The 72,089-nt window shown below is 40.2% G+C and overlaps 1 protein-coding gene across 1 annotated transcript; it reads right to left on the reverse strand.

The window, feature by feature from the left end:
• Nucleotides 1–8,901: 8,901 nt before the first annotated feature.
• nrsn1l (neurensin 1-like) lies at nucleotides 8,902–16,901 on the reverse strand. Its single transcript, XM_012870864.3, has 4 exons — nucleotides 16,673–16,901; nucleotides 11,726–11,801; nucleotides 11,091–11,243; nucleotides 8,902–10,271 (listed from the first exon to the last, which is right to left on the reverse strand). Exons 1-4 carry the CDS (start codon nucleotides 16,780–16,782, stop codon nucleotides 9,858–9,860), a joined length of 753 nt encoding a protein of 250 aa, XP_012726318.2. The 5' UTR covers nucleotides 16,783–16,901; the 3' UTR covers nucleotides 8,902–9,857.
• Nucleotides 16,902–72,089: the final 55,188 nt, after the last annotated feature.

The following is a 72,089-nucleotide window of genomic DNA, read 5'->3' on the forward strand; positions in this document are numbered from 1 at the left end:
CCCAGTCTGCAGCCTCGAAACAACCCTGCAGGGCTTGTTCAGCTTCCTGTGACCATCTCCTCGCAGCTCTCTTCCTCACAGGTTGCCTCTGAACGGGGGGTTTATGCTCGGCGCAGAGAGCGATCCGATTTGCCCAGAGGAGGTCTGGCTTTTAGAGATGCATGAATCCTTTTAAGTGTTGACTCAAAATAAATGCGTTGTGTTCAACTGCCTGAGCACATTCTGTCTGTCTCGACCGGCGAACATTAAGTGACTCTCCTGTTAGTGTGTGACTTGGTAGACAAGACAGGGTGACTCACACTCTTAGATGTGAGTCATGCAAGCAAAGTAGCAGAACGTCCTCACACGGAGATAAATACAGCTCATCAACACACGCACACACACACACACACACACACACACACACACACACACACACACACACACACACACACACACACACACACACACACACACACACACACACACACACACACGCAGATAGAGCTGCTTCACAGACAGATTATATGAGCCGACTTTGTAAACAGCAGTTGCAGCGTTCTTTCTGCAAAATGTTTTTCTTCTTGTTGATTCTGTATTTCTTGTTTTAGTAAAACAAAAGCTCTCATAGTTTTAATCACATGAGTTTTCTTCAGTCACTTTTGCTTAATCATTACATCATAACACTGACTGGCCTGCTGCACATTGACATAGAACTCATTGCAATACTAGTGGTTTTTCTACTTGTGGTAGGAAGAGTAGGTTAAGTAACATGTCATTAGAACTTTGTAAATGTTCATTGGTGTTGCATAACCAGCCTCATAGAGCTATGAGTAATGTAGCTGGAGATAAAAGCTTGAAAAAAAGAAGCAAAGGGGTCTCTTTTTTTAATTAATTTTTCTTCAAACATTTATGTTTTACCTCAAAACTTAGCATGCAGGTAACATTTCAATTTGGTTTACATAAAAACTCAACCATAATTTCAATTCAACTTGGACGTAAACATAAACCTGTCGTCATCTCTTTGTCCACTTTGCGGAGGTTTAGGTCTGGACTTTGAGTAGGCCAGTCTAACATAAATGTGTTTAGATTTAAACAATAGTATTGTAACTCTGGCTATATATTTAGGTAACTGCCCTGTGTTTAACATAATTTTTCTCCCCATCAACTCTGAATACATTCTGTGTCCCTGCTGATAAAAAAAATAAAATAAAAATCCCACAACCTAATGGTGCCACTACCTTGTCTTTTAGGGATGTGTTCAAGGTGATGTGCAGTGTTAGTTTCCAGTTACACTCATGCTTTCACATCTTTCACATGTAGACCAAAAGGTTTAGTTTTGGTCTCATATGACCAGAACATTTTCTTCCACATGTTTGCTGCATCCTCTTTATGTTTCGTGGCACACTGTAAATGGGAATTATTTTGGCCTTCTTTCAACAATGGCTGTTTTTGTTGCTCTTCTGTAATATTTATAAGATTTTATAAGTGAGTAGCACACAGGGAAATAAATCACAGTGCCTTGCAAAAGCATCCGCCCCGTTTTTGTTGTTGTTGTTTCTTTCTTGCCTGTTTTGTTCAACTCCAACCTCTAAAAATATCTTGATATTATTTAATGTGATTGGTCTTTACAAGATATGAAATGAGGAAAATATATTTAAAAAAGACATAACAAAATGAACTGAAAGTTGGCATGTGCATATGTGTCCACCCCTTTTCTCATAAAGCCCCAAACAAGTCAGGGTCAAAGTTGTTGAGAAGTACAAGTCAGGGAGGGGTTATAAAAAATATCTTGATCTTTGATGTTCCCCTGAAGAATCATCTAATCCATCATCTTAAAAGGGGAAGCACATGGTATCGCAACAAACCTGCCAAGAGAGGACTGCAGACCTCTGTTAGCCATTATTGATGCCATTATTGATGCCATTATTTAATGCCAGGAAGGCATTAATAAGAGTAGCAGGACAAGTCATGCTCCCATTCAATTGTCATGCAAATTTTGGGTAAACCTTTTAAATGTTGCATAAAACAAAATGAGAATCAGACGAGTATCCATCCACTGGTTTGTAGCAAACTGACCAGGCAACAGAAAGCATAATGTGGTCATACATTGACATTATGCTGTAATAAACAGGAAGTAGCCGTTGCAAACTAGCACAGATCTCATATCAGCAATGGAATGAGTGAATATGTTGCTATTTATTTTTCCCGGAGGAGATTAAGAAATGCTCAAGAATCTTCGTTGGTCTACCTGTTTCTGTTGCTGTTGCTTCCAGCTCTGTTTTCGAACGTTATGGGAGCATCCGGTATGACGCCTGCAGTAGAAACAGCTGATCAGTCCTGTGAGCTAGGAGTTTGCTACAACAGAACTTATTCGACACATGTGTTTCCATCTCCTCTTTAGCGCATTTAGTCTTTTTCAAAAGAATCAAAAACCACCTGAAGCCAGCGTAAAAACAGTTTTTCAAATATGTAAGTACACTAGTAGAATTTTGACATTTCCATCAACCTGTTCTAATGCAATACTTCAAAAGATACATCAAAAGAATGTTGATGGCAAAACAACTACTGAGACCAAAGGTAACCCTGAAAAGCTGCAAAGCTCCACAGCAAACACTGGAGGATCTGTCTATAGGATCACAATAAGCCGTACTCTCCATAGAGCTGGGCTTTATGCAAGAGTGGCCAGAAAAAAGAGATTACTTAGTGTTAAAAATAAGAAAGCATGTTTTGAATGTGACAAAAGACATGTGAGCGATTCCCTAAACGTATGGAGGAAGGTGCTCTGGTCAGATGAGACTTAAATTGAACTTTTCAGCCACCGAGGTAAAAAATGCTGTCTGGTGCAAACCCAGGACATCCCACCACCCAAAGAACACCATCCCCACAGTGACAGGTGCTGGTGGCAGCATCATGCTGTGGGATGTTTTCAGCACCATGGACTTAGGAACTGGTGCAAGTTGAGGGAAAGATGGAAGCTGCCGAATACAAGGAAATTCTTGAGCAAAGCCTTTGTTGGTCTGCCTGTGATCTGAGACTTGGATGGAGGTTCACCTTCCAGCAGGACAATGACTCGCTGCAAACTCCAAAAGCAACACTGCAGCGGTTTAAAGGGAAACATTTAGATGTGTTGGAATGGCCTAGTCAAAGTCCAGACCTCAATCAAAATGAGAATCTGTTGTTAGACTTGAAGATCATTGTTCACAAGCGGAAACCAGCATGAAGGAGCTGGAGCTGGAGCAGTTTATCCTTGGGGAATGGGCAAAAATCCCAGATGTGGCGAGCTCATAGAGGCTGATCCAAAGCAGCTCGCCGCTGTAGATGCTGCAAAAGGTGGCGCTACAAAGTACTGACTTTGGGGTGGTGGGGGGGTGGGGGTGAGGGAGCTGAAGAGTTATGCACAATTAAGTTTTCTGTTATTATGTCTTTTTTGTTTTTCGCTTCCCAATAAATAAATAATGCATCTTAAAAGTTGTAGACATGTTATGCAGATGAAATGGTGCAAACTCTCAAACAATCTATTTTAATACCAGGATAAAAGGCAACTAAATGTGAAAATCCCAAGGGGAAGGGGTGAATACTTTTGCAAAGTACTGTATCATGTCTCCAAGGGTTTGAATAGTTAGATCCCAAGATCCCATTTGTTCCTACAGTGAGCGTTTTAGTTTTTTTTTTTTTTTTTTTTTTCGTTACACAGCTCCGCTCCAGTCTAGCGTTCCAGCAATTTACAGTCCTGATTTGACCTCAGGCCTGTATGAAAATCTCGCTGTGCCTGTGTGCCTCAGTCTTTGTAGCTCCAGGCAGGAGGTTCACCATTAACCCCCCACCCTGCCACAGCTGGCGAAAGATCAACCTGCGCACCGCTGCTGGAGACTGGGGATGAAGAAAGTCTGTGTTGTGGTGAAATGTTACAAAAACAGTGCCGCTGTAAAAGACGGTAGAAAGCAGCTGAATGCTGACTAGCTTCTGTAACCATCTGCGTACATTTTGCAAGGATACCAGATGTCTGGCACATACTATTTGAAAACTGTTATTTCTCCACTAGCCTGACCAGATAGACTCAGCTTTGCTTTCGCTTTGCTTTGTAGCGAACTAACTTCAGTCGTATCGAAGAGAGGCAAAAGTTAGTCTGGCTGGCCAGGCTACCTCTCCACACCGGCAAGATTATTGAGTTGAGACACAATATTGCTGTTTTTTGCATTCAAATTCAGATTTCCAAGCTTCTTGCACTTCATGTTATATTCACAGGACTTAACCTTAACCACATTTTACTGCAGATAAAGTTGCAAGTCTGTAGTGTGCACTGACCCCCTTTGTATATCTGCAAACAGATTTTATTTTATTTTTCTCTGCAGCTCCAGCAGGGTTAATCACATTGGCCTGAGAGGGCCTGAAATCGGCAATTTGTCTGATTGTCAGTCGGATTTTGGTCTAGAGTGGGCCGTTCTTACACATGAACAAGCTTCAGTCTAAAACACTGCATTGTAGTTGTGGCTGTATGTTTTAGGATCTTTCATTTGCTGGTAGGTGAGCACCCAGCCCAGTCTCGAGGATTTCCATTCTCTAACAGCTTTTCTCACAGGATTGCCCGGCATTCAAATCCATCTTCCCGTTAACTCCTAGCAGCTTCTTTGTCCTTGCTGCTGAAAAGCATGATGCTGTCACCATCATGTTTCAGCATGGGGAGGGAGAGTTAGGAGTGATTTTTTCTATGTTCACCAGGAAGTTAAATTCTGTTCTCATCTGACTGGAGCACTTCGTCCAGATGTCTGCCCTACATACTGTAGCTTTTGGCAAACTTTAAAATGGATTCTTAAAGCTGTTTGTTTTTCTCAATGACTTTTCTGACTCTCTACTGTAAAGGCAAGCATTGTGGCGTGCATGGCTAATAATTGGCCTGCTAACATATTCCCCCAGCTGTGCTGTTAATCTCTCATCTCATGGTAACTCATCCAGAGTTACCATGAGCTGCTTCTCTGATTGATGCTCCACCTGCCTGACTTGTGCGTTCAGCTGAACTGTTAGCTTTGCAGTCATACTGTTTCCATTTCAGATGGCAGACTGGCATATAAGATGTTCAAAGTTTGTGATGTTATATATTATACTATAACCTAACCCTGCTTTAATCATCTTCACAACCTCATCTCTGACCTGTCTCATGTGCTCCTTTGTTATTGTCGTATCCTTCCTCTTTACAATTATATGCTCCACTTTAGGTTGATCTCAAACAGAAACTTTCCCTAAAATACACAGTGCTGTGGTGACAAAAGATGAAAAAAAAAACTCTAAAGGGTTGTGGGTGGGTTTGCAGGGTTGTGTTGGGATATATTTTGCAAGTCTCTGCATGCCTGCAATATTGTTTTTTTTTTTTTTTTTTTTTACTGAGTGGGATTAAAACACAGAGAAAATCTGTATGCAGATCACAATTTTATTTTTGGTCCTTTGCTTTTCACTGCTGTTGCTAACCCCGCGTCATCTCTGGGGAGGAGGAAAAGAAAAACAGCAAACAATGAAACACAGTCACATCCATCTGAGTAACTGCAGCACATGCCGACATTATGGCTGTTTTACAATTTACACTTTTAACCCGATGAATAGGAGGACCCGACTGGACAGGTGGCTTCTCTGCTACAATTAGTTTGTTTTTTTCCCCCTTCATCAATACCACTGTTTATACCACAAAACAACAAATCTGTTAGGCGTGATGATAAAGAGAGGGGGAAGTGAAGGACCAATCAGGAGAGAATCTTTGTTCTGAGTTCAAAATAGAGCACTTGAAGCCCAACTGTTGCCTAGATACACAGATTACAGGCAATTACAGCAACAGATTACAGTGGGGAGCAAATAGGTGATACTGTCAAAGCAGTACAAATTACTGCGGGTGTGGGTGACTGGGTGAGTGGCAGCATGCATCACTCTACATGTGTTTCATACAGTAGGATGAGCATTAGTGCAGATATGTGAAAATGTTGAAACTGTTTAACGAATATGTTTTATTTACAGACTCCTCCTCATGTCACTGTATGTGTGTGAGTGTATGACAGGAAACGGGCTGACAAGGATTTCCCATAGGATCACCTCCTCATAGCAACAATTATAAAAGTGAGAAGTATTTAAAAAAAATCTTTTGGATATTTCAAAAAAATTTGAATGCAAAAAAATGTATCGTTTGTCAAAGAAATAAAGAGAAATTATCATTTGAAAAAAGCATAGCCTTTTCTAAGTCGTTAGCTTCATGTCAAACATTACAAAAATAAAAAAAATAAAATCCTCTTTACCAGATCACAAAAAAACCCAGACAAACAAAATCACATGCCATTTTACACAGTGACAATAGCAATTTAATTTAGTGATTTGCCGTCCATTTTTCTCCTGTGGTAAAGTAAAAAAAAAAAAAAAAAAACAAAGAAAGAAAGAAAGAAAGAAAGAAAGAAAGAAAGAAAAACAACTGCCTGAACAAGTCAAACAAGCTTCTAAATAAATGTATTTTAAAAACCAGCAGAACATGATCAGAATGGAGATATTTAATGTGTTGTAAAGTCCAAATACAGCAGACCAGAATTGACATGCACAAACTGTAAAGCACGGAGGTGGAGGGCTAATGATGTGGGCTCATTTTGCAGCCACTACACCCTGGTGCTTCACAGACAAGCTGACAGTGGCGGTCTGCGGTTGGCCTGAGTTGTATGACTCAACCAATTATTACTACGCAGACGAGTCCAGAACAGACTGAGCCTGGAGAAAAGGGAGTGAGGAGACTGGAGTGGCAGTTGAGTGAAAGTGTCACTAGATGGCGCCACTGTACTGCTGTATTTTTGGCTTGTAACCTGCTGTGCAAACGCCCAGCGATAATGTCTGGTGAGTGAGAGCAAGGAAAGGTGGCAAAACTGTGGCGCCATTCGCCTTCAATGCGAATGCACCTTTAGACAGCAGAATGATGGCGGTCACATTTAATAGCAGTATGAACGGACACCTCAAGAAAATATAATTTCAGCAAAAAAATCTGAATTGATCATCAAGACCTGCAGTGTGAATGTAGCCTCAGATCTGCTCTACTAATGGGGAGTTTTCTAAAAAATACTATTGTTTAGTTTCTTTTAGAAAATAAGGAAAAATTATGAATTATTTTGTGCTTTTTTCATCTTAGATAGTTCTTAATTGTAAATGAATCGTTAAATGATAGTTCTTAATTGTAAAACATTAGAAAGACTAGAGGTGATATAAGAGATGCACCAAACACAGTATTGTAGTCCAATTAATTTTGATTAATTTAACTACAAAACCAATGAAAGACAACTTCTTTTATGACCAATAAGTGTGATTTGCATGGTTACCGTGGTTACCTGCAAAAGCAGTATGTGTGTGAATTTCCTACGTGTTAAATATATCCTACCGGGAGTTAAACGTTCACTTACTATGTACCTGCTGACACTTTCAAATCATGCGTATTTCTTGCCAGAGAGAGAGAGAGAGAGAGAGAGCTCCAAAAGATAAAAATCAAGCACCTTTTCTGCAATCCTTTTAGTCATCCTGTTTTCTGCCTGGTACATTTTTCTCTCAAAATGAGGTGGACTTAGGTTACCTGTTTCAGTGGGAGCATTTTGAGTAACAAATATCATATTTTAGACTTACAAAACCAAAATAAACGTCACAAGAGCCTTCAGAGTCTCAACCGTCTAAAACAGACAGGCACTCACTTATGAATGATGACATCTTGTCTGGGACTGGAGAGCGTGGCTGCCTGTTGCTGTTAAAATAAAATGTATTGGACAAAAAAAAAAGACCTTTCCAAAGGTATTATGTCAAACGGATCTGAAGCCGCTTATTGACTACACAGAAAAGGATGGAGAGTGAGGGCCCTTGCTTTGATCTGTGCAGGAAATGAGCTTTCTGATAAGATTTAGCTGAAGAGGCTAGATTTTCTTTCCCTTCATCCAGCGAAACAATGCTGGTCAGAACTGGAGCAGAAACAAAAACATCTACCTGAATTTTTTGGGATGAGTGTTTTTTTTTCCGCCACTTCTATTACAGGCAGACCAGGTTTTCAACAGACAGCTTTTTAGTTTCTGGCTAGAGTGCTTCGCTGTTAGGTCCAGATAACACTTCTTCTTACCCTCACTTTTTTCACTAGATTGATAATTACCTGGACCTTTTTTCACAATAACTACCTTTGTCAAGGGTGACCTTTGTCTTAACGGGGTGATTTCAGAGTCCACTGCTCTTGTATGTAACATCATCACTCTTCTGCTACTTTCAAATGTGCTCTTAGCCACCTTGTGCTTGATTCCTTTTAGCTACCATGAGCTACAAGCCCAAACAATGCTGAATAAGAAAATGTGTAAATATGACAACACATGAGTATTAACGTACATAAATATATGTGGAGTGAATATTGTTTGTGGCTAAAAGAGTTACAATTATGAATAATGGCATACATTATCACCTTAAGTGGGGCTCATTCACTGTCTTGAGCAGGGGTTCCCAAAGTGGGGGTCACAAGATGATTTGATGCTGATGTGCCAAACATATTTTGTATTTCTTTATTTGTGAAACTGGTCTGAAAGTATAACTCTACAAGATGCTCAACATTCATCATTTTAAGGCAGGAGGAAGGCTGCACTCTTATAAAAATACTACTTTATTTATAATTTAGTCCCTCGGTATGAGTGATTGCTGCAAAGCCATGGACAATGCAGACGACTCTCCCTGTGGCTCTACGCTTCTCCTGGAGTGAATGCTGCTTGTCAAGACTTGATGCAATCAACTGGGTTTCCTTAGATATGAATTTGTTTTGACCAATCTGTATAATCTGACCCAATCTACATAATCTGATTGAATTTGACTTTGGAAAGTGCCTTGGGATGACATGTTTCATGAATTAGAGCTATATAAATAAATTTTAATTAAATTGAATAATTTTACAAGTGTATTTTCAAAATATATATTCATATTCTGACTTTATTCTTACAATTTCCTCCCGAAAAAGGGAAATTAAATACCTCCTGCCAAGTAGGGGGTCACCAGTCTGTGGCACTGTTATTTTGGGAGTCCCAGGCTGAAAAGTTTGGCAACCCCTGGTCTAGAGGATGAAAAAAAATGATTTTTTTAAGGTGAAACCATTTGGTCGCCGGTCGAGCATACCAAGCTGAGAGTTGATTGCTGCATCCTTTAAAGACAGCTGGCAAACATTAGTGTATCGATGCTTTTGTTCTGTTTGATCACTCACTACACTTTTTTTCTCAATAAGCTGTTTTTGATATATTACTGAGTTTAAATTTGACTGATGGTCAAAGTGCAATAAACAAAGAAATGTTTATTTGAAAAAATCCCAGAGTCAACAGTCATGTCTTTCTGCTGCACTACAGGAAAGAAAAACAAGAAATTCAGGTTCACTGGACCGTTTCTTTGGGTCTCGTTTGTGAAAAATGATAAGGATGTGTTAATTACTTTTTATTATAAGAGTTCTTCAGATGGCTCTAATATTCTTTAGGGCTCTTAAATCAACCCCCTATAGCTTAAAGTTTAGTTCAAAACCTTTCTGAACCTCTGGGATTTTTAAAATAAAGTCTTAATACATTGCTCTAAGTCTTTGAAGAATGTCCGTAATAAGAAACGCTTTTTTGATACAAATTATATTAAATTAGAATCGAAATGTAAATTTACTTGTGTTATGAAGATTTTCATGGGACATATTTATCAGACTTAAAATGCAAAAGCCCTACACAGTATGTATGACGTCATTGTGGGTGTTTTTCTGACCTATTCAGTCACATATATTCAGGTCACAGAACAAAATCCGATCAGAGACAATAAGGAGACATATTGTTCCAGAATCAGCATGAGTGCCTGTACTACCTGTAGCTCAACAGTGATTCTTTTTAGGAAGGGGGTTGCACATTTTTTACTTTTGCCAGAATAAAGGGTATCTTCCCTTCCTCTGTATCCGGCGGCTTCGTTATCACATCCGCTCCATCCTTGAATCCTCTCCACTTCGAGCCCGCCTCCCCGCTCTGATCCGCTTCCCTTGATCTGTGCAACAGCCGTTCTTTTAAGTTGGCCTTGGGCAGGACCCACACAACGACTCCCATCACTGCCAGAGCAGAGCCGAGGCATGACAGCCCGATCCCGGACGCGGTGCTGAGGTGAAGACCCCTGTTGTAGCTGATGGCCTGGGGGTCCACAAAGTACAGGTCTCCCTCGCCGAAGGACTCGATTTTGTGGGGAGTGGAGTAAGCGACAGAGAGAGACACAATGCCTGCAGTCAGCATCAGAACACCCAGAGCCAAGGACACCTGTAGTCAGCAAGACACAATAAGAGCTGAGGTGGTCATTTCTGAAGAGGGGGGCTTTATTTTCTATAGGTTGTGCTATCTGCATGGTGCTCCCAGCCTCTTATTATGAAAGGTTACCCATATTAGAGGGAGCAAAACAAAGCAAGCGATGCAGGAGGTCTGCATGGACTCCCCTCGACTTTACAAATACCACAGGCTCAGTCACACTGGCTGCAGTCCATCATGCACGGCGAAGAATGCACAATCTGTTACACTGGGGAAGTTCATAGCTGGCAGGCGATAACAGAGAACATGTCACAGATGTGCTTATTCGTACCCAACAGCAGCCCAGATTCTACATACTATGTCACACACACTATCTACTGAATTATATTTTGTGTAATTGGGGAACTTATGTTTTCAGTTTGTTTTCTTTATTCAGAAGGAGTAAACCTGAATTTATTATTTAAATGGCCAGAATGTTGATATTAAACACTAAAAAATTATAAAAATTTCAAGCACATTAATTACCAGAATTTACATAATAAGGAGGGATACTATTTGCTTTAAAATATATTTGTTACCAAACAGAAGCTATTTACAGGGTTCATCTGGAAAAGTGTCGAAAAGTCTGAAATGTTACTGAAGTATCTGCACTCACTTGCTAAATTTCCGACACTGTAAAAAATATTTGCCAATTTCTTCCAACGATCTCTTGTATTTAGGGTTAAATCCAGTGAGAATTCTGTAAATGTTGTGTGACAGAAGTTCTGGGATCATAAAAACAAAGTGTAGGAACCCCGTGTTTAAGCAGAAATGCCCAGAGCTCAGTAAATGTACCTTCCAGACAGCTGAGTTCCACCGCAGGGCTGATGTCTGGCTGTGGTTGGACCCCCGATTCTCTGGGTCCCTCTCCCACATGGAGGACGAGCATTCTTCGTAGAAGTGGTGCAGATAGGAACGAACCCCAAACTGAAGACAGCTGGAGCCCGCCTGGAAGAATGTTGTGACCAAATCAACTACATAACATGAGAAAACAGAAAGCCTCTCTGACTCTCTGACATGTTGGCAGAAATTGTGGCTGTGGTAAATGTAAACTTTCTCTTTAAAGTACAGTGTGTACAGTATATATATTTTTGGTTGTGAAATAGACATGTTAAAGCGGTTGTGAGATGGACCCACTGTTACACACGTGTAGAGTTTAAATAAAAAACATAAACTAAATTCTTGTGTGTAAATTCACATGCACGACAAAGTTAGAGTCACAAATGAAACAAACACCCATGTGTTATTAAGTGTTAAAACACCCTCCATCCATCCATCCATCCATCCATCCATCCATCCATCCATCCATCCATCCATCCATCCATCCATCCATCCATCCATCCATCCATCCATCCAGAAAATGGGAGAGACGGAGAGCAAAAGAAGAAGAGCAAGAACAAGAACAAGAACATAGTCAATCTAAAGCTCACCTCACTGCCAGAGGAGTCTCCTCCTGAGCCGGGAGTACAACCTTCAGGGCACAGTGCCATTGTACACTTCTTTGACCTACAGCAAGGATACAGGGACATTTAGTCTACATGTATTCTCATCCCTTTAGGTTTTTCACCTTTTTTCAAGATATTTCCACAAATAAATTAGTTTTGGAGGATTTTATGAGACAGACCAAACCAAAGTTATGTAAGTCTATAAAGTGTATGGTAATGGATCCATGCACATCAGAACTTTTACAATTGGGAATTTACCTTTTACTGCAATTTCCACTGGATTTATTATTCTTTTGGCTTATATATCTTTTTAATCATTCTTCTTTGCAAAATAGCTCAATCTCAGTCAGATTGGATGCAGAGTTTTCAAGTCTTCCCAAATACAATCAACTACAATTCTCGCCTGGTGAGGTTTCACGGTCACAGAGGCTGTTTATAAAGGTGAAGAGAAGAATTCACAATATGGTGATGGTGGGAATAGCAATTTAACGTGACAAGGTTTGGGTCCAAGCAGAACCTTTTCCCTATACCATTTTTGCTCTGGTTATTCGCTGAAGGTCATTGTCCTGCTGGAAGATGACCCAGTCTTTATTTTTTTGCAGCCCCTAATGTGCTTTCTTCTAGGATTCATTCATGCTTAGCTCCATCCACCTTCCCTGCGGAAGACAAGCATCCTTGAAGCATGATGCTGCTACCACCTTGTTTCTTGATGGGATGGTGTGTTCAGGGTGATGCACATTGTTCCAAATTGATGCACAAAGCTTTGCATTTTGGCCAACATTTGGCTTCAGTGTAGAAAGGACTTAATATAAATCCAAACCATAACATCAACATTTCTATTTGTAAAATAAAATGTTAAAAACCATGTAATTTTTCACCTCGTAAAGATGCTTTATTTCCACTGGTTTATCACATAAAGTCTCCCCAAAAGCACACTGAAGTTTGTAGTTGTACCATAACGGTGACAGAATAAAAATTCAGATTCTTGTTAGTTAGCTCATCATGTATGTGCTGGTTTTGTATTTCTCTCAATCAAAGTCTCTCTCCCAGCAGAGACAAATCATGAATCGTGATCTGTGTCATCAGCTGCTGCACGTGAACTGCTGGCTTGAGTTCACTCTTTCATCGCCCACGGATGAGTCACACATATCCAAGTGCCTGTGTAGTGCATTCATGTCCCGTTGCTGCTTATTCATTGACCAAGTTGCCTTCAGAGCAGCAGCAGAGCATCTGCGCTCTGCAGAGCCATTTTTATGAAAGCCTGTTCTTGGGTTGACTTGTCTGCCCTGTGAGATCTAAGTGGCCACAATAAAAGACAGGAGATTTTTTCTAACAGTAAAGGAATGCACTTTCACCATCATAATAACTAATGCTTTAAATCTGGTTTCAAAATGTCTGGTTTTATTGTAACATGACAAAGAATTGCTCTTAAGCGTGTTATGTTTTTATCTTTATTTTTTAACTTAGATTGCAAAATGTTTTGAAAAAAAAGTTAACAATGTAATTCTTTATTTTTTTCCAATTATGCTTTTTTTTTTTAAATCCACTAAAAATTGAGAAAGGAACCAGTGGTAGTGAGAAACTAAATACATTCACTGAGAGCATTAAGCATTTCTGTGCAGTGAAGCATTTTTATGAGAAAGTCAGCAATGTTTGACAGTTAAATGGCATTTTGTGTGTTTAAAACGCTGTAAAACCAAACATATTGGTAAAAGAAAGAAAGAAGTTTTCTAAATATTAAAACCTTCTCCTTAGAGGTATTTAGGAAAGAAAGAAACGTAGCCATTTTCTCCTACTCTATCATATTAAAGTGAAGAGATAAGAATGAGTCACCTACAGCCACAAATAAAAAGGGTGTCTTGTTAAAGTATTCATACCCCTGTAAACATTTTACCACGTTACACCACCAACTTCAGCATACTTCATTGGGAATGTTTAAGACATACCGACAAAAAGAAGTGAATCATTTTGAAGTTTTTTTCTTTTAACATAAATCCAAGAAATGTGTCACAATTTGATATGCCTAAATAAATCACAGGGCAGCCAATCAGTAAACAGAGTCCAGCTATGTGTGCCATTTATTCTTTGTATACATCCAGCTGTTGTGTGAAGGCCTCACTGGTTGGTCAGAGAACATTAGTGAATAAAGAGCAACATGAAGACCAAGGGACAGTTAGGTTATAAGACAATATACCACACTTTGATCATCTCCCAGAGTGCTGTTCAATCAGTCATGAGACAGCGTACATTGAAGATGCAAAGTGCAAGAAACAACTTCAAACTTACTACCTAAAGATAAGGAAGCTAAATCAGTGTCCTGGATATGAGTGAGCTGGGTTCAAATCCCAGCTGTGTCAAGAAGGGCATCCAGCAAAAAACCTCTGCCAGATATGCAAGTTGTAATGACTCTTAAGATTTCCATTAGCCAAAATGACTCACGTGGAAAAACGATGGGAGAGAAAACAAAACATTTAAAAAAAAAAACATTCAGATTTTCCATTTGCAGTCTGCTATGTGACATGCAGGGGGCACAGTAAACATGGAATTAGCATCTCTGCTCAGATGAGATCTATGATCAACCTTTATGCCAAGATTCAAAATCACTGTGTAGCAGAAAACCAAAACAGCAGGACACCCTAAAAACATCTACCCTGCTGTGAAATACAGTAGTGGCAGCATCATCCTGTGGGAATATTTTCTTTAGCAGTGACACAGAAGCTGTTTAGAATTATTGGCAAGCAGGATTGAGCTTTTAATACATGGCAATTCTGGAACAAAACATAAACCACTGATAAAAGAAACGGAAGCTTATGATTGGGAAGTAGCAAAAAGTCCATAAGTTATGAAAACATGTCAAGGAATGATCCAATTCTTAATAATAAACAAAGGAGGAGCAAAAAACTGGTCTGTTTTGTGACTAAAAAAACCTTCTCAAGCTATCCAGCTGAAAATATGTCTATTTTAAAACTGGCACAATGCCAAAAGTAAGAAAAGAAAGGAACTACTGTAGGTCACATCATTTAGGAATGCCACACAGAGCTGTCCATGGTGCTGAAAACTTTTAACATAGTTCCTGCCTCGGAGACTAGTTAAAATCCCGAACAAATCCATCAGAAGGCACAGTAAAGGTAAGCTGAACCCAAAATTGTTCAGATACAACAGACTTTGTTGGCTCATGTCACTGTAGATGAAACAGCTTCAAATTCTGGAAATCTGGAAAAACGTAGCTTTGTCCCCCCAATAATAATTAGAGGAACCGATTTATGAAAACAATGTAACAATAAAAACCTGAAAAGGAAATCTTGGCAAATCCATCTTGGCAAACAATGCATTTATACCTTGCCTCACCCCCATCGTACTATGGTTTGGCCAATTGTACCAACAGCTAACACCAGCATGCACACACAGCAGTGCCCTCTGAGGAGCAGAGGAACTGTGTCTATATAGCACAAATAACTAACCTCCAGTAAGCAGGTACTTGAAAGAAAAGACATGCTACACATTTTACTTACTTCTGCTTCTCAACAGAATTAAACACATTAACATGTAGAACCGCATTTTGTTCACCTCATTACTTTGGTTTAATCTTGTGACAGACCACCTTGCAATGTTCTATGAATCAAGACCAGATAAACTAGCTACATTATCTTTGACAGATTATTTTTTTTTGTGTTTGGTAACACACATTTCTGTAATATTTGACCTAGCCAACTTTTCAGAAACTCTTCATATTTTGAGTAGAGTCACAATAATTCAATGAGGAGTTTGGTGTAAATTCACTTCTATCACAAATGTTTGATCTTAGTGAATATTCTTCTTATTTCCAGTATTGCCTTTATCCTTTACCACTTTCAAGCTGCAGCCTTATGAAATCGGGAAACTAAACAGAATGTTTGTCTAGAAAAAACCCAGAGTTCTTCTGGCATGGTTTCATCAGGGTGTTATTAGGCAAAGCAACAGAGAACAGAGCTGGGTGCAGAGAGGGAGGGACAATCAGACCGGGTCACAGGGACTGTAAGTAGAAGTTTGATGAGCTTGAATTTATTTATGTTAAGACAAATAATCCTCATTCATTTAGACATGTAAATAAATAATGGTATAAGTGTTGCTTTCATGCTGAACTATGTTTGGGTAGTTATAAGTTGTAAAAAAAAAATGATTCTAGGAGTCACACTCATAACAGGCACTGAGAGACACCACAATACATCTATGCTTCTGAGGAATTGTTTGATTTAGTGGGGTTGTTCATCGAAGTATCTCTTCTCCTTGCAAACGTGTTTTTATTTAGAGCTTTATATTCTTAAAACAGTGTCGGAGACGAGATCAGACAAGTGCCATTTATTACATGGCCACAGAAGTCTATGATTACAAGTCAAACTCAGATTTAAACTATTCTCCTCGAGGCTCTTAACAGTCCTCTTAAAAAGGAAAACTGCACCCATAATTTATGCACTTGGTAGTTACTGGTCACTATTTCACAAACAGCTGAATCTGTAATAAATACAACCGTTGATATGATTTTGGAAATACATTTGGCCATGCCATTTTAACCAACCAGTAATTTGTCAGCATACAGTATCCAGCACTGATAATGTTCCAACTCCATATTTGACTGTAACACACCCCCCCCCAAAGAAAAAAAAGAAAGAAATTATAGCTTGTGAGCGATCACTTAGCTTATTGTCCTCACTAACAATGACATCTTGAATGCGTTCTCGTTTTCTCTGAACAGTCAGGAACATTGCATCCTGTGGTCACTATAACTCATCGCTCACTCTGGCTCAGCTACCACTGGGTCTCAGTGAGTCACTCAGCATCTTTCCCTCCGTCATCATCGTGTTTCAGCTAAAGCGTCTCACCGCGCTCAGTTCCTTCCTTCTACCCGCTCTAACAGACTGCAGAGACGGTTATGGGGGAGGGGGTCGGTCTTACCTCTCCAAGCCGGAGCGGATGGGTTTTCTCACTGGGCATCCATCTATCGTCGGACCGCTTGATCTCCAGCTGCCGCCGATTGAGGTCCGCTGAGTCAAGACACTGAGCATGCGCAGAGAGGGAAGGGGAAAGAAATTGAGGAGACGCACGTTATCCTACACTGAGTTTTAAACTGCTTTTTTCACCTCTAGATACATTTCTCACATCCTTTAATCTTTTCCTTCTTTTTTCATGTTAAAACCACAAACTCAAGTGGGGATGTTTGTGAGGGACTGTTGATTTATTTGTAAAAAAAAAAAAAAAAAAAAAAAAAAAAAAAAAAAATCTGAAAAGTGTGGCAGGCATCTATGTTCAGTTAGCCCGCATCGATACTTTGCACAACCAACATTCTTTGCAATTGGAGCAGCAAGTATTTTACATTTTATTTGGTTCATTTATATTCACAACACACATTGCCTTAAGTTACTTTACAATAAGAAAAATGATATACAATTAAAACACTCCACCTGTAGATTCCACTCTATCCTAGTCAGCAAATGCAGTCGAGTTCCAATCATTATTCAAATTGGTTAAATAGTTTTCTATCTAAAGATAACCAGCAGATTACTTTGAATCATTGAATGGATGTAGCCACCGTGGACAGTCGCTTGCATCATGTCGTTGATTTTGCAGCAGTCCAAGCAATTAAAGTCTCGGGGATGATGGAGAGCACATAGAGTTAATTGCAATAAAACTGTAACTATGTCTAGGAGAGAAACAGGGCTAAAACCTGAATGACAGGACCAACTGAATAATCTATAGAAGGAGAACAAAACAGAAAGTTGTTTTGGAAGCAGCTGCTCTGCTTACACCCTCCTCGAGGATGGAGACACAGCTAAACAGAGCACCAGATTTTTGCTGCCTCTACCAAACAGTATTGACCTTCCCTGTCTCTGCAAGGAAGGTCGAGGCAATTTCCATAAGAACATGTTATGGGAATTGCCTCGACCATGGTGCTCTGTGGGGGTGATGTGAGCATGGTGTGGTACAATTTTTCCCACTTAGCTGTTTGCATATATGCTAAAAAGTTCAATTGTGCTCTTATCTGACCTCAGTGCCAAGTTCAAAATGTTTGTGGTGTCCTGCTTGTACTGCAATCAGTAGCTCTTATGGTTTTCTTCCAACCATGGGTATCTTCTTGCCACCTTTTTATAAAGACCAGATTTGTGGAGATCTCAAGTTATCCTAACACAAACATTTTCATACTTGCTATGTTTGGACTTTGTCATAAAGAAAATGTTTTTTTCTGCATAATTTTGTGCTATTTGTGTTGTGATAAAAGTTAATGAAGTTACAGTTCTAGATGTTTTCATGTTTTTATGCTATTTATTTCTGTCTCTAATGTTTCTTATTTCCTTTCTGTTTGCATTCTCTCATTTCTACATTTCTTTATGCAATTTCTCTATATTTTCTAATTATTGTGTTGGAATTTCCCACCACACACATTTCAGAGTGTCCAAAAAGTTACATTTTGGGCTCATCTGACCACAGAACCTTCTTCCACAGGCTTGCTGAGTCCTACACATGTCCTATGGGAAATCGAAAACCGGGTTCTGACTTCTTTCAACATTGGCTTGCTGTTCACTAGTGATTGGCTCAAAAGAATAGCGAATGAGGAAAGGTAGGATACCAAGATATAGCAAAGAGAACTGTAAATGCAAATGATGTTATGAAGTATGTCAGGCAATTAATCTGTAGTGATTTAATTCAGGCAGTACAGAAGCAATTCTGAGGTGAGTGAGGTGTTGCATGGGATCCCCCCCAACCCCCCCCCCCCCCCCCCAAAAAAAACACAACAAAAACTAACAAAAGACAAAGTTCAAGCAAAACTGCATGGTTCAAAGGGATTCAGAGATTCCCTCTCCAAACCACTTTGAAACTGTACTGAGATAGCTTTTATACTGGGAACAAAATATGAAATACTTAGGGTGTGTGTGCTTGTCTCAAGGTTCTTCCATGATGACTACATTTGTAAAGTGGAAGACTCATAGTTCAACTGTCAGCAGCTTGTCCCGCCTGAGCAGCTATCTGACCCTGCTCAACGTAACTCTGGCCATCTTAATTGCCCCTCCTGACAAAAGCACCCCCACAGCATAATGCTGCCACTATCATGTTTCAAGCCTACAGATGGGAGGTGTATCATTTGGCTTTCTGGTGCGGCCATGGCAACCTAGGGGCTTAACACGCTCAAACCTGTCAAACTTGTCTTTCTGCATTTTTTGCATCCTTTGCACTTTTGCAATATTGTCTTAATCTGTCCATTTTCCTTATAGTGTGTCTACTGAATATGCGTTCTCTATACTGTAGCCTGTGTTTGGTTTTGTTGCTGCATCATTATGTTATTGTATAAGTAAGCACATCAGCAGCATTGTACAATCCAGAGTCAAATTCCTCATATATGTACACATACCTGGCAGAAAAAGCAGATTCTGAACCTCTCCACAACATTCTGATCCACCTGTCTGCGGTGTTCCGATATGTATGCACAATGTCGCCTTGCAGCAAGAAGGTCCCTGGTTCAAAACCCAGCCTTCTGTTTCCTGCATGATGACAGTTTATGGTATTTTGAGACTTCTGTCAGGATCTGGTGGTGTGCTTCCAGGGTTGAGCTGGCTGGATGGCAAGAACCAGGCTGGTTTGCCCTTGTTTTGAATATCCTCCACCAGGAGATTATATTCCATGCAGCGGATCGGCTGATTTGAAACTCCTCTGAGACCTCTTTAAATCCCTTACCAGATATCCAGTATAAGCTGTTACAGTCTTCTTCCTAAAGACACACCGAGCTAAAGGTCTGAGGTTCAAACATGGAAAGCTTTCTTTAAAATGATGAGTAATGATGTTCTTATCATGTGCACCTGGTGTGAAATGCCTGTGTGTCAACATGTGGGAATAAATGTGGGGTTGTACTAATTTATTCCTCACCAGAAATTGCATTTGTCAATGACGTTTTCAAGAAAATATGCAGAAAGGTTAGAACACACAGGCTGTTGTGGAGTGTCCTTATTTTGTTTTGTTTTGTTTTTCTGCATGGCTGTATATGCTAATATGTGCTCTGTACATTTATCCAGAACATACATTATTTATACAATCTGTTACAGCAGATCCCTAATGAAAGGGAACAAAAAGCCGCCACTTTCACATATTTTCACAATTGGCACATGGAAGTAACATTTGCTGTAAGGCAGAATAAGCCCGCGAGTATTTTGGTATGTTTGTGCAAAAGAGGGCACTGCTTCATCACCCCCACATATTTGTTATTTGGACTCAGTATGAGAAGTCATAAAGGGCAGAATGAGACAGTTTCTAGGGGGCCCCGGTGAGAGGAAGACATGAAAAACTGGCTGTGTGTGTGTGCCATTCATCATCATCTCCACACACACACACACACACACACACACACACACACACACACACACACACACACACACACACACACACACACACACACACACACACACACACACAAAGGTCTCTGTGCAACAAAGCTGAGCTCTGCCACAGAGAGGAAACATTTCCATGGTTACTAGTCCAGCAAGGTCAGGCACATGAAGTGAAAGCAGAGTGTTGATTGGTTCACAGATAATTACACTTTCCTTAAGATGATGTGCAAACGGAATTTTTTCCCCCCCCATCTCCTCTATTTAGAAGCTGTTGTAAAGCACTATCAGTAATTTTAGCTGCAGGCCTTGCTGCCTTTATTACTTCCTTAATTCACCAGCTTGGGAGGCTTATTCTTTGGTGTGATAAATTATGCATTGTGCTTGTCTGTTGTGTTAAAAATAAGCAGCCCATCAACCCACAGCAGCCTGTAAAAAAAACACACAAAAAAACACACAAAAAAAACCCACCGTCAATATCCTGGAACATCCGAGCAATCATGGTAATTCGTTGTGAAGGGCCTTTCATTTACTGGCTCGTCAAACAGAGAGGGTAAAGCGTATTCCAAAAGCACAATCTTTACGTTTGATGACTGCGACGGCACATTCAATATTGCATTCTGTCCACCTGTCTAATCCTTTTTTTGGAGGTGGTCGGGATGGTGGCTGCTGTCCCAGCATGCAATGGGGGACGCTTTTGACAAGTTGACAGTTCAGCGGAGAGCTAATAAAAAGCACTGACATTCATCCATATGGACATTTTCTCGTTCACCCCACTCACTCTGTTTTGAATCATTTCAAAACCCCCACATTTGAATGCACTCGGTTCCTATGTAAACTTAAAGGAACAATGCCTTCCATATAGCCTCGTTCCGTTTCGCGCAGAGAATTAGATGAGAAGATTGAACCCGTCCAACAGGAACCTGCTTGGAGGCTGTCACCGCGTAAAGTGAGTCGCCGGCTTAGCGAGGGAAATATGTGGGAGTGAAAACCATTTATAGCACCTAATGCCTGTCACTGGAACTAAAGCATGAACCACCCTGATGCAGTGTGAGAACATCCTGAGAGGGGACCAAGTTGCTTCTTGGAGCACACGAGAACTGGATAAAAAAATAAAACCTCTTTATTCCACTTTTTTTTTACTGTCAGTTCAACGGTGTTCACTTGAACAGAGAAGGTCTTTTCTCTTTCCCCTCGTAGTGAACTTGCAAACGCGCAGCTTACAAATAAAGTTGTTTTCCACTACAATTATTTGGCCCACCCATTGACCCACATGTAAACAGCCGTTTACATCTGCCCTCCAGTTTCGCAGCCTAAGAGTAAAAGGATTCAGGCAAACGCTGTTAATTTCCATTGTACAATAAAAATGTTTTTACTTGTTTGAAAAAAATTCCAATTTCACAAAGATGGTTTTATGCTAAGAATTTAGACTTAGTGAGCTATTGTGCCAGCAATGTATAACTTGTTCACAGTCTGACAAATGCATTTATTATAACTAAAGACAGTCTGTCAAAACATTATTGACCTGGATAGATCTCTTAGTCAGCAGAAAAACTAAATTGCTATAACTACAAAAAGTTCTAAAGCAGTAGATGTGTTAAAAGTGTTTAAAACTAAGTGACATTTCCCAAATGGAAATAAGCCTAATAAATCTAATCCATACCATCCAGTCCGTTAAACCATGAGGTGGAAATTTCCTCATATATCCACCAGTGAGAAGCAGACGTCTGCACACAGGCCAGGTTTTGAGAGAGACAGTAACCGTCCCATTCAAAAGGTGGCGCCAAACACTCAACAGATAAAGAAAACAGATAATGAGCAGAAGAAGACAAAACAAAACAAACATTTGATTTTAAGAAATATAGTGAGTGAGGAATTTTTCTGTTTACTCTATTCAGATATTTTATCTCTCGAAACTGCTATGACACACAATTGCATTGATTTTCCTACAAGAAATAACTTTATTTTAACCTTTTCTACTTCTTTTCTTGGAGACTTTTTACAAACCACTACATTATCTACCATGAGGCGGTAACGGATACTGTACATGACTTCTGAGTGGAAGTCTCTGCTAAGCTAAATGAAGTGTGAACATGAGTATGTTTCTGTTAGCTCCCCCAAAGTGGCTCCCCTTCACAGAGACAGGGAGGTTCAGGCCTTAAGACAATCATGAAAAGCATGAAGGTTAGAGCATAATAATTTCAAGATTGAAACGTACTTTAAAACAGACTATAGTGTTCTACACTCATTCCCTGCCAGTATTCATGTCGTATAATGGTAGTCCAATAAAAAAAAAAAAAACTCTTTCAATCTTAAAGTCTGGACAGTAATACGTTTTAGTTTCCTCCCGGAGGGAAGATAGGAAAAGAGATCCTGAGCAAGTGGAGTTGTGCCATCTAAAATGCTGAGTGGTTTCCTTCTACAGCAAGTGAAAAAAATGTTCTTCAGGTAATGTCTTGGCAGACTAATAAACCTAAAAGAATATTTCTCAATTCTCATCACTATCCTCTGATCAACAAATGTTGCACTATCAAGCCAAACCAACATAGGTCCAGTTATATTTTCTGTTGTTGCTTCTGGTGAGGACCTTTGTGGGTATTTATCACAATTTGTCAGAGTATGGATCAGACTTTTTTTGTTTTCCATTTTGAAACAACTCAATCTCCAGTCTGTGGGTAACTTACACAAAAGTCTGTGGTCCTTGAGCTGGTATCGTACTGCCTTGCCTTATAAGTCGGTGTGTCTGAAACATGAAGAAATTAGCACATTTTGTGAAACATTAGGCCATCTAACATCTGTACCTGTGTGCCCTTTATGGCTTTTCCTAGTTTTGCATAATTGCATTTGTCTTGGGAGGCAGGATGTAAAAGATGTAGTCTGCTAAAGTGTCAGCACAGTAGATGTTATTTCTGCCATGACAGTACTGCCCTGTTTGTTTTCCGTATTCACCATTATCCCCGGACTGTCTGGGGATTAAAGTCCTGCTAACTCAGTTTTTAGTTATTTTGAGCAGTCCTGGGACGAACAGCTGACCAAATGCGTTTATTCATACATTGTTATTTACAGTTTTTTTATCGCCCTTGACCTGCTTAATAATCTGGGATCCACTCAGTTCTCATCATAACTATATAAACAGAGTAGAAAACACCCGAAGTGCCTGATTGACACTTCTTCTCACAAATCTTTGGTTAACGACCCCTCTGCAGGCCTTACTGTAAAAGGTGCCATGTCCGAAAATGTGTAGATTGAGCTGAATGCTGCATGGAAGCAATCAAGAAAAACTGTATTCAGAAACACTAAATGGTTGCAAACAAACATTTGATTTTTTATCTCTTTTTGCAAAATTAGCTCTTTTGCAGTAATCCCACCAGGCTGAAGTGAGAAAAAAGTAGTAAGCTTTGGGAACACGCTGCTGTCACCTGGTTTACTCCACATTTCTGTCAACAACAAAAAATCCACAAAGTGAAGTCGCTTATGATTAAAAGGGAAAAACATCATGCTTTTCAGTTTTGCCGATTCATATTGAAATTATTCAGTTGCGGTTTATATAAAGTGGAATAGCAATGCTTTGGTCACAACAACACAAGAAAAGGTATTCAAGAGCTAGAAACAGTGGGTTGTGAGTGATATGTCTCCTTTAATTGTCCTGCTCAGCACTTTGAATCGTCTTGCCACTAAAAAGTGCTAAATAGATAAACTTGCCCTGCCTTTAAGGATACAAGTTTTATATGTGAGTGATCTGGGTTTGAACAGAGACATCCGAATAAAGCACTGGCCAATCTACTCGAGAGGTGATCCTCCAACCCGCAGCCTTGTTTGGAGATCTTCGCATGCCTGTGGCAAGGAGATAGTCCACTGCTGCTGGTTTCAGTGGTGCAATGCAAGTGGTAGCAACATTCAGAGGATTGACACACATCAAAAAGGCAGAATTTATCTGGAATCCTGCATGATGGCTGGTGTGAAGATGAAGATGAAAAAATGTTCCCTTGCAGCCTCACTAGGAGCCCGGCTCTCCTGCCGCGCCTCCTGTCGGCTACAGGTGACCACTCTGAAAGGACACAGTAGAATGCACTGCCACCAGGTATGGCAGTGAAGGTGTCTTTAAATCGGCATTTAAATCATCGATTGGTAACTTTTCAACCAATAAAACAAATATCTAAAAAGGCCTGGTGATCATACAGAAGTAGCAATGACATACTCAGAAAACAGCACAGAAAAGCAAAATCTTTGTCACGGTGAGTGAGTCAGGGACTGGCCAATATTGTAACAGCTGTCTGGAAGTAACATAGTGGGTGAAAACTGGATTTAAGATATAAGAAAAATGCAAAAACTCACAAGCAGGAGCAAGGAGAAACTATCACAAAGGGAAGGGACTGATTAGGCAACACCATGATATTGATAATGAACAGAGAAGAAAACTAAATAAGCCAAGAACTACCAGGAAAATGATCAAAGTGAAAACAGATGAAAATCAAAACATAAACACAGATGAACCATGATATTTTTTAACATAATCAGACAATGAGTCAGACAATGGCACCATCTCGCATTATTAAAACCAAATGACAGAAAAAAAAAAACACTTTTTAATCTGAGCTGCACATGTGTGTCTTTTTGCTTGAAAGTCTTTTCATTTTTTTCTGTTTTCCAATCGTGAAGACCCATTCTGTAACCTTACCTTTCTAAAGCTTGCTAAAACTCGTCCTATTTTCATTTTCTTCTCTGTATCATAAAACACAAATGGCGCTTAAAGCTGCACAATAGACATATTCCTGTTAAACCTAAAATAGGTCTCCCCATTCTTTTTTCAAATGAGTAGCTTTGACTTATCTTTTAATTGCACTAAAGAATGTGCGACTCAAATTCTTTTCTCACATGTGTTTTATCTCACCTCTTTGCTACAGTCAGGACACATCGCTCTATCTAAAATACAAGCAGACTTTTTTTTTTTAATAGAATCATTAAAAGCTGTTCAAACTGACTCCACAGCTTATCTCCTTTTTAAAAAAGCAAGGATTGCTGGCAAGCAGTTAAGCACACAGCAAAGCTGGGTTGAAGCCTCAAATATTTTCTTATCTCTGCTCTGGTTGTGCCTTGTGTCCTGCGGGCATGCATTTTAACTGCACGGTGAAGCCTCTATAAAGTGCAAATTTCCTGTCATTCTTGATGTTATGAAGGGGAGTTGCTGCAGTGATGACGGTGCACAGTTCAGAAGGTCACTACATGGCTTTGCAGCCGTGTGGCTGGGTAATGGCTATGTTACATCATGCCAAGTGTCAGATAATGGCACATTAACATGAATAACGCGTTCCGTGTTGACAAGTGGAGAGAAACACACAGATCCTAAATATTCTATAAGAAGAGGAAGGGTAGTTTGGGAACTAATGGGCCGTGAGGTGTCACGTTCAATGATGAAGAGGCAGGAGAAGATGTGAACGTGTCTGCCGGGCGTTTCCATGACCGCTCCGTTCATTTTTGCCAAATACGGGCAATAAAATTAGTGTGAAAAAGCTTTTAAATTGCTTATTCCCTCTTCGGTCTTCATACTCCTGACTTGTAATTCTTTACTATCAGGAATTCCACAAAATGCAGTTCAAAGCCTTCAGCTGATCCAAAATGCTGCAGCAAGAGTTCTGATGAAAATCAACAAGAGGGATCATATTTCTCCAATTTTAGCTTCCCTTCATTGGCTTCCTGTTAAATCAAGAATAGAATTTAAAATTCTTCTTCTAACGTATAAAGCCCTTCATAATCAAACTCCATCATATATCAGAGCTCTGATTACCCCGTATGTTCCTAACAGAGCACTTCGCTCTCAGACCGCAGGTCTGCTGGTGGTTCCTAGAGTCTCTAAAAGTAGAATGGGAGGCAGATCCTTTAGCTATCAGGCTCCTCTCCTGTGGAACCAACTCCCAGTTTTGGTCCGTGAGGCAGACACCCTGTCTACTTTTAAGACTAATCTTAAAACTTTTCTTTTTGACAAAAATTATAACTAGTGACTCATGTTACTCTCAGCTACCTTTATAGTTTTACTGCTATAGGCTTAGGTTACTGGAGTATATCAGGATCTAATTTTCTCACTATATTGAGTTCTACTGTTCTTCAATTATGCATTATGTGTTGTCATTTCTGCTTTAACTTTCTGTTCTCTCTCTTTTCTCTTCATAGTAGGTACACCTGGTCTGGCGTTCTGTTAACTGTGACATCATCCAGAGAAGACGGCTCACCCGCTACTACCATCTAATGTAGAACAGATTACTAGATCAATGTGTGCTTCTGTGCTTTTTTGTTTCTCTTGTTGTGTCTCTGTTCTGTCTTCTGTAACCCCAGTCGGTCGAGGCAGATGACCGTTCATACTGAGCCCGGTTCTGCCGGAGGTTTTTTTTTCCCGTTAATGGGTGGTTTTTCTTCCCACTGTCGCTTCATGCTTGCTCAGTATGAGGGATTGCAGCAAAGCCATGTACAATGCAGATGACTCTTCCTGTGGCTCTACGGTTCCCCAGGAGTGAATGCTGCTTGTCGGGACTTTGATGCAATCAACTGGTTTCCTTATATAGGACATTTTTGACCAATCTGTATAATCTGACCCAATCTGTATAATATGATTGAACTTGACTTTGTAAAGTGCCTTGAGATGACATGTTTCATGATTTGGCGCTATATAAATAAAATTGAATTGAATTGAATTGAATTGAATTGAATTGAAATTGAATTGAATTGAATTGAATTGAATTGTGCATGTCAGGAAAGGAAACTCAGTTAAAAACAAAAACAAAACATGAGCCTTGCAGACACTTCAGTAAAAATAATTGACAGTAAAAAGGTCTTTGCGCTTTGCACGGTGTCTAAAAATGACACTTTTAATGTGCCGGCTACTTTTACTCAAGCACGGTTAGATTTAAATCGCAGAGTGCCTGTTTTGAAAAGTTGAGTCCATTTCCAATCGACACTAGACAGTGTGGCTATTCCTCGAAGTGGGTTTTATTTAAGGGTATCAGAATAGATGGTTGATGAATACAAGTTAACATAACACTTTATACACTGTTACTGGTAAAAATGTTTGAAAATAATATGATTTGGCTTATATTTAACAATTGTGCGCTATCATTTGCTCATCTAACATGCTGTATTTATAGCCTGAGAAACATTTATTCAACATAACATGACTGGAGCAAAGGTTTACATGTTCATTGTTGTCATGGCTCAATCTCTGCCTCCAGTTTACTATTACTATGTAATTCCTGTCATTTTGTTGATCTAATATTACATCAATAGAAACTTGTTTTGGGCCCACAAGCACTAGCTCACTGTAACGTCATTCTCCAAGAATTTCTCCATGGCCATGATGCTACAGTACCAAGCTGCTGCTACTACTACTCCAAGGAATTGACTGCCTGATCATTGTGTCCTTAGAGCGAGCAGCAGCTGAGTCTACCTGCTAGTGAATCTACGTCAGAATCATCTAACATTTTTGATAGCCTTCCACTTTCACTTCATTGTGAAGAGCTCAAACACCACCAGACACACTATTTGCAATTTACAGATTTTATGGCAGTAGTCTTAAGAAGATGGGTACACCTTCCACTACAGATTTTATTATTAAACTGCAGTAGGCAATAATTCAGGACTGGTCGTTGGTGCATTCAGGAGCGACTGGAAATAAAGCAGGAAAGTAAGTGACATGGCAAAGGCAGATATCTGGAGGTTATGCTAGGTTTGACCCGGGATAAATACAAACAGAAACTGAAGATGGACTGCCACTGGGTTTGCCACTTTGAAGATAGGGAATGGACCAATGAATCGAGGAGTGAGCTTCTTGCTGTCCAACGCAAGAAGAACGTCCCTAGTGGTTAGTCATATCCTCTGCCCGGCCAAGGATAGTTGAGCAGAGGAATGGAGGCTATTGGGCATCCTATAGAGTTGATGGCTGGGGTTGTGACAATATTCTGTTGTTCTGTTGACAATCCCACTGTAATGTCTGATGAACTCCCTGTAAAGGATTGCAAATCCTAGAATCCTTCTAATTGCTTTCTTTTCCTTTGTTCTCACCAGTTAGCGCTTCTTAGGCGCCACAAAGATCTGATCGGGCAAAATTACAAATCCTAAGAAAGGGGATAGTGGATTAGTGGAGCAGACTTCTTTTTTCTGAGACCTTTTAGTCTGGTGCTGTTTAGTCAGAAGTCTGAAGCCATTTGATTTGATGTCTGAGGATTATTTTTCACTGAAAAATAATGTCTTAAAACGTATACCGTACATGAGTGTAAGTAGAATAAAAAAAAAAACAGAAAAAGAAATGACAAATTTCTTTTCCATATTTTTATTTGTTCCACATAGCCAGTAACCAAAATAGTTGCTTCGGAGTTATCCTAGTCACAATTTGGTTGGGCTCCGGATTCCTGAGAAGATAGCTTCTCAATAAAATCTGTGATAGGAACCCTCTAACAAAAACAAATTAGTTAGGCTATGTGTCATTTAATAAGTAGAACTAAAACAGAAAAAAACACCTTAGAATTCACACAAATGAATGGCAGGAGGCAGATGTTATAATTTTTACTTAGCATGCTGATCAAGTGGACACGTAGATGATTTGAAACAAGTTTAAAAGAATCTTAATCAGTTTGAGTCATGTTTTCAGACATGGGAAATGTTTTGCATAAACCTTTGAATGAAACATGCTCAACTTAAGCGCTTTTCAGTAAAGCCCTTGAGCTTGGGTTCTCCTCATCTCTCTGTGCTGAAGGATCCATTTCATCAGCCATCTTCAAATTATTATTCTAATTCATTATGTTGCATATTAAGATGTTAGACTTTCCTTGAGGACAAATCCCCTTACATATTTCTCTTTCTCTATTTTTCCATCAAGACTTGTGTTCACAAAAAGTACCCAGATCATGCATCATCTCTTGCATCTCAGACAAACTGACCCACTTTTTAATCTTTCCTAGGAAAGCAGACTGTGCCTGGAGGGGAGGCCGTCCATGACATAAGGCAGCTGCAGAGCTGACTGGTTCCAGAGCGCATCTCAGCAGCCTTCTCCTCCTCCTCCTCCTCCTCCTCCTCCTCCTCCTCCTCCTCCTCCTCAACTTCCCTCGAGTCATTACAGCAGCAAGCGGCAGACAGTGGGAATGGATGGGTTTCATTCCAAAGCGGCACTTCCACTTGTCTGATCATTCAAGGTCATATCGAGCAGATCAATAAGACTAGACTGATGTATGGGGAAGTATATGGCACATGTGTGTGTATGTGTGTGTGTGCGTGCATGAGGATGTGGGCGGTGGGGGGTTTGCAGACTGACACACACCTGTACAGGGTCAGGTACGGAGTGTTCCCCGCTCCGACACTAGATGTCAGTGGAATGCAGCACAGACGTGTAAGTGTGGCAGCAGAGTTCAGGAGTGCAAGCTGCTTGTTTCTTTGAACCAACATATGGCAGCATGAAATTTCAAATGCATCTAATGATTCCATTAGATTTTAGCTGATTTATTAGAAAGCTAAACAACAGTACCATGTAATGTAAGGAGCAAATAGCAGCAGGGTGTTGTCACTGGTCCCTTGATTACTGCCAATTCTCAGTTTGCCTTCTCACACTAATATTAGATCTCTGATCTGTGTGCCCTGATTATCCTAAAGGTCATATTCATTTGCTCTATCTGCAGTCACAGACAGAGCTTAAAGTTGAATCTTCTCTGTGGTTATGATACTGTATGCATGATACATCTATGTAAAAAAAAAAAAAACACGGTAATACCACCCAGACATAACATTATGACAGATGTGATATATAAAGCTGTGAGTGACTTTTTTGTCCTCAATGTTAATGTTTTAAAAGCGGGAAAAATGGGGAAGCATCATGATTAGAGTGAGTTTAACAGGGGACAATCAAGTTTAAATATAATGCAAGTCCACACAAATTAAAATCAAATAAATGGGTTCAAATATATGAATACACACAAATACAATTTTATTAAATGTCTCTTAACGTGTAAAAGAAAGTGATTTTTTTTTTGGCCTCAGAAAACCTGGAAGATGCTGAAACTATTGCGACTTTACATAGTGAAGCCAGTTCAGCAACACTGAAAGTGTGGCAACCAAGACAGAAGCCACTGGTCTAAAATAAAGGAATTGAACATAACACAGATTTACAGCTGCTATGGTCAGACAAGACAAGGGCTGAGCTATTTGGCCATTCAAAAGAAGTCAAGGACTTTGAGGAGTGAAGATAACTCTTTCAAGGTTTAAAACACTGTAGTCAAGCATGGTGGTGGCAGAGTCTGTGGGATATAGACTGCCAGGGTTGAAGTTGGAGTCCAGTCAGTATGTCATCTGCATTCTGACACCATATAAGTGAGGTGAAAAAAACGTTGATTATATCTCCATCGTGGCATCTGTTATTGGACAGAGGTATATTAGGCAGTGAGTAAACATTTGTCCTCGTAGTTGGTCTTTTACAAGCAGAAAACAATCAGAAACAGTAATGGTTTGAGCAAGTTCTTGTGAGGGAACTGCAGTGGTCATTGTCTACCAAAAGCATTAAAAAAAAGGAACTGTAGTGAACAGGTGACAGGGTCATGGAAAGTCAAGGTTCACTGAGGCACATGGGGAGGGAAGATTAGCTAATGTGGTCTCATTTTACAGACAAAGAACAGAAGCTAAAAATTGTTCAGGAATAGCTTGAAGAGTGCATAAAGAAGTCTGAGGCATTGATTTGTCCTCCAGTGTCCCCAGCATTCAAAATAGTCAAACATCTGTAGAATGTGCAACAAAGATTTCCAATCCCAGGCCTAGTGTGATGGCCCACCTAGCAGCTCACAGAACCTAATAGATCTGCTGCTAACATGCTGGTGTCAGAGACCCCCGCACACCTTCATGTTCCCGTTTAGCTGACTCAATGCCCAGACAAGTCTGTTGTGGCAGCAAAGAGGACCCCGATGAACCATTAGACAGGTGGTCATACAACCTCTGTTTACATGTGCAAAATTCCTTGATCACCTTGAAATATGTTTGAATTGAAAAAGAAATCTGAGTACTTTGCTTAAATAAGCACAAAATCAATTTATTTTATTCAGGATAAAAGCACTCGTGCAGAGTCCTCAAAATTCCATACTTCTGTCTGTGCCATAGAAAAGTTGGGCATTTTTTATTGCTTATAACCTTTTGAACAACCATGTACAAACAAACGCAGAAAACTAAAAAAAAAACAAAAAACATTACAAACACAAAGAAACAAGTGTGTTCGTTCTGTCTTCTGAGTGCCCAGAATGGACCCGTGACACACTTTTAGAACAGTGTAGACAGGAGTGCGCTCGCTAATAAAGCTACAGGCTTATAGCTGCACATGCTATTGGTCTTCCTGTGTTATCGGATGAGGGATAGTGCACAGATGTGCATTCAGGTCAGTTTTCCCCAAAGTGTTTAGATGGACGCTGTTTGGAATAACGATCGAATAACGATCGGCATAAACCACCTGTCTTATTTGGAATACAATTTCACTCCGATTGACCTTCATCCGATCACATATTCCTATGGGCATGTCTGCATGACGCATTTTGATTCCAATTACTTATGGCCATACAAACACAGCTAATGTTTGCCAGATCAGTGTATGTTCAGGCTGTACCCGATGTCTCACCCATTGACAGCTGGAGATAGATACAGACTAAGCGGGGCATGCTTTGGTCAGAGTGAACTCAAAAACATGGTGAAAACCACCATAATGGTGGTTAAGCCCGGTTGGTGCATTTAATATATTTCTTTATTAAACTCGGTCAGTATAGCTGCTTCAAAGGTCTTATGAATGCACAGGGGTTTTTTTTACTTCAAACATCCCACCATCATAGAGCCAATAGTTTGAGCGAGATTATACTACGAGTATGGAATGTCATCGTGTTGGAGAAAAGGAATCATTATCATATCAATAAAACCATTTATCATTGATATAATTAGATAGCTGACTCCGTGTCTTTCCAAACTGGCACTTATAAATTCTATCCCATTGGCCCCCCTCCACTCCACTCCCCAAGAAGTCATTAATGTTTGCCAGTGTAATATTATCATACGGCTACATTCCTCCTTTCGCTCTAATCTAATTCATCAGTCTAATAGGTCATAATTAATTGCTCCATTATTAATCGAGTGATGTCATACCTGTGAGCCTGGGTGTGTGGGGGGGGGGGGTGAAATGAACTGTCTGTCACCAGGAACGTCGCCTTTGGGAGCACCGTAGGCATCTGTGCTGGAGGTGGCAATCACCATCTGAGTTTTTTTTTGGCTGATGAAGGAGCTCGACTGTGTCAAAAGCTCATCAGACTCGACCATTCACAGATCAAATCTATCACTGATCGGTATGAGTGTGTGATTACTGCCGATTACCTCAGGTCAAAAGGTTCAAACATCATTGAGGAGGATATTAAACCACGGCGGGACATGAATATTTAACTGTCTCACTCTGGCAATGCTCTCTCTTTGGCTAACTTGAGCCAAAGGAGATGATGATTAGCCTTGCAGACAGAGGCTAATGACCTGGGATGGATTAGACTGGATGGCCATTGAGTATGGCAATGACATGGAGTGGACAGACTCATTCTTGTAAAGAAAAAAAAAAGAACTTTTCTAGTACAGATAGAGAGGTTATGTATCACGTGCTGAATAAAGAACTTGCATCATTCTTGATGGATATTATTTTTAAGATAATATCTCTAACATTTCAAGGTTTCTCTGAGGCATGAGAGCTTGTTTACTACTCTGTTGCATCACTCTTTCTCTCTCAAAAGCGGTCTGCTTGAAACTAAAGACACCAGCTACTGATATGAAATGTTGTGGTTGATGGAAGATTCCAGCTGCTATAACTTTCCAGTATTTATGCAGTAGCTTTCTGACTTTCTCCATTTCTCACATAGTTTTTTTTTTTTAAGGAATTTATGGTAATGGGCATTTTGTCCATTCATCAGTGACCTCAGATCCACAAAAAATCCAGCACTTGCCCAGGCCGAGGCGCCTCAAACCTATGTTGTAGTTTATTTGTTCAGTTTCATTTTTCTCTAAAAGAGCAACAAACTGCCTGTGATTTAATTCTCTGGCCCTGATAAAGTTAACTATCTTAGTCACATGAACAAAATGGTTGATACTTAATACTGACCTAAAAAACACTTCTTGATGTATAGCAAATTACATAACTGACAATGGAAAAGTGTCAGTTCTGTCCAGGGTTTATTTCTGTCACTTTATCCTGCGTGAAGCGGAGGAGTTTAGGCATCTTGGTGTCTTGTTCATGAGTGATGGTGAAATGGAACGAGAGATGGACGGAAGGCTTAGGGCTGCATCTCCAGTAATGCAGCCGCTGCTCCGGTCCGTTGTGGTAAAAAAAAGATTAGCTCTCAATTTACCGGTCCGTCTACATTCTGACCATCACCTATGGTCATGAAGTTTAGATCATGACTGAAAGAAGGTGGTCCTGGATACAAGTGGCCAAAATGAGCTTCCTCCAGAAATAGGCTCAATTAGAGATAGAGTGAGGAACTATGTTGTTTGGTGGGAGCTCAAAGTAGAGCGGCTGCTTTTCCACATCCAAATTAGCCAGTTGAGGTGGTTTGGTCATTTGATCAGGATAAACCTGGACAGACTACGTCAAATGTCCTGCACTCCTACAGACTTCAAGCACACAACAAAATGTATTTAAGGGCTAATAAAAGTGGATTTTGCATGATATGTCCTCTTTAACTACTAGTTGGGCTGTTGAGCACTGTCTGTAGACCAAGACAAGATGTGTAGCAAGCCTCTCTCTACTTCCACTCCAGCTGCAACCTTTATCCTTTTTAACAAGAACACCCAAAGTGGAAGGTCCAGATAGCCATTAGTGGCAGGTTGCAGACCCCTAGGCTAAATGTTTTAAGTCTGAGTTGTCCTGTCACATTTATTTTTTCAGAGAAGAAATTTTCCCCTTGCAAGTCTTTCAAACTAGACACAGCTGTTCTTGTCTTTTGAATTCTACCTTCATGAACTTTAACATTTACTTTTAAGCGGAGGGCTGTAAAATACACAATATTTCTTACTTTCATTGTGCGCTACAGGATCTGATCTATAGGTTAGATTGAATATGGATACTTAACATTTGTAACTAATAAATGATTCTCACTGCAGAAATGTGTACTCCAGGAAAAATGTCTAATTGAAAGCCGTCTTGTACCATAAAAAATATTAAAGGCAAATACTTGTGCTATCTATTACCATTGGTAGACGATTTCAGTTGGTCAGTAAACAAAGTCTCCACCTTCATCCACTGCCTGGGCTGGGATGGACAAATCTGTACCATTTTTAAAATATGGTAAGAGGCTCCACAGAATCCTGTAAATTACCCCGGGCCAGACTTTGGACCTGCAGTAGAATGATGGACCTCGCATTGCTTGCATATGCCCTTATAATGCTTCAAACACTGCTTCTATGAGGTCATTGCTGATATCTCCCCTTCTTGGTATTGCGCTAACACCCCAGCATGCTATAGATCAACAAACTGCTCAAACTTCTTATTTTACAGAAGCACGTTTATTCACATTCACATCTGCAGATGATCAGAGAAACTTTGCACTGATTGTCAGACCCTGATTACTTACTATAAAAGCCTATGGAAACAGTAAGGCAAGACTAAAAAAGTGCATATAGTGAGACTTCTCTAACCCACAGTGGTGCTTCAAAGTGGGTTATTCATACAATACTCATGAATTCACAAAAAGCTTAAAGGTGAACACTTTGTCCCCCACAAACATTATGACCACCTGCCTAATAGTCCATTAGAACCCTTTTTGCTGCCACAACAGCCCTGCCTGGTGGTCTCTGACACCAGTATGCCAGCAGCAGCTCCATTAACTCCTGTAAACTGCTAGGTCAACCTAGTTTTCCGATAACTTTTTAGGTTTTAAAATAGTGCTACCTGACAGTCCAAAGATTGTGATCAATAGTAGATTTCTAGCTTTTGATCTGCCAATAGATTTCCATAGATTCACAAAATCTACATTGTTCAGACTTGGGTACATGTCCCACCGAGAGAGAATTTTTCATATTCCTTTCCAACTTCTGCTGGCTTTCCGCAATGAAAAATAATTCAGATATCAAATGTCAGTGTTTGTTTAGTTCATTATTATTATTCTCTACGAATACATTGATTCGAACTTTGCTCAGAAAGTTGTAAGGTTAGTGTTAAGTTAAGTTGGAAAACATTTTACTAATAAATTACACAAATGTTTGTCATCAATGAATTTTGTTTAGTGGTATATTTCCATATCAACATAAAATCAGACATTTGCCTGATAAATGAATGAGAATAAAATGAAAGATGATAAAACAACATTTTAAACAAACTATTGTAAGCCATAATAACTATGTAAAGGAAAAAAATAATAACCGTGTACAGTTGTTTACAGAGAAGCTTCACACTGTCTTGTTTGTTAAGGCAGCATGAGCAACGCTAAAGTAAGGGTGGTGAAAGCCGGCAGAGGCTAGACCATCCCAATACTAATTCACAAACTGATCTCGTCCTATTTTCTCATGTTCACAGTCGACGGAGGACCTGCCGAAAGAAGACCAGGTCCTTCAAAGGATGCAGCCCTAAATTTGGACCTTGAGGCCTGAGTTGAATCTGGGTATAGAAGCAGCCAATCATACTGCTCGCCCCGCCCTGTTTGTCTCGATCGGCAGGCAAAGTGATTCGGCTGATGAGTGTCAATATGAAATAAACAGGCCATTAGGAAAACACCGTAGTGAAATAAAAGATAAATAAGAAAAATTACATTTCAAAATAAAGTTTTTATTATTGTACACATTTTTCAATTCAATTCAATTCAATTTTTATTTATATAGCGCCAAATCATGAAACATGTCATCTCAAGCCACTTTACAAAATCAAGTTTAATCATATTATACAGATTGGGTCAGATTATACAGATTGGTCAAAAATGTCCTATATAATGAAACCAGTTGATTGCATCAAAGTCCCGACAAGCAGCATTCACTCCTGGGGAACCGTAGAGCCACAGGGAGAGTCGTCTGCATTGTACATGGCTTTGCTGCAATCCCTCATACTGAGCAAGCATGAAGCGACAGTGGGAAGAAAAACTCCCCATTAACGGGAAGGAAAAACCTCCAGCAGAACCGGGCTCAGTATGAACGGTCATCTGCCTCGACCGATTGGAGGTTAGAGAAGACAGAGCAGAGACACAACAAGAGAGACAAGAGAGAACAATGTTCTTTTTAAAGAACAATGAGAGATATTTCATAATGATAATAATTATATCTTTTTTTATTCATGTAGAAAATTATTTCGTAATGTCTTGTTTATTTATTTCATTTCTAGCACTTTGGTGTTCCATAATCATCAGATCAACTAATTGGAATAAATAAATAAATAACTGTAAAGAAAGTTTAAAGTCTTGTTAAATGGTTGATTTAAATATCTTTCATAGTGGTGGTACTAGTAGAAACTAATACTTCCTGAGATAGTAGCTAATTCTTCCAAAACGTGGTTTGAGAACCAATGCTTTAAATGCGTACTCACTGGCCGTTTTATTAGTCACACCTTTTCAAATGCTTGTTAACAGTAATATCAGGTCAGCCAGGCACATTGCAGCAGCTGGCATGCTGCCAGGTTTGGCAGCTGAGAATTGTTCATATACCACAGCCTTACTGAGTATTGCTGCCGGCCACATCCACCCCTCTACAGCCCAGTGCAGTGTACCCATCTTCTTAAGACTACTGCCAGCAGAATAACACACCATGTCACAAAGCTCATCTAAAACTGTTTTTCTGAGCTAGACAATGAGTTCACCATACTACAATGGCCTCCTCAGGCAATGCATCCCAAATCCATTGGATCACCTGTGGGATTCGGTAGAACAGGAGATTCATATTTGTAACCAGCAAATGTATAGCAATTGAGCGATGCCATCATTTCCGTTTGGACCAAAATCTCTGAGAAATGATTCCAACACACTTTTGAATCTGTGCCCGAAAGCTGTCCAAACCCAGCACTAGAAAGGAGTACCTAATAAAGCGGCGGGTGAGGGAATATTCTCCTTCAATATTGAGTATGAGCATTGCACAAGCATTACAGCAACTTTTGAGTAAACATCTGTTTTGCTGCAAGACCGGAGAGACATATTCTGATAAGCCAACGCAAATGAAGTGATCCGTTTGCTTTCTGGGAGGAATTCAGACTGACGCTCTGTGAACATTAGCCGTCTTAAGCAAAGAAAAAAAAAAAAAAAAACAGACCTCGGAGGGGTGCATGTGGACACATCTGAACCTCAAACTAATGCAAATGCATATTTTAAACCCCATGCAAGCGCTGGCAGTGCGTCGCAGTCAACCATCTGCCCCTTTGTTTCAAACAGCATCGCAACCTTTTCCCAAGAGTGCATGTTTGGATATCTGTGGAAGCCGTGTGTGTGTGTGTGTGTGTGTGTGTGTGTGTGTGTATTCATTGGCTTGCCCGCTTGCTTTCTATATCAAGAGTGTATTCTGGAAGCCAATTGTCCATTTGGCTGGGGAGTGTTGCCAAGCTGAGGTGGAGGTCATTTCTGCACAGCTGAATCGCTGAACAGCACTGCTGGCAAAGCAAAGCATAACATAATGTCATCATTGGCAACCGAAGATTTAACTGACGCTGTAATGACAGGGGTGAGTAAAGATTCACATCCTGTGCGAATTGGATTTAATGTAACTTCACTGTATTTACTTTTGCTTTTCAAGCTGTCTGGCTCTCAGTCGCGGCTCAATATGACTTAAAAAAGATATTTCCTTGTCTCGCTTCATGCAGAGCTGGCGGTCAAGGCTGCGTTTCTTCTCTCCTTCTTTTTAAATCCTGTGTGGGGGCCAAAAGATGCTCGGTCCCCACTGAGTCTTTCTGCTTTCATCCTTGGATGTGATCAATAATGGATGGAACTCCCACAGCTTGACATGCAGGGATCGCTTGGAAAAAAAACTTGGAAAACCGTCCTCAATTCTGCCAGCCCCGGAGCGCTGTGTGGGAGACAGGCCCGCGCTTGGCCGCCAATTAGCACCAACATTCTACCGCCGCTCGCTGGGCGAGACTGTTTGCAGGCACGCTCAAAGACTCGCACGCGCGTGCACAGATACGCGCACGCACTGGCAGACGCCTCTGGAGAGTCGCTGACCTACTCCCCTAACCACTTTATTGATCTGTGGGCCAAAGATGTGAAAGCCTATTGAGGTCGTCATTAATGATTCATCATATCCAGAAAATGTCAAATGTGGCTTGGGAGCGTAAACATGAACACGTCAGATGTTATGGACTCATAAACATGTGGGAGCTTTGAAGAAATCCTCCGTGCACCTATATAAATCATACATGTGAGAAGTGGATACAGAGCGGGGAGATGACTCTTAGATAGGGTGATGCAACCATTTCATCGTGTTTTGCCCCGCTGCTGTCACTCATTTTTCTCAGGACACCCACAAAGGGCTGTATGTTATTTTGGAATAATCATGTATTTGCCCTGGTTTCTGTCGGTCTGTGTTTGCCTCCAGCACTCATAAGCAGAGTCAGTGGGACCTGTGTGCACATTGCGTACGCATTCTGGAGTCTCTTCTTGCTTTTGGTCCGTTTTTTCTTTGATTAATATTGTAGCATAGATACTCTGGCAAGGAGGCATGCACTGTCAACATATACAGTGTATTAGCTATTCCACTTAGGTTCCCACAAAAGTACAGGCCATCCTTATGGGAGAACCTCTGAGAAGAGTTGCAGCTTCACACCATGGGTGTGAATTTTCTGTTTTCTTGCACCAAATTATATATAGCTTAAAATACACTAAAGTAACAAATATTCTAGATGCCTTTTCCCACACGACCTATAGAGCAATGGTTGCCTGTATAAAACGGCAGTATAAAACAGTTCCTAGTTGTTTTCCTTTTGGATCATTAGCAGAAGTTATGTTCTCTAACTCGAGTCCCATAGACAGAGACCCCTGGGTCCAGCACAGAGGTCCATTCAAAGATTCAAAACTCAGTTTTTATGAGTCAGGTCAAGAACAGACTGGCCTTGTGTTTGAGATTCAGACGACTCCCAAGCTGCAGACATAAATTTGTCTTTATGAGAGGAACTTACTCAGGCCTGTAAAAGACATAAGAGGTAAATCCCTCCCCACTTCCAGCAGAGATGGGATGGATAGAGAGGTTGCTGGTCATATCGTTCTCACAGCATTTCCTACGTTCACAGTTTTTGGCTGTTTTTAACACATGGAAAAGTTGGGTAGGAAAAGACGTAATCTGCCTTGGGACACTTTGTAACAACCCCGCTGGGACTGCTTAGGCAACCTTAGAGGAATGTAGTTATGTGTCTCAGAGATATCTATCAGCAGCAGGCCTCTTTTAATTGTACTGGTTCTGTCATTATGTTATATTTAGTCAAATTCACATGTCAACAGCCCAAACAGAGATCAGAACCAGAACCAATGGGAATACAATGTTTTATCTTATCTTTGAAAACTCATGCATATTTGAGAATTTCATACATGAGATTTAAATAAGTTTTTTTTTAATTGCTTCTGTAATCCATGAAAATGCAAAACAAACAGGTAAAATCTACTGGAGAATTTAGATCCATTGAAATGACAGTTTGGGAACCAACGAACTAAAGGCACGTGAGACCTTAACAATATTCTTCAGACAAGAAATAGGCTATTACGTTGTCTTTTACATTTTGCAGAACAAATTAACTTATGAATGTGTTGTTGCATGTCTTTTGCTTTGTTATCCATGACTCTACTTCGGCTACAAGTTCTTTGAAAAGGGTACATGTTCCCTTGCCCGTAGTGTTTAAAAGGTGCGTCTGAGATACCAGAATCAACTGAAAGTATACTATTTAGACTTCACAATTTGTCTGTGCTGATGGACATCCACTCGTATCAAAGACCCACAAAGGAAAAGTTTTCAAACAGGGGAGGAAAGGGGAGGAAAGGGGAGGAAAACTTAATAGTGTTAGCTGCACCTTTCCTCCTTCTAGCTACAGGAATGGTCCGTTGGGTTGGGCAGTGGGGAAGTTCATGTTCCATGAGGTTTTAAGCAAGATTGGACTTTCCTAATCCGAGTCCATGTCACCTGCTTCACTGAAGCCTGTTGAGGAACTCGCTCACTTCCTCTCATTATCCCTTGATGTGACCATCTAGTTAGAGGGAAACAAGTTCAGACTTCTGAATTATTCAATGATATTGGTGAGCTGCAGAATTTGTATTCATAAGAGCAACATAGAGTATTTGCCCATGTGCAGATTAACACTTTTCATGTATTCATGTGATTAACGATAGATAGATAGATAGATAGATAGATAGATAGATAGATAGATAGATAGATAGATAGATAGATAGATAGATAGATAGATAGATAGATAGATAGATAGATAGATAGATAGATAGATAGATAGATAGATTAATTAAATTAAATTTATTAAAGTGGAAAAACACATTACAGGCTGATGTAACTTTGATGTAATGTTCTTAAAAGAAGTCAAAATGAGTCTCAGTAGCCTGTATGACCTCCCTACAACGCCTGAGCATGCTCTTAATGAGGTGGCGGGTGGTCTCCTGAGGGATCTCCTCCCAGATCATGAGTAAAGCATCAGCCAAACCCTGGACAGTCTGTGGTGCAATGTGGTGTTGGTGGATGGAGCGAGACATGATGTTCCAGATGTGCTCAATTGCAATCAGGTCTGGGGAACGGGTGGGCCGGTCCATAGCATCAATGCCTTCATCTTACACAAACTGATGACACACTCCAGCCCCATGAGGTCTAGCATTAGGAGGAACTCAGGGCCAACCACACCAGCATATGGTCTCACAATGGCTCTGAGGATCTCATCTCTGTACCTAATGGCAGTCAGACGAGCACATGGAGGACTGTGTGGCCCCCCAAGGACATGCCACCCCACACCATTACTGACCCACTGCCAGGCCATCATGCTGGAGGATGTAGCAGGCAGCAGAACGTTCTCCACGGCGTCTCCAGACTCTGTCACATGAACTCGGTGTGAACCTGCTTGCATCTGTGAAGAGTACAGGCCACCAGTGGCAAATTTGCCAATCTTGGTGTTCTCTGACCAAACGTCCTGCACGGTGTTGATCTGTAAGCATAACCCCCACCTGTGGACGTTGGGTAATCATACCACCCTCATGGAGTCTGTTTCTGATCGTTTGAGCAGACTCATGCACATCTGTGGCCTGCTGGAGGTCATTTAGCAGGGCTCTGGCAGTGCTCCTCCTCTTCCTCTCCTGGCAGTGCTCCTCCTCTTCCTCCTTGCACAAAGGCAGAGGCAGAGGTGCTGCTGCAAGGTTGTTGTCCTCCTACGGCCTCCTCCACGTCTCCTGATGTACTGGTCTGTCTCCTGGTAGCACCTCCAAGCTCTGGACGCTACGCTGACAGACACAGTAAACCTTCTTGCCACAGCTCACATTGGGTGTGGGTTGTAGACATCGTCTCATGCTACCACTAGTGTGAAAGCACCATCAACATTCAAAAGTGACCAAAACATCAACCAGAAAGCAGAGGAACTGAGAAGTGGTCTGTGGTCACCACCTGCAGAACCACTCCTTTATTGGGGGGTCTTGTTAAGTGCTTCTAGTTTCCACCTGATGTCTATTCCATTTACACAACAGAAGATGAAACTGATTGTCAATCAGTTTTGCTTCTTAAGTGGACAATTTGAGTTCACAGAAGTGGGATTGACTTGGAGTTACATTGTGTTCCTTTTATATTCCTTTTTTTTTGGACTCACCTTCTTATTCAGTGGTTTATCTTTATTTTTATTACTATATCTGGGAAGTCCTTCATGACAACTGAAAAGCCATTTCAGGTGACTAACCTCTAAAAGCTGATCGAGAGAAAGCCAAGAGAGACCAAAGCTGTAATCAAAACAAAAGAGGGCTAAAATATACAAGATATTTTGAGGTATATCACAATTCTGTGTGTGACTCAGAAGAATATAGCCTTTTGTGTCAATCTATAGTCATTTATAATTTCAAGGCTTCCATTGCATGTATATAAGAGCCAAATGCTATTGTCTTTAACATTGCAAATGTTATCCTTCTGTGCACACTCTTTGACTTGAATCACAGTTTAAAACGAAAGTATGGGTAACCCTTTTCTTTGCTCTGCGCTCTACGTGTGAGCTACTATTAGGCCAGGCCACACTCTCCATCTGAACAATGACTTTATGTTCCTGCAGTTAATTATCTGTCTGATCCTTACCATGAAGAAGAATGAATGAACTCCAGCTCTCTGTTCCATACATAGGCACTAATGCGCTTTCAACATAGGCAGGCACGGTCAGAGTCATGAGACAGGGCTATTAGATCAATGTAATGAGTTTATATATGAGTAATGGCTATAGATTCACTTGCAGAGAGCTCCCTGCACATTGTTTCCGAATCTGTAATCCTGGATCTCTCGGAAAATCTTCTACCTAATTTGGGAAGTATGCTAATGATGTTAAACAATGTCTGCGTGAAGATTTGTGTGAGAACCATCCAAGCAGTCATGTGCACCATAATTGTTCAATACATGAATCAAAACAGGCTTCAACAATGCCCAAGTTCAGTGCCTTGAGTACTTAAATATTTTAGAGTAGAGCAACACAAAATAGTGCACCACTGCAAAGAAGATGGATAATTATGCATGTTTTTTGAAATGGTAATTTTTTATGAGAAAAATAAAAATCTGGTAAGTTCCACACACATTTTTGTTTGCATGAGTCAATTCCTTACAAAACCAACTTTTGCTGTGATTACAGCTGCTGTTCTTTTTGGGCTTATGTCTTCCAGCTCTGCAACTGAATTATAACCACATGTTCTCAACAGTGCTTTGGTTTGATCTTTAAATGTACATTCTCAACTTATCAGCATTTGATCTAAACCATTCCATTGTGGCTCTAGCTGCATGCTATCCCACTGGAAGCTGAACCTTTGGCTCGTCTTGAGTATTTTGAAGCCTCTCAGCAGTTTTTCCTCCCAGTTATGCACTGCGTTTAAATCCATCCATTTTACCTTCACCTCTGACCAGCTTCTCTGGCTCAGCTGAATAAAAGCAACCCCACAGCATGATGTTGCCATCACCTTGTCTCACAGGGGTGCTAGCCTGTTCAGGGTAGTGTGCAGTTTTAGTTAGTCACATAGTTTTGCATGTAGGGATAAAACGTAAACTTTTGGTCTCATCCAACCTGCCTGAGCATCATTTATTGGTTTACATGGTTTCCATGCAAACTGCAAATAAACATCCTCTGGGTTCCTTTTAACATGGTTTATCTTATTGCCTCTTTTTCAGATGTGTGGAGTAAGCAACAGATTCTCCCACCTGAGCTCTGCGTCTCTACATCCCCTTCAGTGATGCCATAATGTGTCTTGGCTGTTTATGTGAAATAATGCTTTCTGGTTCATGCTAAAGGCAGCTCTTCGTAATAGATTCTGTTAATGGGTGTCAGTGGGAAGAAGGCTGAATAAAAAAAGCATACCTGACCCAACATTTTACTCTGTGAAAAATGCTGAAAAACCATTTATCCTGTTCTGTAAATTTAGATTTATTTAACACATCAAATCCAAATAAAGAATAATTTCAACTTCATTTGGGTATGAATACTTTTGCAAGGCACTGTACTTGTACACTGTACTGGCCTGAAATAGTGGGACAATAAGCCGTGTACCAGCTCCTTTAAACGCCTTGGCCATCATTCTGCTGCACTAGTGTTTATTTTAACAGATTTAGCCTGCTTTGGTTGTAAAGAGCGAGGACATAAAACGCTAAAGGCCGGTGAATTACCCGCAATAAAAGCTGTGAGCTTGTGTGCCTGTTAGCCGTTGGGCCTAGGTGGACCAAACTAGGCCATGCACGACAACCAAATCCCCAAGCTTGCCTCGAACAACAGCCTGAAGTCTTGCTAATTGTCTCTTCTTGTCATCCCTGTTTACTCAAGCCTCACCACTCTCTCTGCCATAATGGATTTGGGGCCCTGACAAGGCATGTTTGATTGATTTCCATGCCTGACCATTCAGTGGAAGGACTCCTGGCTGTGTGCCAGCAGTACAGTGGGCAGTCCCCGGTGAGCCTGTCTGCGCTCTCACACGTTTTGATTTGTGCGAGGCGCAGATGGAGCCACTATAGCATAACCGCCACTCTATAACTCTACAGTGGGAGACTGCGGCGTACGGCACTCTGCCCGGAGGGTGTCATTAACATTTAGGAACAGCCCCGGCATCAGTCACGCTGCCTGTGCTTAGGTGTGTTTAACCTTTCTTAATGGAGGGATACAGCAGCAGAAGTAGGGGGATTTAACAAAGAAATACTACTGCTGGAATACAAAGAAGCATCGAAACGTAAAGTGGCTTTTTTTACAGCAAGCGCTTTAAAGGGACATCAGATTTACATATACATCTTTTGACTGTGTATGATCTGGGAAGTCAATGCAGTGTCATGAATTTTTATTTACACCCTGAAAGAATAGTAAGAAGTTTTTGAAGGAGACGCATTTGAGATATTGTCTGTTCTGTTGAGTCTGACTGTGCTTTTTGGGCGCATGTGAAGGTCAGGGATGAGCAGTTCTCTTGACAGACGTACAGGGTTGTCATCTCCTGATCGCCTCGGTTAAAATGATAGATTCGAAGAGGCAGAGAGGTCAATTAAAGTTCACATCTCAAGACCTAAACTTCTGCTTTCCCTCCAGTCAGATATGCCACTGATGATGATAACGACGGTCCTACTGCTGTTTATTCAAATGTCAGTGCTTTGTGGAGCGTTCAGGTTGCCTTTTTACAAGTATGCATGTTGCTGTAAGATATTCTCACAATGAAAATCTATTGAATGCCGTTTATTTATATAGCGCCAAATCACAACATGTCGTATCAAGCCACTGTACAAAGTCAATTCAATTGAATCATACAGACAGATCCATTAAAAAGTGTTCTATGGGAGCAACCCCAACAGAAACTCCTCCTGGACGAACATATAGCGACACTGGACAGACGCCTGCACTGTGTCGCTGACTTTGCAACAATCCCTCATACAGAGCATGCGTGTCCTCTGTTGATCAAATTGTTTATGCTACATTGTCGGATAGCTAGTAAGGCTATGCTGGAGCATTACTTTCCTGTGCCATTGGGTGTTTCTACACCATTGATACATTTTTTTTTTGTTTTGTGGCACCAGGGTAGATGTTGCCTTGCAGCAAGAAGGTCCTGGGTTCAACTCCAACCATGGGTCTTTCTGCATGGAGTTTGCATGTTCTCCCTGCGCATACGTGGGTTCTCTCCGGGTACTCTGGCTTCCTCCCACAGTCCAAAAACATGACTGTTAGGTAAATTGGCCTCTCCAAATTCTCCTGTGTGTGAATGGTTGTTTGTCCTGTCTGTCTCTACGTTGCCCTGCGATAGACTGGCAACCTGTCCAGGGTGTACCCCGCCTCTCGCCCATTGAATGACACCAGCACCCCTCGCGACCCCAAGAGGGATAAGCGTGCATAGATAATGGATGGATGGCACCGGTGGCCTTTATTTGACAGCAGGCTGACAGGAAATGGGGTTGAGAGAGAGAGACGGAGGACATGCAGCAAAGCTGCGCGAGTCGGGACCCGAACCCCACAATGGTAATAGCAGTTTAATGAATGTGGCTCCATTAGTTTCATTTTAGTTTATGTAACCACAAATGTTTCCAAATAGATTACTTTGTCTTTCTTGTAGGCGAGGCCCATGGTTTGGAGCTTACTTTGAGCCAGTTAAACGGCAGTAAGTAGCAACTGGTGGGGGAGGGGTGTTATTCTCCATAGCCTAACAATTCTCTTGTCAAGCTTTCCCTAATGTGTGATCAAAAGAAGAAAAACTACTTTTAAATGTAAAGATTGTATGACTACATATTCTAACAATTTTGAAGCAGGGGCTTTTTAAAATTTCAATGTGTCTTCTTTTCAAATACTTTGATTGCCTTGATTTTCTGCTTCCTTCTCTGTGCTCCTAGTTCTATAATTCATGGGACACATATGTATGAAGAAAGCAACAATTTTTGTGCTTTCGAGGACAAAAAGCAACTCACGTCAACCTTTAAAAAAAAAAAGGAAATAGTGTAAGTTGCAGTGCTCCCTGGAGCTATGGAAATATGACTCCCTGAGTGTGTATGTGTGTGTTTATGAGAGCGACAAAGAGAAAGCTGGTCTCATTATCGCTGAATATCTAAGCAAGCTCTGGCCTGCCAATTATGGAGTGTGACTGTCAAAGTTGTTAACATGTCTGCACACAGATGTTGTGGCAAATCATTATAGTGTATACATATATGATGACTGTTATTGAGTAGATCCGCGTGTGTTTCATTCAGTGCCTGAGGTTACATTTTTGCATCACACTGAATTTGTTAAACCAGAGTATATTTAGTTCCCGAACAGCACGTTTCTCGTGGTTCATCGAGCCATAAACCATTTGAAGCGTGGCAGATACATATGTGTTATTTGTCAATGCCCAAAAAAACGTCTATATATATGTCAAAGCATTTGGCACCTTAGAAAACACATCGCAGTTGAAAAGGGACTAGAAGCAGCAGAAAATATGCTGTGCATGATCAAAACCCAGTAATACAGAGGTAGATTTTGAAGCATGGTTAAGTAATAGGGTGGCATTAGCCATAGCTGTCAGCTTACACTGATTGATAGAAGGAAGCGGTCTCAGCAGAGAGGGTGAAGCAATGCGAGGTAAATGCACTCTGTGAGGTGAGCTTATGGTTGACGATTATAAGGCAGCACACTTTCCTCAGTATGTCAAACACCAATGAAGCTCTATGGGTTGATATAAAACAGCAATTAGGTGCTAATCCTTCAACCTGCCTGATATCAATAAATATACAGCCAGCTGTTGCAAGTGGAAAATGAGATTTCTGTGCCGAGTAATATTTTAGCAGGGGAGTAAAGGGACGGACTACGAACAACCCTATGTTTACCTTAGACTGCGCCCCTTTGATTTAAAATGTGTGTAATTTTGTTTTTAAACTCATAGATTACAGGTGTTACGTTTGAATACTGAACCCAGTCTGCAGACCAAAGTACATGGACTGAAACTGGGAATCTTCACACTTTCTAATTCCATTTAAATAATTGAATTGGTGATGTTAATAAATAATAGTTTATAACAAACTCACCAGTTCACCAGTTCCCTAACAATTCTGTCATAAAATGAATACAACCAAATAAACCTTTATTTAAAATAGATTTTTTTTACAGAGGTGACCAGAGATCGTTGGAACTTTTAATTAGTATTCTATGACTATGGCACACAGAACCTTTTTTTTTTCTTGAAACCACACACAGTCAGCAGGATGGTAATGGAGGTAAGATTCAGTTCTTGTGCTACAAGCCATCGTTTGGTGCGACACAAAGGCTTAAAAAGCACCTTGTGCCCACTCTTAGGTATGGAGGAGAATCTGTGATGATGTGGGTCTGATTCTTTTTAAAAAAGCCTCAGGAGCTTTTTCTGGTGGTTCACCCCTTTAAAAAAGAACCCTCTTGATTTCTGTATCAAAAGTAATGTTTTCAATATTGCACACAAGCTGTAGATTAATGATAACTTATCCACATAGGTTTGATTCAATGTTGACATTGTATAATATTGAAGTTAAGAGAACTTTTTAAGATATAACTGCATCCGTCATACATTGCTAAAAGTGTTGCATTATCCAATGTCTGATTCCCTAGTTGTTCATTTATGCACAGATCAGGCAGAGACTGCTTCCGTTAACATTGGGGATCTTTCATTGTTTTGCATATGTTGTCCTGTGAATAGCTTAAACATTGTAACATGTTTTTTTAAAGTGTATATTGTTCATTTTTATGATGTCTTACTTGTGAAATGCTAAGGTGTGGTTAGTGAGCGTGTTGATGAGCTCCACCACTTCTTTCGTCTGTTCAGTGTTCTGCATACCCAGAACCAGAACCAAACACGGAGAAGCAGCATTCATCTTCTGTGCTCCACAAATCTGGAACTAACTTGCAGAAAACTGCAAATCAGCCAAAACACCGAATTCCTTTAAATCAAGACTGAAATTCCACCTGTTTAGTGTTGCATTCGGCCCATAATACTCAGGAACATTGACCAACATACATGATGTGTATTGATGTTTTTCACTTGATAAAATGTAATGTTTGTTACCGGTCTCATGACCGCTTCGATGTTTTTATGTTTTCATGACATAAAGGACTGTGAACTGCCTTGTTGCTGAAATGTGCTATACAAATAAACCTGACTTGACTTCAGTGGGCTTGTAATGTGACTTAATTTTGTCTGTAATGATCGTTGAACACCTGTCTAATTGCATATAATTACCTACTTTATTGCTGTCTTCCCTTTTGACTTTGATGAAAGCACAGATGATCTGGAAACAACAGGCGGCATGAAGTGTGCACAATAAAAGGCGAACAATGATCGGTGAGCTGCAGCTGTACTTTGTATCCAAAAAACTCTGATGCTGTTCAGCAACAGGGTGCCATGTATTCCACACTAAAGAAAAATCCCCCGTACAAGCTGCTCCTGCTTCTAACTTTTCTGTTATGGCTGCTGTCTTGCTTACTGTTGCTTTGTCAGCCTGTTCTTTTTACACAATGCGAGCATTGGAATCTGAAGTCAAATTCCTTGTTTGTACCCACAAATTTGGCAAAAAAAAGGTTGATACTGATTCTGAGTTGTGAAGGAGCTGATTGAGCAGTTTTTTAATTAGAAAGATTTTAAGAATCTATATCTAAGTCAATTACTTTAGGGCATATTCCCTCTCCCAGAGTGAATCTCCAACGGTTCTGTGTTGCAGAGGCAAAGCTGGGCAGAAAACAAACTTTGCATTGAATTGACAGAGTTTAACCTCAGAAAAAAAGTGAAATGAAATAAAAGAGATTCTTAATCCAGTTTAACATAATTACCATAAAACTAGAAAAGGGTAAAAACTTTCTAAAATCATACATTGTCGAGTTTTTTATTCAGTAATTTATTTCTTTTTGTGAGCTCTGTGGAGATTAGACACCTCACTAAAGGGTGCATCATTACCCATAGCAACCAATTAGTTACTTAATTATATTTTTGAATCAAAATCATGCAAGTACAATTAAATACAAAATTTTCATTTTAGTCTAAAACTAGGACTGAGTGTTGGGGACACTAGAAGAAATAAAATGAGGAGGAAGCATTTTTGTTGCTTGCCTGATTTAAAGGTACAGTTGACGATCTTTCGGCTTCGAGTTCCAGGTGGATCACCGTATTCATTGGTTGTCCTACATGCCAATCATTCTGATGCGCTCACATAACACCAATTTGCGTGCTCATTCCTTGTTAGTTTCCACTTGCTGGCTGCACATGCACACTAATGTTTATGTATACAGTGAGCTTTGCATTCAGCCATTCGTTGTAGCTCCGCTGCTCTCATTGTATACTTTAAAAATGGCTGGAAGTCGCAAGAAGCAAACTGCTAAATGTTTATGAGAAGAAGAGGAAGGCCACAGTAGGAAGAAATAAGACCAGAGTGTACGTATTTGGGACATTCTTTCACACGATTGAAAAAATTGCTGGCAAATTTATAGGAGTGAGATTACAAAGTTTAGAAGAAACCTTTTTAAAAAGAGTCCTGTAAAAGGAAGAACACGTAATTAATTCTTCAAATCACCCACTTCATAGTGAATTTGAGCTACTACCATTGGAGAGGATATTCAGACATACCAAATCAATCCCAGATCACTTTTTTTTTTTACTATCCAGGCAATCATTTAGATCAATTCAGGCTTGATTTGTTGTTCAGCCTGTTTTAATTGATAACTGTACATGGATGTTTACTGATTGTATTGTTGCTAAATTCATTATCTGATTGTTCCTGTGTTCATGGGTATTGTCTTCTTGTATTCTTTGTTTTCTTGTCCCACCTTGCTGTAAGGAGAATTTCCTCAAGGGGACGCAATAAAGTGATAGTTGATACTTGATCCCCCTGAGGAACAGAAGAGCAGATAGAATGGTCTCACAAATGGGTAGTTATTGAAAAAAGGGACATGGCCGTTTCTCAAAGAATTGTTCCCTCTACATTTAAGATTAAAGATGACATGATGACAAAAAAGGTGAAAAAAAAATATTAACAATTGAGTCAAGATGACACTGGTGGAGAGGACTTCAACAGCCACCAATGCATTGTGTAAATGATTGAGTAACTTTTATATTTAGGAATCCAATACATAAAGAAAATGCTTCTGCTGAGGCATATAAACAACCCTTATAAGTGCGTCGCTTGAGAAGAACACAGCAGATTTAGCATTCCTACCTTTTCTTCAAGATACTATTTCCACTTTATTCTATCAATATAATATTTTTACTTTCTTTGCAGAACAGAATAAAGTCATTTACACCCATCATTTGACATTATCCTTGTAACCAATTTTAGACTTTAGTTTAAAATGGAAAAGCAAAACTAAATCCGAGTGACCCTGATTCTCCTTTGTAAAGAAGCAGCATCATAAACAAACATCTAAAAAGAGCCAGAAATTAGAATTTACTGTTGAGAATATCAACAGCTGATTCAACATTTAACTTTATTAAACATACAATATTTTTTTTTGTCTGAAACATAATCGCTAGATACCCATGCACAATTTGGAGTTAAAAAAGTCAGAGGGAAAACTTCTGCAGAAAGCAGAAATAAATGAAAGGGAAGAAGGTCTTTGAGGTCTGGCAGGTTCTGAAGCCCCAAAAACAGCCTAAGATAAAGTGATAAGACACCTAACTCTTAGCCTGGGCTCACTACTAACAGAATAACAATAGCACACTGGCAGGAGGCGGTGAACTCCTTCAAGGTTACCAACAGGCACTGAAATGTTTGAAGCAGGGGAAAGACAAAGTTACCTTCAGCTTAACACTTTAAAAGTTATGACTTGCAGAAAACCTTGTTTAACTGCTGAGAGCATTATGTGACATATTGACATTGATCTAAATAAGCAGCACGGCACGACAGCTTCACAGTACTAAGCATTGCATTCAGAGATTGTTTAGAAATTACATGATCCTCATCTGTGAAACAAAGATTATTTTAGCTTAATGTTAAGTTATGATGGTAGCTTCCTAACAGGCCTTAGTCAGAGAAATAAAATGGCCCCAAAAGATTGGATTTCTGTTGCTATACCCAAGTTCTCAGTTTGGACATGTACGTATATTAAGATTAGCAACTTTTAGCCACTCCCGCTGTGAAGAAATTTACAAATGAGCTTTAAGTTTTTTGCCTTTTGCTTTCACGTCGCTCGCTTTGGACTACCTTTCGGTTCAGGCTGATCACAGATTGGGAAGATCTCCTCGCAGTAAAAGATCAGCACATAGTAAAGTCACTCTTTGACATGCGGTGAGAAGAACAGCAATTACTAGAAGTCTGAGCCTCGTCATTTGAAATTATGAGAAACATTTTGTTCTGCTTGCCAAGGTAGATGATGAAGACAGAGCTGAGCGCGGAGAACATGATGGCTCCCAAACGGTCACTGCCAGCAACACCCATCCAGATCCAGTAACAGGAACACACTGCCTTTGCAGGAATGTAGTCTCAAAAAAAAAATGAAGGATACTTTCAATCCTAAAACGTGTTCAGCTGTTAATGATTTTTCTGCGCTGACATTTGAGATGACTGCAACAAAGGCGGGTGGAGATCAACAAACTTGGAGGTGTACTCAAGGCCGTTGGAGGATCACAGCTCCACGGCTTCGAATGGATATGTGCTACGTGGGTCCGTTGTCCTTTAGAATTTTGTTTCAAGCACACAATAACAGCTCTGAGCATGTTTCAACTAAAAGGAAAATGTAACACGGCCCCCGAAAGAGAGGGAGAAAGAGAAAAAAATTGAACACATTTAATCCAGTCGAATCTGAACACACCAGTCTCAGCTAAGCCTGCGATTCTTTGTGATGTGCAGGAATAAAAGAAGAGGAGCAAAGTATAAACACGATGAGATGCACAAAGCGGTTTGATGATCCAAACTAAGAGGGAAGATCTCGTGGGGTTTGATCAACAGTGTTGTGAATTTTTCGCCATCACAAACAAACAACAATTAGTTCACAGACGGAGCCAAATTCAGAGGAAAAACATGAGGCTTTCATCCTCCGGAGCCTTCGTCAGCATTTGATCATCGGTTGATGGCTAAAAAAAAAAAAAAAAAAAAAAAAAAGGTAAATGGTTTTGAGAGCAATAATGTTCTAAAAGTTTTCAGTTCCTCGATTTTCTTTCTTTCTTTTGTTGTTCTTTTAGAAGGAATTCATATCGACTGAGGAAAACGACTCACTTTGCGCTAACAAATATCCACAGCAGCTTTGTTTGATAAAGACAAGTGAAACACCTACACTTGGATGAAAAAGTTTGAATTTATTGTGGATTTTCTGCAGTCCACACAGGCTCACATGTTTAATTACAAGTTTTAGGTTAAACAATGATGAGAGCTCTGATTTTGTAAGACGTTTTTACTTAAATTTTCCCCATGTTTTGCAAAGTACAGTAAAAACTCCTTATAGAATCAGAGCTCCCATAATTCTTCACTACGGGAAGTCAGAGTAGCTTGTGGGCATTAAGTACCGTTTTTTTTTTTTATCATATGCTGTAAGCAAATAAAAAGTTGCTCATCACAAGCTGTTCAGCCCTTTGACCTCATTCAGAAATCAAAGTTGATTGTTAAAACGTAAAGTTGAGGCTGAATGCCAGCAGCACTGATCATGCTGCTGGGTAGAATAAGATGCTTAAGACACCTTAAAATGTTAACTTTGGCATAATTTGGCTTTATATCAGTACTTTGAATTGTCTTGTTAGTGAAAAGTGCCTTACGGATAAACTTGCCTTGCCTTTAATTTGAAAATGTTTGTAAAACTTCGTTTTCCCACAACTCCTCTCACTCATACTCACACAGTTAGACATTGCGAATACAAACTATAAATTGAATGCTAGCGGCAGTGCGCAAAAAAACAAAAACAAAAAAAAAAAACATTTAAAGCTGTTTTTATATAAGTCCCTAAAATTAAATTGGAGTTGACTGAATAGGTTTAACTTTAGTCTCGATTAAATTTATTTTACACCTAAAAGAAAACTTCCTGTACTCCTCTGTAAGGTAATGATATCTCACCTGTTTTTTTTGTTTTTGTTTTTGTTTTTTTTGGACGAACCCACAGCGTTTCTCAGAAACGACTCAAAGTTAAAAAGCTAAACGTTTTTGCAGTCACACTTCAGGTCAGCTGCTCTTGATATATTCACCGCTTCGCTGTTTTGGACTATAGAAATGGTAATTTTTATTTTTTTTTTTGGTAGAAACAATACATTTAAAACAGCCCATTTTTATAACTGGAAAAAGCTAGGTGAGCATGGCTTAAGCAGCCATTTGCTCCATCAAACGCTCACCGAGCGAGCCATTCTTCTCCCTTCAGTGCTCATTTAGAAATATAAAAAAAAGATGAGAAAAGATGAAGGGAAGAGCGAACCATCGCACAGCCAAATGATGTGGGTTGGCAAACATCGCGCACACTACACACTATTCAATAAGGCAGTTGATCATTTCAAGAATATCTCACCCACAACCTAAAGCTGCGGTCCGGGCAGCTGCCAAAAGTACTTGAATTTCCTTCTTAATCTCTTCCTCACTCTCTCTTCTCTTCTCCTTCCTCCTGACACATCTTTTTTTCTTTCCCCTCCAATCTCGCTTACTCTCCCACCTCATCGTCTAATCCAGCCAGAGGGAGGAGGAGTGCGTATGTACGGAGCGAGATGAGCTGGCTTTAGCCTCGCTGTAACCCCAGAGCTTCTCGTACTCAGGCGCTGGGGCAAAATGTGCACGCATGTTTAAAAAGGCAGCTCGCTCAGCGAAGATGCACTTCACGCACAGGACCCCCCCTACCCACCCACCCACCTACAGAGAGACCAGCAGGCCGGCTTGCGTTTGCCCGTACACACGAACGCACACAGCCCGGCGTAGATTCCGGTGGAGGGTGTTCCTCGGCCGTGATTAGAAGGGCAGGGGTCACGATCCGGGAGCCGAGGAGCGACGGCGCATGTTTTAAACATAGAAACAATGAATCTTCGGAGAAAATGGTAATCCAAGCACGGATGAAATATTCATGACGCACGGCTGTGTGGTTCACCTCTTTTTTTTTTTTGCTCTTTAACCAGATAAGATCCGTGAGGGGTTAAAGCGGAGGTAAATGAGAAAGAAAGAGGAGGGGAGAGACCAGAGAGCAAAGGAGGTGATGGGGGGGGAAAAAAAAGAGAGAAAAGAAAAAAAAAAAAAAAAACCTAGCTGCACTAATGTACTGAAGCATGAAATCATGGCTGGCTTGTGTAATTTAGCTCTGGGATGGAGTGCACTAGCGAGAATTTCATTCCCCTCAGGCCTGCGTTTCAAAACACACTTCTGTGCACAGTACAGTAAATCTGAAATAAATAAATAAATCCAAATGCAATTATTTAACCTCATTTGCCACTGAGAGGCTTTATTTCCGAGCAAAAACACCGTTCATTGCTGAATGTTTATCAAAAGGCAAATAAAAGAATATATATTTGCCTCAAGTGACTTTGTCTATTCTTCAGAGATGTGTTTATATATGTATAAAACTCGTTGATTCATTCATTCATATAATATGTCAGCAGTAGATGAACAACTAATCAGACGTCACATAATGTAGTTCATGTAAGAAATCAAAGTAAAATCCCACGTATAATCAGTAATTATAGGTAAACTGTAAGGTTATGTGGTAGCAGAAGGAGCACAGGTCACCCTCAATGCCATGCTGGACAATTGATATGAGGTGTTTGTGCTCACTTTGTCTCACTTTCGACTTATAAAGCTTTGATTAACTTAGCTGCAAAATGTCCAAGTCCCACAGCAGCAGAAAATATGCAAAAAACCCTGCGGTGCGGATAAAGTGGGAAACAATGAAATTCGTTCAAGGTAAGTGAGTCCCATTAAAGCAAGATGGCCCGGTAAAAACCTACTCTCAGGCCGGTTCAGGAGGCCTGGACGTGTGCGGATGGCTTTTTCACAAGCTCGGGGTCCCAAACGGGGGCTCGGCTGCCATCCATTACTTTCAACACTTTGGTTTGGCTGCAGAGATCTGAAGTCTGCTGATAAGCATTACTGCATGGCAAGAAATGCCGGTACACAGCTGAGGAAACACACACACACACACACACACACACACACACACAAGGCATGTGTCCATAAGAAATATTTATTCGCCTGTGCCACCAAAGGCACTCCCCGTTTGTCCAGACCTAATCGCGCACACACAGCATCTATAAAAGACACCATTAGACCTCATCCCATCATATCTGAGTCCACCTCATCACTGACCTCAGACTATAAAACTTTAACACACCTTGGCGTTGGCGAGCGCACTCCGCGGTGTCATTACCGCAGCTCTAATAGGTTTGTGCATGTGTGTCCACTCCTCTGGGTTTATTTGTCCTGAGTTTCCTCAGCAGATGGAGGCTTTACAAGCCCAGGAACCGGTTATTGGACTCCTGTCACTGTCCGAAAGAGCCGTGTTAAATCTATAACCAGCTGACGGCTAAGCAATTATTGGAGGACTCTCGGAGAACAATGGGGCAGGGTGAGGAACACTGTTGTTATCACTCGGAAGACAGACCAAGCTGCACAGGCTGCTTGTCGGACGGCGCCGGTGATGTTTATCGTTACGGGTCGGTGTACACCAGGGGTCCGTACGTGTTTCCCAATACCGATGCAACAAATCCTTCTGTTTGCAAATCCGGAGAGCTATTGAACTGCCAACTGTATTGCGACCTGACAAAATTCTCACTCGGACGTGCTTTTCACCCTCAATGCCAGCCTCCGCGGCAACCGGTTTGTGTATGCACGCATGCATCCCTTCGATCCAAAGTGTTCCCCGACACACACAATGAGCACAGTTGCATTAGTGGACGGGGCTGCTCACATTACAGAGGATAATTGCCTATGCATATTTCCTTGTGTGCAATGCCCCCCCCCGCGCTCCACCCTAACAGCGGATTGGATTCGAGTGCCAGTCGCAGAACCATTAATAGAAATTAAGTGCCAGCGAGAGCTACTGGAGAGAGACCAGTGGAGCCAGAGTTTATGTGAAAGATAAATACATTTCTTCAGCAGAGTGCCTCCGTTTATTGGTGGGGAAATGCACTGTGATATGATAGAAGGGCAACAAATGACTACGGAATGGGAAGATATGGCTGAGAGAGAAGAGAATATGTTCTGGAATTAGAGGCCTGACTGGAATAAAAAGATTTCAGGGTTGAAAGTTAAATCTTCACTTGAACTTTTCAAGTCACAAACCAACACGAGCTATAGTTCATAGCTGTGCAGGTTTCGTTTTTACATTTTTCGGACAAAGAAAAAAATCTGAAAAGTGTGGCATACATTTGTAATCGGTCCCTTTTACACTGATTCCCTTAAACAAAATTGAGTGCAAACAGTTTCCTCATATATTACCTAATTGTGTAAATGAGTAAATTAATAGAATTTAACAACAGTATAAATAAAGCTTTTCTGGTAAGGTCTATAATATTTCTTGAAGAAGAATAGTGAATGCACAGAGTCAATGCTATCCTAAGCTTTGAATGTCTGGCATTGCCCGTTGCCCTAACAGTGGAACATGGTGGTGGCCTCATCCTAGAGCGGAGACACGTATCTTCAGTATTGACAGGGAAGAGTGGCCCTGCTCTAAATCACGTTGAGCTGTGGCAAGACTTGAAAATAACTGTCCCAACCAATCTGACTGAGCTTCAGAGCAGAATAGGTTAATCTCTTGATGTTCTAAGCTGGTAGAAAACATACTCCAAATGAGTTGCTGCTCTATTTACCAAATAAGGTGGCCTACAGAGACTCAGGTGTGCTGAGTGGACTCTTTTTTTTTCCCTGCACAGTTACGTACGACTTTGTCATTGTCCATTACATAAATAAAACCAATTTAACCCACTGTGGTTGTAATATAATAAAATTTAAAAAAATCTTGAAATTCATGAATCCTTTTGTACGGCACTGAAATGTAGCTTTTCTCCATCCATTCTCTCTGCACTGTGGATGTACACTATCATCCCTCGAGTTTCTCTCCCTCACGGCTGGCTGGTGTCAAGCCGATCGCGTACTCATCAAACCGTGTGAAAACACGCATGGCTTGCATCACATTCATTTCAGCTAATGGAAATTCAGTTTCATCCCAGGTTGTGTCACGACCATAACAACACAGTTACCAGAGGCCTAGTGAGCGTCAGGCAGATCACGGGACATCTGTAGACTAGGCGGAGGAATTCCTGGAATGCATGAGTACACAGCATGCATACAAACCCCTCACATCCTCATGAAAGCTCACCTAGGGAGGTGTAAGCACCATATCTGGCCACTAGGAGGCAAGGGTGAGCTTTCCAAAGTGATAATGGGAAGTAACCAAAGCTTGCTTGATGAAAATGCAGGACCTTCATTTACATAGGTAACTGAACTGTCACGCAGTTCCACTGAGCAATGGATTTTCTTATGCACAATATAATTATCCAATTTGTCAACATTTTCCTTTGTAAAGCTTTATACTACTATACTGGTTTGTGTTTTCCCCCCTTAAAAATCACAAATACACCTCTCCATTACATAACTGAGCTTCTGTGTTAAATGAAAATAACTTAGATTTAATTAATAAAACATCCCTCTGATGGTTTATCTGACTTCTTTATCATTTCTTGGAAGGAGAAACACTCCTCAAACATGTTCTCAGTGATGTTTCTTTTTCCTCTTGCTGACCCCAGTGGGAATTTTAAAGCATACGCATGATGTGAAACCAGTTCAGTTTCATAAGCTTATTTTCATGTTACACTTAGCATGTTGTTGAAGCAGGTATTGACTGGTTCTCGTTATGTGTCTGCCTTTGCTGATGAGCAGTCTGTGAATGAATGACTAGATGAATGAATTAATAAAATCTGGCATACACTGTTAGAATGTTATTTTGGCATCCCTGCACACAGATCAATATAAACTGAGTTTCAAAAAACAAACAGACAAGGTTTTGTCAGACAGGCCTTGCATGTCCATTTTGAATTAAGGTGAGCTGACATAAAAAAAATTATATCTGTGAAAAATTTCCATCTGGCTTTGGACTGTAACAGTGAGTTAAGAGAAAGCAAACAATTGAAACTAGAGGGTTCACTCAGGGTGTGGTGGGCAGAGTCTCCCTTAGAGAAAGTACATAACATCATTGCTATGTCCGTTGATGGTAGGTGCCCTTTTGTCCTCGTGCTGCTGAACCTCATGACAGCCTTTGATAGTGCTGATCATTTTGTTCTTGTCTCTTGCTTAAATCATTCCTTTAGTATCCGTTAAATCTGCACTTTAAACGTTTTAGATCCTGTCTGACAGACAGCTCTGTCACTGTTTTAATTAAACATGTATCTTCATCCAGTGCTCCACTGTCGTGCGGGGTGCCACAGGGTTTCATCCAAGCTCCCCTCCTTTTTTCTCTCTATCTGCTGCCCCTTGGACTGATGACAACTCAGCACCACCTGTCTTACCACTGCTATGCAGATGATCTTCAGATTTACACAGAGTTTAAAGCCAGGTAACAATCGCATCTAAAACACCCTTGTTTATGGTATCTCTGCAGTAAAACAGCGGTCAAACCAAAATTAGCCTTTTTTTAAATTAACAAAAGGCAGAACACATATTGTTAGGAGAGAATGCCCCCGATGACGTCAGTCCGCTTAATTTTACATTTAAAAACACTGTAACAAATCTTGGGGTGATTTTTGAGAAGGGTTCAGCAAAGAAGTTGATCCTGTAGTCAAATCGAGCTTTTACCACCTTTGTCTAAAGTTAGGCTTTTTTTAAACCGTGCTTATCTTAAGGAAGCTATGCAGGTTTGTATCTGCACAAAAATTGATTGCTACAGCAGTCTTTTTGTCGGTTTCTCTCAGTTGACCCGTAAAAGGCTTCGATTGGTCCCAAATCAGGATAAACGTCTTTTAACTGACACTTCCAGCCATGATCACATCACTCTCATTATATCCTTTCTCCACTGGCTCCCTGTCCTTTTTAGAATGGATTCTAAACTTTTATTGTTTGGTTTTAAATCTCTTAACGGTCTGGCCTCACCCCAAATTTCTGATTTATTGAGGTTCCGTGTCCCTGGTAAATTGCTGAGGACATCGTTACAGTTCTTGAATGTTCTGAGAAAGATCTATTTAGTCCCTGCATTTTACATGTTGAACAGGGGCTCTTTATCCCATTTGTCTCAGAGCTAGAAAGCAGATGGAATTTCCATTAAAAACAAGGAGTACAATGTCAAACTAGCAGACAGTAGCATTCTTGATCAAACAAAGTCCAGGCCACAAGGGACAGAATTACCGTTGCCATTCTTCAGGCTCCGAGCTTCGAGGCTGATCCCATGTCAAGGGGAAGCCTGGAGAGACTTTCACATGCTGGCTTACACCAAGAGAGTAGAAAGACGTTAACAGGTCCGCGTGTGAACTCCTCCTGAACTCCATATAACTTTGTTCTGAAGTCATTTAAAGTCATCCAGAGAAGTAAAGGAGAAGGAAGGATGGTTTAGGGGACTAAAGAAGGGGACGCGGAGCAGAGAGGATTGACAAGTGTTGAGGATGTGATGAGAGAACAAATGTTCCTTCCTCTGAAAAGAGTGAAGTATGCAAAAAGAAGGACAAGTTGAGGATAAAAAGGTAGTAGAACAATGAGGTTCTGAGGGATGAAGAAGCCACTAACGAAAGGCTGCTCAACATCTCAACATCTACTTCTAATTCATTTATAACTTCTACAATTACAGATTTTTGGGATAGCAGCAAACTCCATCTCTTTTTCAAACATATACTGAGTGGGCTTTTTACTGATTGTGCAATGTGTGGAATAAATATATATATATATATATATATATATATATATATATATAGATAGATAGATAGATAGATAGATAGATAGATATAGATATATATATATATATATATATATATATATATATATATATATATATATATATATATATATATATATATATATATATATATATATATATGTGTGTGTGTGTGTGTGTGTACGTGTGTGTCAATTTATTTCCCAACTGCACCGTAATTAAAATGTATCGATTCAGTTCGATAATAGTATTGAATAAAAGTCTTTATTTATCGTGCGATTCATCATAGTAGCTGGAAAAGGAAAAGACAGGAGTAATAAAGCTGGGTCAAGACTGAAAATGTTAGGGTCAAATCCTTATGCCTAATGGGGAATTGGTTGTTACTGGAAGTAATTGATGTTCTTTCCTTTCATAACAACTTTCAAAAATACACACAATGTAACAGCTCATCTTCTGTGTGGAGTTTGCAAATTCATCCTGAGCCTATTTAGGTTTTCTTTGGATAATCCTGCATGTTAAGTTTAGACTCTAAATTACCCCTAGGTCTGTCCATGGTTGTCTGTCTCTATGTTGGCCATGTGATGAACGACCCTTGGAAGGTGTATGCCACCAATCCTGCAGTGACTGCTAGTTTAAGCCTTAGTCTACTGTGACCCTGACTGATGCGGGTGAAGAAAAGTGAATGGATGCCCCAGCCTATTGCCAGCACAGTAATTACTCTATTCATGCAAACAGTGGTCACTAAAGGCATGAAGACAATTTTATGGGAAGGCCGTAACATGGCTTCACATTTGACGTGTCTTTGGATTGCTGACGCTTTGTTTGGCCAGTGCTGTTAAAAAGAAGAATGATTAAAGATAATGGCCAGTAACATCACTGATCATGACAATCAGAAGAACTGTAACAAAGCAAAATCATAAAATCTCTCTTTACATTTATATATATATATATATATATATATATATATATATATATATATATATATATATATATATATATATATATATATATATATATATATATATATATATATATATATATATAAATAATGTATGTACACACACCTTAGTGAGTGTGTTACAATGTCACCAGTAATGTATTGCTCTTTTTCCGGTGAAACAGCCACATATTCTTCCATCTGATGAGACGCTGCCTATTTCACCGCTGGGACTGGGATGTGTCTGTCAGTGTGCGAGCCTGAGTGAGGGTGTGTGTGTGCGCGTCGTACCCTAATTAGCACCTAAACACACAGGAGAGTGCTGAAGCCTGACAGCAGATAAATCAGCCGGAGCTATAAGATCGTAACACTCTAACAGAAGGTATCAGCTGCCGTGCAGCTTTACCACACTTGATAAATTGTCAAATGCGGGGTTGGGCTACGAGCGGCGACTACTTCTCAATTCCAAGGCGTCGGATGGTGGGGACGGCTTTGTGTTTGCTCGGTAACTTCTTCTGTCCTGGCTACAAAGGTATAAATAATGAGGCATATAGCCCATTTTCATTTGCTAATACATGCCCGCCGCTTTTCTATATGCTTCGTTTCGATTGCTAGCATTACTCAAAGTCAGGGCCTCTCTGAGCACATTTTTCTTGTTTCTCCATTTCTCAAACCCCATTCATTAATTTGAATATCCTCTGCACCAGCCGAGCGGTTTTAGGCAAACACAAAAAGGTGTGCGTGCTCCCTGATGTGTGTTCTCTATCTTCCCTTTCCTCTCCTTTTGTGTGTTGGACTCCCTCTCCTTCGCTGCTGCTGGAGGCGCAGCAGCAGCGAAGGAGACAGATCCCAGCAGTACAGTGAGCTCTGGCACTGGTGCGTCTCCACCTCGGGAGAGTCTGGGAGAATGAGTCCCAACGGAGGTTTGTTTAAATGCTAGAGGGAGTATTTGCCCCAGATGAGCCTCTCTCGCACTAATGGATATGTCTGTGTTATTGATAGCAGGACTGGCAGGTGAAAAAGGAAAAAAAAGAGAAAGGTGAATGAGCTTTTTTAAATTTCTTATGTACGTAGGTACTTCTGCAGCGGTAGTTTTTTTTTTTTTTTTTGTCAGAGCACACAGCTGTGACAAAAAAAAAAGACATTTCTGATTGGCACTTAAGCAGCTCTTACTCAGCTGTTTATAAAGCAAAATATTATTATTGTAAAAATGACTCCAGCCTAGCTCGGTGACTCCAGAGAGGAGTTTCGAAATTACTGAATGAAACTAATGTTTAAGGCATTCAATTGGGAGTGAACTTTCTATTTGAAAACAAATTTAATTCACGGTTTGAACCAAAGCTGTCAGAAGCTTCCGACTACCAACAAGCTGTTCTAATTAATAGTTTTCATCATCAACTCATCTAAAATTGGGTTTAATGAGGAGAAAGCTGCTCATGTTCGCGAATCCACTGAGAAGCCTCATGATTTCTCCCAGTCCTGGAGCGTTGTCTCGTGTTTCAATTAACTATCCAGGGCTTTGAGAGGACTTCAATCTAATTTTTCCTCTCAGTTCAGCCGAAGTATGACTTCCTATTACATCCAGGAGCTGTTTTCAAGGGAAAGATCTAAAATATTCTGACTGGTCAAGAGTCAGCAAGATTCTAAAGAAACACAATACTTTGCAAATGGATTTTTCTTACCTTTTCCTTTAACTTATTGACATCCTTTCATGTGACAACCACAAACTCATAAGCAAATCTCAAAAACTGTGCTGTGCCTTTTTACAGAACCCCCTTTATTCTGATGCCCCCAAGACAATATCAACTGCAATCAATTGCCTTCAGCAGTCACCTTGTTATCAGAGTCTAGCCGTGCGGTATCTCGTCTCACTACAAACACAGTTGTTCTGTGAAGGACTCACAGATTCATTAGAAATACAACAGTGTCATGAAGACATAATACTTGTCAGCAATGTAAAGCTGTTTTAGGTCATAAAAGAACATCCCAGACTTTGAACGCGTCAACGGACACGTATCCCGTCATGGTGTGAAACTGGACAGCCTAAGGCACAACTGTAAAACCTATAAAGACGTGACCAGTCACACAAACTAACAGGCAGGAGGAGTAGAGCATTTATTTTTTTTATTTTTTTTTCCACAGAAGCAACCCTGAGGCCCGATGGTAACTCTGTGGGAGCTGATCTGGTGTTTATGCAAAAGTCGCAAAATATAGGCTATTGTTGGAAGCAAGCTATAAGAAGCCACATTTGTAGTTTGTCTCAATTCCTGTGGGGAACACAGCAAACACAACCAAGAAGAGTCTTTGTCCAGGTCGGACAAGAATCTAACTTTCTGCTCCAACATGCAAAGCGCTATATGTGGTGTAATAGCGCACATCACCCCGAGCATCACATCACCTTTCCACGATTAATATATCAGGGAGGCTGCATCATGCCATGGGGGTGCATTTCTTTAGCAAAGACAGGGCACCTGGTTAAACTGGATGGGAAGACAAAGGGTGCTTAATGCAGGGCCATGCTGAAAGATAACCTGTTATGGGCTGCAAAAGACGTGAAACTGGGAAGGAGGTTCAGTTTCCTGTAGGGCAATAACTATACAGCCAGAGCTATAAGGGCAGCGTTTCAATCACATAAAATGCACTGACGTCTGGGCCTGTGGCGTGACAAATGTTAAAACTGTTGAAGAGCTAAGAATACAGGACACAGTTGAGTCATTTATTAGCCGTACTGAGCTCGCATTAAACATAGAGGACATTTACATATTGATGTTTTTAAACCTCTTCTTCAGTGTTAGTGCTTTTTGGGATTTTCTAGGTCAAAAAGTCCACGCCAGACATGGAGTCACTTTCTCCCACATAAAACGGCTGCCAGGCTGCTGGAAACGACTCGCTTTGCCGTCCAGTTCTGTGTCATCCACATTAGCCTTTAACGTGTTTGCATAATTTCCATCTAGTGGCTATCTTGTCATGCTTTAAACCAAAAAAAAGTGAGAGAGCGTAAGGTGATGGGTTGTAAAGAAAAAAAAGGCGAGAATGGAGGTTTTAGAAGGATGGTGCCAAAAAGGTGCTGAAGCAAAGTAGAGTGTGGGGAACGGGTGCTGCATTAAAACATTTAGACCCATGTGATACAAGCTAAGTTGTGCTGCTGGTTTGAACTCTTCATCTGAACAAAGAAATTATGCTTTATATCCAGTTTACAATTTGGTATGCTGCCCTCATGTGGCTAAATAACATCTCTGCTTCCAGTCCTGAAACTTGATTGACATTATTTCTAGTTAATAAAATATAGTATATGTACATGAGCTGGTTTTAGATCTAGGGACACTAGTGCTTTAAATATTCCCAAAAGTAACACACAATGCTGCAATAGTTGCTCCACATTTATTTTTAAAACACAGGCTGTAATATTCATGTTTTAATCCTTTCCATACTTTATTTTATTTTGCAATCTTATACTTGAATGTATTGTGAAGGGGTTTTATATAATACACTTGACTTGCTTTGAAAAAGTTTTCGTTCCCTACTTGCTTTTGTTTTCTATTAAATTTCAGTGCTTGAGATTTCAAAACATATAACAATATAAGAGGCAGAAAAGCCTTTTCAAAGGTGTATTTTAATTATTAAGGGAAATAAGTTATCCTAACCAACCTGGTCCGATGTGGAAAACTTACCGCCCCCTCAACCTAATGTCTGGTCGTGGGTACCCTTGACGCAACAACTGTCATCAAGCATCTGCAAAAACTGCCATTCAGAGAAAGGCTTTGCTGGTGTGCTTTGAATTATTGTCCTGCTGCTAAACCCTAGTGGGCATAAGCCTAAAGTCAAGAACTCATGGCCAGATTTTTCAAGAGGCAAATCATCCAGGTCCAGCAAACAGGTCCAGACCATCATGTCACCACCACCATGTTTGACTTTCACTTTTTTCTTATTAGTCTGCAGTTTAGTTTCCCAAAAAAGATTTAAGGGTCATCAAGATGCAAATGTGGTACAGGCCTTTGTGCCTTGTCTTTTTGTCAATCTGACCAGCTTCTCTGTTTGAACTAAAGCATCCGTGCTGCGTGATGCTGCCACCACCGTGTTTTATGGTGAAGATGTCGTGTTCAGGGGGAGGTACAGTGTTCTGTCTCGCAGGGTCTTTTGCTAATAGCCCAAAAAAGTAACATTTTGGGCCCACGCGACCACAACAACATATCTCCTACATGTTTTTGCTTTTGTGATCTTAGAAAAATACGAAAATGTTCATCAGGTATGAATAGTTTTGCAAGGCCCTATGAAAACCATTTTGCAGACTCAGCACTGAAACGTACAGAACAATCGAGGGAAATGTGCGTCTTGTTCGGGTCAAAAGTGAAACCGTGCTCAAGTGAGTACGTCAGCGAGACACTTCTTTGTGTTTAGGTTGCATGACTGAAAGCGTTTCCAGAAAACGCAACGGTGAATGCGTGTTCTTCTCTGAAGTTTGCATAGAACTCCCTTTATCTCTGCGCAGCCCGGCCTGTTTTCATCTCTTCCGTTTCACAGAGCTTAAAGGCAAGATAAAGAAAGGCAGAGTGAGGCAGAGGCAGGGAGAGAGAAAGGAGAAGAGAACATCCTGTAAGTGAGAGTTTAGCCAAGAACAATGCTGTCTGCTTTCAGCGGAGACTGTCTGCAGGAGACATTATGTCATGTGTTACGCCTTCCAAGGCGAGAAGCTGTTGCAGTCGATATCTTGCTGCGCGCCTCCAGCTCCCCGCATCCCTCCCTCCCTCCCTCTATCCCTCGCTTGCTGTAGGTGGAAAAGAACCTGAGCGCTTGTGAGCGTGGCTCCAGGCCACTCCCTGGCACAAAACACATTCACATGGACTTCCTTAACAGCAGCAGCTCGCCATCGCTGCTGGCAAGGTTAGTTCTGTTTATGAAACCATCAATTACACATATTTAATTTAGTAAGAGAAGAAACGCCGCCACAGTGACTGAATCCAGACCGAGTGTCCCCCTGAGCACTGGGATAAATAGAGCAAAGGAAGAGGAGAAGGAGGTGGAGACAGAAACAGATAGACAGAGAGACAGACTTCATTAATTCTGTCGTCCATCTAATTGGAGTCCTGTCGAACCCTACAGCTAAAAATGAAGTCCGAAATGACTTCTAATGAGAAACAGACAAAAAAAAAGAAAATAACAAAAGAAAAGTTAGACGTAGTCATTACAGGAGAACACCCCTGGGCAAAATCAAGACTTCATGTACAGTACGGACCCTTGGGACGACCCAAACTCCCTCAGCTGGACGCTGATTAAAATTAGACGGGGGTTCATCCTAAAAAAATAAAATAAAATGGCTGCAGGCGTACCTGAAATTTCCAATCTGACAAAGTGAAGAAGAGAATCAGGAAATGTGAATGGATGTGTGAATGGATGTTCCACCAGCAATCGATCATTAAGTTGAGATTTCCATACAAGTAAAATGCAATACATTTTGGGGGCTAAATAAATGTGCAGGCTACAAAAATGTCGGGGGTCACAGTATGATTCATACAGGCCAGGAGGAGAGGAAATGGTAATTCACCTTTTGGTTCACTGTATGATTTTTTTCTAATTATTGCTGAAATGTTGTATCTTTTTAGAACTTTTCAGTTATATTTCATTTCATTTACAACTCTTTTGGTAAGACATCGGATGTAAAAAAGAATGACAGTGGATGGTGTGTTGTTTTTTTACACTCTTTCAAAGGCTATTGTGTAAAATTCTTACATCACGCAACGAGGAGCTCAAGCTGTAAACCAAATTCAACATTAAGGACAAAAACTGAAAACAACTAATGTGAATTGTGAATGCAATTCTATATTGTACCTTCTATTGGACATTAGGAACATTTCACTTTAAATCTGTTATAAATTCCCTGTTGTGTGATAAAAAATAAGGGAAATTATTATTATTATTTTTATTATTGAATTAATTGTATTTCATTTTAGAGTAATTACGTATTCCTGAATACATAGCAGCGCCTCAACCCAAAGACACGGTTACAACTGTGGCTTCACATGCAACACTGGTTGTAATGATTGTGGTGCCATCAGCTCTTTATCTTTTAATATATTTGGTGATCAAATCCATTAGACAGACCCCAAATGAAATCAAATGGCACCAAACAAAGAAAATAAACACAGCAAGATAAATAGGAGAACTGTGTGAAGAAGTGGAGACACCAATTATCTCTGTAAAGAACCATGTAACAGTGAACAAAGACCTCTGACCTTCTATTCTCATATTTAAATCCAAAAATTCAAATAAAAAAATTAAAAAGATATATAGATTTTGTAGTAAATGCATTTAGACAATCACAATTAGAAACTACATTAGCTCTAATGTAAAAAATATACCTATACACAAACAGACAAAACCAGCAACACAAAACACACACAACAGAAACCCTCCAATTTGTTAAAGTATATTGATTAGTTTATTGTGATATTACTTATTCTGTGACAGATGAAACTGATTATTACCAAACGAAACATCAGCTGTCTTGTTTTCATAAAAAAAAAAAAAAATCTTGTCAATTTATGACTGTACTGATGAACACCTCTGTGAGCCTCTATGTTCTCCAGCTGGTTTACAGCTGTTTCCTCAGAGCATGTAACACAGGTTGCTTTCAGAACTACCGCCAAACAGCAGCATATAACTTTAGTTTCACGCTTAGTTTCACGTTTATTGTCATGTACACAGCAAAACATGTTTTCTTGTGTAATTAAAATTCCTCCGTTGCTCTATACTCTGAGCACAATAAACAAGAGAAGTATTGATACTAATAATGAAAAAACACAGAGAAAAGAACAGAAAGGATATCAGATGACATACCAGCAACATACAAATATACAAAAAAATGATGGTGCAAATGTTTTAAATCAGTTGAGTGCAGTACACAATGCAGCAATGCAACTCCAGGGTGAATAAAATATTATTTGAGGAAATAACATTTTAAAGAATGATTTGCTAAATACAAATCAATAACCTTTAGGACATTTGATTTTTGTTAATGTAAATGTTTCTCCTGGAGACAACTGAGTCTCAAATGAGAGGGCACAATAGGCAGACGATTGACCGGGAATAATTTGTCGGGGCACATCCGGGTCATGTGGCCATTACCTTGATGAGTTGATCTTAAATTACAAAAAAACACCATCAGGTTTGACATTACTGTTCCTATTAAGGCTGTACTAACGCTTGTAGCACTATCGGACGATGGCGGAGCGAAACGTAAATGAGTATCATGTTTAAACAAGCCATAGTTACATTTACTAGGCTTAGTATCAAGCTAATAACGAGGCTAATAGCGGCTAATGCTTGCAGAGATTTTTTTACATTTTTTTAAGCTATATTTTGTTGGGATCAGTGAACCAGAAAACACAAACATTAATGTCCCATTGCTGTACAAAACCCTTATAGAAATAAAGTTTGTCATAACCTTAAAACACAACCCAAAACACATCTACATAGCAGACCTCTCAACTTTTATCAAAAGTTAGGAGTAAGATTATGCTAATTTTGGGGCGGGGCTTGTTTGGGGGCGGGGCTAACCGGACCCTGGAAGAGCCGGTGGAGTCATCTCCATCTCATTTTTATCCCACCAGACAATGAAGTAGACATGTATTACTTGTGTTAAAAAGAGAAAGAGACATATTAATACTTTATTGTTCAGTTAATGGATTAAAACATAAATAATACACAATTGTTCAAATAATACTGAATAAAATTAAGTAGATTTTAATTATTGACCGAATTATTATACTGTTACACATTCATGTATGGGTTGTTTATCATTGTAAATCTATAACCTGATTGGTGAATCAGGCTGAGTTTCATCAAGCCTTTATGATCCCCTCAGCAGCAACACTGAAGCACACAGAGGTTCCCGCTGCGTCTTTACGCACGATCCAGCTGCTGATGTCTCCCTCTTTTCAGCTCAATGCACTTTTAGACTAGTTACAGTTTATAACATTCTCATCACCTTTCACAGCGACAGGTTTCTCAGTCAGTCGCCGCGCTGACCAGACAAATCTCTATTGCTCTCGTCAGTGCGCTCTGGGCGCACTGACGCCCAGAGCGCACCGCTCCGAGGGAAAGGAGGGGAGGGAGAGGAGCAAGCGCGGAGGCACAGAAATACGGTGCATGTAGTTAAAAAATGCAGAATTAATAAAAACGAAACTTATAAACTGACCAAGTGGCGTTTTAAACTGCATCTGGTAAGCAGAACTGTTTTTATGATCAGCGTGCAGCCATGACTGGTTCTGAATGAACCGGTCATCTCGCAGCAGCTCTCCCCCCGCCCCCTCCCCTCCTGCGTACGCGGTACAGGACCTTACCGGCTCACTTTCACCACTGTTAAGACTAAAATTATTCATAACTCTGATCACTCTTCCTGCTGTTCTGTTAACACGAACTGCAGCAGGAATTACTGATGGCCACAAGCTGTGAAAGAAGCCGAAACAGCTCAGCAGAAGGCGGAGTTTTGTCGTCTGCAGCCCAGATGGGCTTTGTGATTTTTATGCATGAGAAATTCCATGTTTGCGTGTGAAATGTCTTGTGTTGCGTGTGAGCGTGTGAAGTTAGTGAAATGCGTGTGTCACACGGTCAATGCGTGAGAGTTGAGAGCTATGTACATAGGTTTGTTTCAAGATTGTTGTGGGAGCTTAGCCTGTTAGCTCCAGGTCTTAACCTCAGTCAAACCTTAAAAACACAGTGAAAACATATTAAAAGTAAACCATTTTAAGGATTAATCCCATCTTGACTTTCCCTGCTGAACATTTGCCAAACCTTTTTCCGTTTTGTTGACTGTGGTGCATCCAGTTGTAATGAATTTCTCGAGGGTGGAAGTTATTCTGGCGGCTGGAGAGCTATCAGGGTAAAAAGCGCTTGTTTGTGATCCAGGTCTGGATGAGTTCCTCCCGGACCTCTGGTGGGCTGCACTGGGCCTGTGGCTGTGGAGATCTGAAGGGTTTCAAACTTCCTTAGTCTCCTCAAAAAGTAAAGCTGCTGCTAAGTCTTCCCTAATCAGTTGCCTGGTGTTGAGTGTCCAGGTGAGGTCCTTGCTGATGTGAACACCCAGATACTTGAAACTGATTACGTTCTTCACCTCAAGCACCTGGATGAGCAGTGGCTCATGAAAAATCCCTTTCTTGATTATTAGATTCACTGGAATATCCTTTGTCTTTTCAGTGTTGAGGTTATTTTCCGCACGCCAGATTATTTTTACCTCCCTCCTGTAGGCCGCTTCATCTTTCTGAGTTTTACCCACACGTAAATCATTTGAACAGAACAGAATGCATGTTATCAGATGAATTAACAACCATGTTAGCAAAAAAGGGGAATAGCAGAAACATAGCATTAAAGAAAATTCAAGCATTGGAGAGGAGGGTCCAGAAAAGGTAATGTACAGCAAAGATGGGGAGTTGAACCTGAGAAAACTTACATTTCATCAATAAAGACTTGGAACTCATTTCAGACTTCAAGCCTAAACCTGCACTAAGGTTTGTGACTCTGCTCTTTTAATCAGTCTCGTGTAATTAAGGGTGAAAGTATAAGTAAGTAATAAGTAATCTGAAGACCACATGTACGATAAAGAAGCAAATAATTTCTATTTATCAGCAATGTTCTCAGATGGCGGGCTGTCAACGGTCTATTACAATCTGTACATATTTGCTGCAGCTTCATAGCAATGAATCTGTATTAAATGACTTCAGGTTATTTTAGAACAAAATTCATTTATTTATTTCTGTGTATTTGACCAGGAAGTCCCACTGAGTTTAAAATTAAGATTAAAATTACATCTTTCACAGTCCAAATTTAGAGCACTGTAGTAATCCAAATGCTTCTGGTCAAAAGCTTTGTTGAATAAATACCAAACGTTTGGGAAGTATCACTCATGCATATCAGAAAGACATTAAAAACACATACGGCCCACAGACTCACAGACATAAATTAATGACAAAGAACGAAACAAAAAAAATAAAATAAAATTGGTTGCCAATTTGGATTGGTGATGAATAATTTAGCTCTGAGACCATATTCTCTCACTTTTAAACAAGGATTAAGACAATGGCAATTCCCTTTTTTTAAGGGGAATTAATAAAATCACTTTCTGATACATTGAGTAAGTCATTTTATTTTCTTCTTAGTTCATAGAATTTCCAGCAATTCTGAAAGATTCTAGAAAAAGAAAAGCCTCTGAACCCTGTACTGTGGATTAAATAGTGACTGAGAAGGTAATTTAAAAGCAGGCAGGGATTAAGTCAGGTTAATTACAGCATTACAAAAACACTACCTCTCATGTACTTAAATTTTTAACCTGAAGATAGATTCCTACTTATAATTAGTTAAACTTTACACCATAGTAATATTTTAATTAATTCACAACAGCACAGAGCAGGCTCTTTGTGTACCAAACCACATTTAATGAAACAAAACAGAACTGTTTTAAGCTTGTGTCAAATTAAAGTTAAAATAAGAGTTAAAAAAAGTCCAAATTAGTATAAAACAATGCATACTTTGAATACAACATTGTCAAAGTGGACTGGATTGCATGCATGCAATGATATTTTTAGACACCCGAGTCTTGACTCAGACTTGTAAAATGGACTTTGTGGACCTCTGACTACAGGAAGAATTTGCACTTTTTCAATTTCAACTGAAAAAAGAGCAGAGTTAAAAAATAGAGAGGAAAACATGAAGTGCACACACAATTCAAAGTATGTCATAATTCACGTTTCTGCATGGCTTTCATATCTCACTGTACCGCTCAGCCATGACCACGCTGTCACCCAACCCTGCTCACCTGTGCCTGCCTGATTATCTCCACCTGTGCTATCCAGTATAACAGCCTCTTAAAGCCACGACACAGGTGCCAGATTATCTGCAGCTTCATGCAGAAAAAAATCCAGCTTTTCCAATTCAGGACAAGTCACCGAGATCATGACCCTGCTTCGGCCATCTGATCCCCTGCTCTTTGTCTGCCTCTGCATGGTTGCTTTTACAGACTCTGATTTAATGGTCGTGACCCTCATCTGACTTCTGAACCTGTCACTCTGTGGACCCTGTATAAACTGAACCTCCACGCTTCCCCTGATGCTGAATGGTGAGAGAAGTTAACCAGCTCTGTTTTTCTCTGCCCAGTGACGCCCACCCTCAGTT

Source organism: Fundulus heteroclitus, chromosome 13 (genome assembly GCF_011125445.2).
Source record: "Fundulus heteroclitus isolate FHET01 chromosome 13, MU-UCD_Fhet_4.1, whole genome shotgun sequence".
Taxonomy (NCBI): Eukaryota; Metazoa; Chordata; class Actinopteri; order Cyprinodontiformes; family Fundulidae; genus Fundulus; species Fundulus heteroclitus.

Excerpts from the sequence above, each read along its gene's own strand:
- nrsn1l (XM_012870864.3), bottom strand. The coding sequence starts at position 16,782 with ATGCTCAGTGTCTTGACTCAGCGGACCTCAATCGGCGGCAGCTGGAGA. Across the intron at positions 11,244-11,725 it reads GAGACTCCTCTGGCAGTGAG|GCGGGCTCCAGCTGTCTTCA; the intron begins GTGAGCTTTAGA and ends ACATTCTTCCAG. Across the intron at positions 10,272-11,090 it reads GGAACTCAGCTGTCTGGAAG|GTGTCCTTGGCTCTGGGTGT; the intron begins GTACATTTACTG and ends TGCTGACTACAG.